Genomic DNA, 70,618 nt, shown 5'->3' on the forward strand with positions numbered 1-70,618 from the left:
TAAAAAATATTATTTCTAAACAAATATAATATGTCTGAAAGTATTTTAGAAATGATTCTCAAATAATAAATAATTTTTCAATAATAATGCTCATTACTCAACCTTTGCAACTGTAAGCCTTAAACTAAAAGGTAAATTACCCACTACAATCCCAAACATCTTGGGACAGGTTTGGAGAGTGAGATTAAAATTTTTGGTTTTAGATAAACGTTTAAAATATATTTGTTAATATTATTATTATTATTTTGACATTTAAAAAGATTGAATTGAGATTTAAAAAATTAAATTGTTTATTGTATTTTGTGTATGAACTTGAAAAAGTTGTAATGATGAAATGAGATGAGATAATTTTATATCTCATCCTATGCCCCAAACCTGCCGAATCACATGATCCACACTTTTATGTTTTTAAATGCAACATCATGAACCTTAGTTTAAATAAAATCATGTTTAGTTTTGAATTGAGGGAGTGATTTGACTCGTAGAAATATATCTTTTGATCATTGGTTTCGAACTCTTTACCTCTGTTTTGGAGGTTGAGGGTCATACCAATCAGGTCATAAGCCTTTAGCTAAATATATTTAATCTGTTGCCCAGATGACTAACACAAGAGGGGGGGTGAATTGAGTTGTATTAAAAAAAAAATAATTATAAATCAAATATATATAATATAAAATATAAACAAAATATGAAATAACAATAAATATAAAGAGTAAGGGTAAGAGAGAAGCAAACTCAGTATGTTAACGAGGTTCGGCCCCACTGCCTACGTCCTCGCCTCAAGCTACCCCTTGAGGATTCCCAAATTCACTATTCAACCTCCTTCAGGTGGAGATAGAAACCTATTACACCTTTGAACAACACCGCTACAAAGGATCCGTGTAGAACACCCTCTACACTTGCAATCACCTTACACGTGGTGATTCAACTATTCCCTGTGTAGAAAACTTTCTACACACACAAGGGTTATACACACCCTTTTTCTGATACAAAAGCTGATAGTAGGTAGGTTATCAGAAAACACTCCTCAACGAGTGAAATAAGAACAATACAGCGCAAACTATATCTCTCAAAATGAACAAGGATTAAGGCTCAATGTTTAGAGAAGAGAGAATGAAAGCTTTGAATGAATGTTGTATGCTCTTGGTGTTGTGAATGTGAAGCTCTCAAATGATCTATTTATAGGCATATGAGACTTCATATTCAAATTTAAAAAGATTCATATGTCAAAGACAACATCATTCACTTTTTCAAAAAATTCAAATAAAAGGTTATTCTTTTTCAATTGTCAAAGACAACATCATTCACTTTTTCAAAGGATTCAAATAAAAGATTCTTCTTTTTCAATTGTCAAAGACAGCATCATTCACTTTTTCAAAAAAATCAAACCTAATCTTTTACTTTTGGCATATGACAAAATGAGCACACTTTCATTTTCAAAAAATTCAAACCTAATCTTTTACTTTTTGTATAAGTCTAAAAAAGCATCAATCACTTTTGAAAAAATTCAAATAAAACATGCACATGTGAAAGATGACAACCAATCATCTTTAATATTTTCAAAGTTCAACCTTTTAATCAAGGCATGCACATGCAAAAGATGACAATCAATCATCTTTAATATTTTCAAAGTTCAACCCTTTAATCAAGGCATGCACATGCAAAAGATGACAATCAATCATCTTTCAAAATTTTCAAATTTAATTTTCAAAAATATTCATGCACATGTGGAAAATGTATTTTAATGCTTTATGATAAAATATTAATTTTGAGCATTAATCCTAATTTCGAATTTTGAAGAGATTTACAACATTACTCTATAATTTTAATGTGAACTTGTTCCCTTCTTGCTCATGCTTGTTTCCTTGATGTGCTTGACTCCATTGTGTAGACAACTTGAGCTTGAGACTTCTTTATTCTTTGAATTCATTTGTTATCATCAAAATCCATGTGTAAATATATAATTACACAAAACTTGCAATCTTGGGTTCAACAATCTCCCCCTTTTTGATGATGACAAATACTTGATAGAACCTGAAACCTGAATTAATACTTAAGCTCCCCCTGAGAATGTGCGTTAGTTTTTCAAGCAAAAGTATAAATATAATTCCAAATATATATAATGAGTTTAGCAATTCAAACGATGTTAATGTTCTAATCTAACACTTCTCTCCCTTTTGGCATCATTAAAAAGGATCCGCAACAAGTAAATGGACTGAAGAAAACGATGCGTTTAATAGTCACTGTAGATAGTTGAAAAATGGAGCCGTCCGTGACCCGACAAGTGCTGCAAAGCCTCGAGGCCTAACTCTATGAATTTAATACGGCTGAAGATTTAAACAATCGCCTGATGTTGTTGACAAACGGGATTGAAGGCTCCGAGTTTCTATAAAAAAATGATCATTTTCATCTATCGGATGCCAAAAAAATAATCACTTCTTGACCTGAGTTCTGTTTTTCCACAACGATAGAATGGCTGAGCAATTCTCTTCCACTAATGTTCCAGACTTGAATCAGGAACCCTTGACGCATCAATCATCAATCTTCTCTCCTGAGGCCGTCAATACCATGATAGGAGCAGTGAACCGTTTTTCTAGTAAGGCTGATTCTGAGATTATTGCAGAATCAAGAATGCTCAGTAATCAATATGCTGCCTCTGTTACGATCATGTCTCGAAGGTTAATGGCGAGGGTGAGTGAAATTGATCATCTTAACATGCAAATATCTGAGTTACGACAGAAGCTTGCTAATAAGGATAGTGAGAATAAAAGGCTAAAGCAAGAAAACCAAGAGTTGAAAAAATTTGCAGATTGGTATACTCATGATCTGCAACCACGAATAGAGGAGCTGGAACGAGAAAGGGTTCAGATACAAGGTCAACATCGGCAGATAACAGCAGAGGTTCATCGTTTACTAGAAAAATAGGGACAATCTACTGTTAATCTCGCTGGCTTAGTAAGAAAACTTTTGACAATGTGTGTCCAGCATATCTTGTATTTCTTTTGACTAAATAAGATTTGAAGAGAAAATAGTTTGTCTTATTCTTTATGCTATCTCTATAAAATCAGTCCTGAAGTTCATTCAATTCGCATCAAGTTTTCATCTCATCTCTATAACTCATCTGCATTCCTTCAGCATTCTCGTTTTAAGCCTTCTATTCTTTTCTTAATGGCTTATTCTTCTAACATTTCTCTAGATCCATCCATGAGGCATTCTGCATCTCAACCTCCTGTTCTTTCTGCAGCTACCATTGGTGCCATGTTGCAGCAAGAAAATAATAATCTGACTAATAAGTCAGATTCTGATGCTATTTATGACTTGGTGAGTCTTGGGACTCGCTACTCTTCCTCTATTGTGGCTTTTTCTCAGCGGCTACAAGCCAAAAATCACGAAGTTGAAAAACTCAAAGAACAAATTGTTGTACTTCAACAAATTGTTCAAGAGTCTCACACAAGGGAATGAATCATTCGGCAGAAGAATAAACAGTTGAAATCTTTATTAGATTCTTCATTCCGCTTGCCGGTTCCCATGAATAAGAATGACATGATATTGTATGAAGAGAATGAGCGTCTCAAACATGAGGCTAAGAATCTCAAATTTATGTAAAAGTATTAAAAAAATCTATCTCTATTTTTATTGACTCTGGTCTATCTTTTAAGAGATATTCATAGCATGCATCATACCTATTTCTCTTCTGATCATACATAATCTATCTTCTGGTAAAGGTTTTGTGAAAATATCTGCTAACTGATCGTGTGTGTTTGTGAATTCTAGTACTATATCGCCTTTCTGCACATGATCTCGAAGAAAATGATATCTTATTTCAATATGCTTAGTTCTAGAATGTTGTATTGGGTTCTTTGAAAGATTTATAGCACTTGTATTATCACATTTGATTGGAATGTGATTATACATGAGTTTAAAATCTTCAAGTTGTTGCTTCATGTAGAGAACTTGAGCACAACAACTACCCGCAGCAACATATTCTACCTCAGCAGTAGATAGTGCAACAGAATTTTGTTTTTTACTAAACCAGGAAACTAATGCATGACCTAAGAAATGGCATGCTCCACTAGTGCTTTTTCGATCTATTTTACAGCCAGCATAATCTGCATCTGTGTAGCTGATTAGATCGAAAGATGTGTGCTTAGGGTACCATAACCCTAGGTTAATTGTACCACTAAGATATCTAAGAATGCGCTTAACTGCAATTAAATGTGATTCTTTTGGAGATGATTGAAAACGTGCACATAAGCACACACTAAACATAATATCTGGTCTACTGGCTGTTAAATATAATAAGCTACCAATCATACCTCGATATATCTTCGTGTCAACTGGCTTACCGGATTCATCTTTATCAAGTTTAGTTGATGGGCTCATTGGTGTTCCAATTTCCTTAGCATTTTCCATCCCAAACTTCTTCAGTAATTCCTTAATATATTTTGATTGATTGATGAATGTCCCACTTTTTGCTTGCTTAATTTGCAATCCGAGAAAGAATGTAAGTTCACCCATCATGCTCATCTCAAATTCTTCCTGCATAGTCTTAGCAAAAACTTGACACATATTTTCATTAGTAGCACCGAATATTATATCATCAACATAAATCTGAATCAAAAGAATATCATCATTTTCATATTTAATGAAAAGAGTTGTGTCGATTTTTCCTCTTGAAAAACCTGTTTCAATCAAGAAACCACTGAGTCTCTCGTACCAAGCTATAGGAGCTTGTTTAAGTCCATATAGTGCTTTTGTGAGTTTGAAAACATGATTTGGGGAAATATGATTTTCAAAACCTGGAGGTTGCTCAACATATACCTCTTCATTTATAAAACCATTTAAGAAAGCACTTTTAACATCCATTTGAAAAAGTTTGAAATCTTTATAACAAGCATATGCAAGTAGCATTCGAATAGCTTCTAATCTTGCGACAGGTGCATATGTCTCATCATAATCGATTCCTTCTTCTTGACTAAAACCTTGGGCTACAAGTCGAGCCTTATTTCTAGTAATGACTCCAGACTCATCTTTCTTGTTTCTAAAAACCCATTTTGTTCCAATAATAGTATAATTTTTGGGTCTAGGAACAAGTGTCCAAACATCATTTCTTTCAAATTGATTCAACTCTTCTTGCATAGTTAGAATCCAAGATTCATCAAGAAGTGCGTCATCAATATTTTTGGGTTCAATTTGAGATAGAAAAGCAGTATGATTACAAATATTTCTAAGAGATGATCGAGTACTTACACCTTGTGAAGGTTCTCCCAAAATTTGTTCCACTGGATGATCTTTCACAAATTTCCACTGTTTGGTTGCATCTTGTATTAAATTTTGATGATCTTTCCTGATGGCTCCATGTTGAACTTCCTCTATTGCTTTCTCTTTGTTGAGATTGAGACTTTCTGTGTTATTTATACCTTCTGTTTCTTCATCAATAGATTTCTTGGAGAGTGGAGAATTAGATTCATCAAATACTACATGCATAGATTCTTGTACAGTCAAAGTCTTTTTGTTGAATACTCTATAAGCTTTACTATTAGTAGAATACCCGAGAAAAATACCTTCATCAGATTTTGCATCAAACTTGCCTAAATTATCTCTGTCATTCAAAATAAAACATTTGCATCCAAATACATGAAAGTAACCAATGTTGGACTTTTTCTCATTCCAAAGCTCATAGGGGGTTTTATCTAATTTAGACCTTAACATAACTCTATTTATAACATAACATGCAGTACTTACCGCTTCGGCCCAAAAATAACTAGGCAAGTTGTTCTCATTGAGCATTGTTCTTGCCATCTCTTGAAGAGATCTATTTTTCCTCTCTACTACCCCATTTTGTTGAGGAGTTCGAGGAGCAGAAAAATTATGAATAAAACCGTTTTCATCACAAAATGTTTCAATATTTTTATTAACAAACTCTTTTCCCCTATCACTTCGGATACTTGAAATAGTATAACCCTTTTCATTTTGAATTCTCTTGCATAACTTGCTAAAGGCATTATGTGCCTCATCTTTATGAGCAAGAAAGATGACCCAAGTATATCTAGAGAAATCATCAACAATAACAAATGCATAATATTTTCCTCCTAGACTTGCAACTCTATTTGGTCCAAAAAGATCCATGTGTATCAGTTGCAATGGTCTAGTAGTGGAAATATGTTTCTTAGTTTTAAAAGAAGTTTTTGTTTGTTTACCAAATTGACATGCATCACAAATTTTGTCTTTAAGAAAATATGTTTTTGGTAAACCTCTTACAAGATCATTTTTTGAAAGTTTGGAAATAAGTTCCATGTTGGCATGACCTAATCTTCTATGCCATAACCAACTAGTTTCATTTTGAGCTGACAAGCAAATAGCATCTTGTGAGGTAATTTCTTCAAAATCAATTGTATAAATATTATTGTTTCTAAAAGAAATAAAACAAATATTACAATCATGATCATTCAAAATAATGCATTTATCCATTTTAAAAGTAACTGTAAATCCTTTATCACATAATTGACTTATGCTCAAAAGATTATGTTTTAAACCTTCAACAAGTAGAACATCTTCAATTATGAGAGAAGATTCATTACCAATTTTACCTATTCCCACGATCTTCCCTTTCGAGTTGTCTCCAAATGTCACGTGTCCTTCTTCTTTAGATCTAAGATCAAAGAACTTAGTCTTGTCTCCCGTCATGTGTCTTGAACATCCACTATCTAAAAACTACTTATTTTTGCTTGTGGATGACTTCATGCATACCTATAAAAACAATTAAAATGATTTTTCTTGGTACCCAAGTTCTTTGGGTCCTTTATTTATTAGTATTAGAAGAAACAAGATTTTTAGGTACCCATATGGCCCTAATAGTCATTGTATGATTTCTTCTAATAGGACAAGTATGATAATTATGACCATTTCTATTACAAAAATTACAAATAGCATGTGACATATATGAAAAACTTGAATGATTATAATAATATCCTTTTTTGACAAAATTATTTTTATGAAAAGAATTTTGAATATTAGTCTTTGAGGTAGAATGATTATCAAAGAAATTTTTATAAGGTTTGTATTTTTGTTTTGGCATATATCCCAAACCTGCCTTGTCAAAAACACATCTTTGACTATCAAGAAGTTTTTCAAAATTTCTTTTTCCATTCGTAAAGTTTTCAACAATATTTTCTAAATCGGTTTTCTTCTTATTCAATTCAAGATTTTCATCTTTCAAAATGATACTTTCTTTTCTTAAAATTTCAATTTCGTTTGTTAAAGAAGAATTTTTCTTTTTCAAAGCAGTATACTTGATACCCAATTTTTCAAATTCCTCATAAATCTCTTCTAAAACATTTTGCAATTCTTCATATGAAGGATTTTCAATATTATCAAGATTTGTTACCTCAATGTCATCTTTAGCCATAAGACAAAGATTTGCTGATTCTTCATTGCTTGCTTCACTATCTGAGCTACTTGAATCATCATCCCATGTAGCTTTCATTGCTTTCTTGCCCTTGTTTCGATCTTTCTTTAGCAGAGGACAATCTGGCTTGATATGACCAGGTTTGTTGCATTTATAACAAATTAAAGTGTCATTTTTACCTGAATCTTTCTTGGAAAACTTTTTGAAGGATTTCCTCGGAGGAGTTCTATTTTTCTTCAAGAACTTCTGAATTCTTCTTGTTATCATCGCAACTTCTTCATCTTTATCGTCATTTTCCTCATCTTCATCACTTTCACTTTCATGAGGAACAGCTTTAAGTGCTAAGCTCTTCTTCGGCTTTACTTCTTCTTCTCCTCTTTTCAATGTGTCCTCATGGGTGATAAGTGACCCGATGAGTTCATTGACTTCGAGCTTCTTGAGGTCTCTAGCTTCAAGAATCGCTGTAACTTTTGATTCCCAACGTTTTGGTAAAGAGTTGAGAATTTTTCTTACTATCTCCACCTTGGAATAAACTTTGCCAAGAGCTGTCAAGCTGTTTATGATGTTAGTAAAACGAGTGTGCATACTAGAAATAGATTCATCATCATTCATCTTAAACATTTCATATTCATGAGTAAGAATATAAATTTTTGATTCCTTGACTTGTGAAGTTCCTTCATAAGTTACTTCCAAGTTATCCCAAATTTCCTTTGCCGTAGCGCAATTCATTATTCTATTAAACTCATTTCCATTAAGAGCATTATATAATAAATTCATAGCAGTTAAATTTAAAGTATAAAGTCTATCGTCTTCACGATCAAACTCTTCTTCTTCCTTTTTGACCTTTACTCCACCAACCACTTTTGTTGGAATATAAGGTCCATTTACAATACATTTCCATATTTCTCTACCTTGAGCTTGAAGAAATATTCTCATTCTAACTTTCCAGAATGAGTAATTATCTCCACAAAAGAGTGGAGGCCGACTACTAGATTGACCTTCACCAAATGAAGCTGCAATGTTAGCCATAAGATCTTAACTCAAAAGATAGTTAATCTTATAATAGAGCTCTTAGCTCTGATACCAATTGTTACTGATCATAGGTCGCACCTATGTCACCTAACAATTGTACCTACCAGACTAGCCGGCCACCGTCTCTACCGGTGCACCGTCACTCATGGTCGGAGAGTCTTGCTTTGGTGACACAGTCACAAGCGAGAGTTCCCATGAGTGATCTGCCTGTATGAACAGTACAGGTCAACTAGCTCTGATACCAATTGTTGCCCAGATGACTAACACAAGAGGGGGGGTGAATTGAGTTGTATTAAAAAAAAAACAATTATAAATCAAATATATATAATATAAAATATAAACAAAATATGAAATAACAATAAATATAAAGAGTAAGGGTAAGAGAGAAGCAAACTCAGTATGTTAACGAGGTTCGGCCCCACTGCCTACGTCCTCGCCTCAAGCTATCCCTTGAGGATTCCCAAATTCACTATTCAACCTCCTTCAGGTGGAGATAGAAACCTATTACACCTTTGAACAACACCGCTACAAAGGATCCGTGTAGAACACCCTCTACACTTGCAATCACCTTACACGTGGTGATTCAACTATTCCCTGTGTAGAAAACTTTCTACACACACAAGGGTTATACACACCCTTTTTCTGATACAAAAGCTGATAGTAGGTAGGTTATCAGAAAACACTCCTCAACGAGTGAAATAAGAACAATACAGCGCAAACTATATCTCTCAAAATGAACAAGGATTAAGGCTCAATGTTTAGAGAAGAGAGAATGAAAGCTTTGAATGAATGTTGTATGCTCTTGGTGTTGTGAATGTGAAGCTCTCAAATGATCTATTTATAGGCATATGAGACTTCATATTCAAATTTAAAAAGATTCATATGTCAAAGACAACATCATTCACTTTTTCAAAAAATTCAAATAAAAGGTTATTCTTTTTCAATTGTCAAAGACAACATCATTCACTTTTTCAAAGGATTCAAATAAAAGATTCTTCTTTTTCAATTGTCAAAGACAGCATCATTCACTTTTTCAAAAAAATCAAACCTAATCTTTTACTTTTGGCATATGACAAAATGAGCACACTTTCATTTTCAAAAAATTCAAACCTAATCTTTTACTTTTTGTATAAGTCTAAAAAAGCATCAATCACTTTTGAAAAAATTCAAATAAAACATGCACATGTGAAAGATGACAACCAATCATCTTTAATATTTTCAAAGTTCAACCCTTTAATCAAGGCATGCACATGCAAAAGATGACAATCAATCATCTTTAATATTTTCAAAGTTCAACCCTTTAATCAAGGCATGCACATGCAAAAGATGACAATCAATCATCTTTCAAAATTTTCAAATTTAATTTTCAAAAATATTCATGCACATGTGGAAAATGTATTTTAATGCTTTATGATAAAATATTAATTTTGAGCATTAATCCTAATTTCGAATTTTGAAGAGATTTACAACATTACTCTATAATTTTAATGTGAACTTGTTCCCTTCTTGCTCATGCTTGTTTCCTTGATGTGCTTGACTCCATTGTGTAGACAACTTGAGCTTGAGACTTCTTTATTCTTTGAATTCATTTGTTATCATCAAAATCCATGTGTAAATATATAATTACACAAAACTTGAAATCTTGAGTTCAACATAATCATTATTAGATGTTACATAAAAAAAATTATATATATATATGAAAGAATGATAATTATATGATTTATAAACATTATTTGTCTTATATATGTTCAATTATCTTAACTTTGAATCAAATTTAAGGATCGAAGCAGTAATGGGCCTCTTTACTTTGTTTTATTTTTCATTATTGTATCTATTGCCAAACGTAGGCAATTATCCATGTTTTAGGCCCAATGCCTTTGTTATTATTTTGGAGCAAGAAAAAAAGGAACACACATGCTGCGATCTCGGTTACCCAACTTCCTACCATCCATACTCAAAACACTACCGTGATAATTGAAATTCCATTTCTTACTGGTTCGAATAATTATAAAGGATAACAATTTTCTGTCTTAGATGGTTTGATATCTCCTTTTCATTCTTCTGTATCGCATAAGATTGAAAAATGACTTGTCTTTTTTGAAAAATAAGATACTATAACTGCGCGTAAGAGATATATATATTAAAACTCATTCTTTTCACGATAGTCTCTACCCTTTATTTTTTTTTTTTAAATGGACTACGGCACACCCTAATCGAGCATTGTATATAGTATTATTCTATGAGATTCTATTTCAACACCCGAATCGTTACTTTTATCATGTGAGATTAAAAAAAAAATGCAATTTGGCTAAATTATTTTGGTATCACTATAAATTATGGGACTAGGATGATATTCAACAGGGGCTTCATTAATATATATAGATAAACAAGACCATATGCATTATTCATTAGCTTATAAAACTACACTAGATGTTTCATGTTGAACATATGAACGAAATTATATACATTTGGAGAAGAAAAAATTTTATTTTTGGTGAAATTTATATACACTAGTTTTTTTTTTTTTTAATGGTATGGAAGAAAAAAAAATTGAAAAGAAAGGTCGATTTATTTATTTTAATTATAAAGATTTCATCATTGTTTTATCTTTGTATTCACTTTCGAATAACCAAAGATCACACTCTTTTCACTAATTGCTAAGAAATTCTACATCCTCAATTGAAAAAAAACATCATTAATAAGGACAAATTCGTGAATCACTATCCTTAAAAGTCATTTATTTCAAGATATTGTGACTCAAATCTCACGCTTTTAATATTGTCTATTTTATGTCTAAACTCGTGACATCTTGTTCTAGAAAAATAGAGTCTTTTATCAAGAAAATCAACATCTCTAGATTTCGATCTATCACTATCGAGAACTTCTTTTTCAAATAATGTGAAATTTCATTAATCTAAGTTCTCGTTTACTTTCTATTTTGTTTTTTTTGGAAGGGAATTAATTGAGATGTAGAGTCCATCAATGAGTCATCATAGCCACTTAACCCTAATGTTTTAATAAATCATTTCATAACCATCAATAGAGAGGAGACATGCTGGTCATTTTTACTACATGTGATCAAGACTCCCGATTTAACTTCTTTGGATAATAACATGGGATGAAATATTTGACTTGAAATGAGATGAATAAAAAAAATTTTGAGTTAAAATATTATATAAGATTTTGAAAAATGATAGGGAAAAAATTGAATAAAAAGATTACAAAATTAAAATATTATTATAATATAATTTTTGTTTTAAAATTTTAAAAAATCGAATTATTTTTTGTGTTTTGTTTATAAGTTTAGAAAAATTGTAATAATTAAGTAATAATTAAATAAAAAAGTTGATGATTTGAAATTGAATAATATTTATATTTGTAGTATTTAGATATTGAGATGAGATGAGATTGAAGTATTTTTCTACCCAAAACTAGGCCAGTCACATTGATTATTGACCTAAATATATACATATATTTTGTCTTTTTTATTTTTTATGGGCAATTTATATTTTGTAGAAAAATATTTTAGTCACAAAAAATCATACAAAAATAAATTCACAAACTAACGTAAATTGGTGTGATATATTAAATTTTAAAACTCAGATGTAACGTATCTTATGAAACTAAGTCAATTTATGATTTATTTTAATAAAATCTATTTGTGGAGGTAACACTTCTCTATTATGTATGTTCCATTACATGTCAACTCTCCTAAGAAACCAAAGAGTGCTACTAGGCTGCCGTCCAGCAGTGACCACTAGGCGTGCTTTATAGGAAAATTCATATTTTCAATTTTTTTCATTCTTCTTATTCACTTTTTTTTAATACTTTTAAATATTTTTAAAAAATATAAAAAAAAAAAATTCAATACATTAAGAGTCACTTCCTAGTCACTTCTTTAATTAGTAAGTAAAAAAATTATAAAAAAGATTAAATATACGAGTGATCAAAATGAGTTAGACAAAATGGAGGGCAAAGCAGAATTATTCAAAACCAAAACTCTACAAAACTCGTAAAATAGCACTGGATCATGTTTTCTTGTCTATCTCATTTATGCTCTTTTAACTTCAAAAACAGAAAAAAATATCGATGCTTCAAAGTACTGACCAAACTATGCTTTATCTATTGATGTCATTCGAGAGGAAAGTACCGAAATAGTAAAAACAAAACACTAATGTCAAAGGAAAGTTTCAAGAATCTTTCCCGGAAACTGGATTTGTGGAAAAACTTCACACGCCAGAAATTGCAAAGAACCCTGTAAATCCCAGTTCTCCAGCCCGCCTGATTGACTAAACACCGTCTTCTTTTCCTGGAAAAGATCAACTCGCAACCACTTAACCCTTCACAGAGAAAAGAAAATAAAAGCTGCAACCTCTCAAACCTACCGGTCAAAGATAATACATTTGCTCCGTCTGCACGACTCTCACCACACAAAAAGAATAAAAAGAATTTCCTTTTGAGCTGTATATATATCTAAAATCGAAACGGAATTTCTTCGACTCTGCGAAGAAACTCGTTGGAACTGGGTTCCCGACATGCTTTCACTACTTGTTTTAAAGGATATACTCTAGATCTATCAGTGTCAATCTCATGAAGCCGTCACAGTCGACACAAATAACCATGTACGTGTGGAAAATTTACGCAGTAGCATATTAAATTTTAGTCTCAACTGGCTTAACTAATTAACTTCATACCGTAACTGTCTATTTCAATCATTACGTTAAGTACTTCCCAGATAGATTTGTTTCTACTTGTAGTGAATTCATGAAGTCAAAAAGAAAATGAATGGAAATATAAGAGAAATTGTAAGCTGAACTTGTAAACTCCTACGAAATGGTGCGCGCATTATGTGAACTTCTGCTGAAAATCATGTATATGGGTTTTTTAATATATATAATATCGTGTTGGTTGATCTTGCTTATGTGCAGTGATCTTTTTGGGATATAGAGCGTGCTCTTCATGACTTTTATATCTAGCGCGTTTTATGGCTTTTTTTTCAAGGAGTTCACATTTGTAAATGAAGCTTCCTAGCTCTTACCGTCTCCGATTCTCTTTATAAAAAAGCTAGATTCGAGAGATTCTGTGCTTCTCTCAACCGGTACCATCTAGTACTTTGTCTTGAGTTGATTCGGTGCTGTTGGTTGCTCAGTGTTGTGTTTTGAGGAGTAAATTTGTTTTTAGTCTTTGATGGCGCCGAAGAGGATGTTTGATCACGAGGATAACGAAGATTTTGGACGGTCGACGAGCAGACGAGTACTTCCAATCTGGTTGGTTTTGTGGTTTGATGTTTTTTGTTTTTGTCTTTAATGTTTTAAGGGTTTATAAATGCGAGTCATGTTTTTGTTGTTCTTGTTTTGTGCAGGCCTTTTCGACGTGCGATTTCAGAGCGTGAATTTCAGATTATCTGTGAGCCTTTTGTTCGAAAAGTGGTAAGTTGATTCCCTGTTACCTGTTCTGTTATCTTAACTCAGTTTCAGGACTCAACTCTGAGATGTCTGGCCTGTTTCTCACTTAGTCACTTTGATGATATTAGTTGATCACAACTGTTACCAGACCTTTTCTGACTGAAGGATTGGATAGTCTTGGGACTTTTTGCTAGTAATCGAATGATCTTAATGAGTACTTTACCTGGGTATCTTGACTCTTTAAAAGTTTGAACGAACTTGTTTTTTAGGTTACTTCATCAATTACTTGTACCAGACACTCACTTTTAACTAAGGAGGGTTAGATTTTTCTAGCAAGTTAGATTGATGTTGGACTCCTAATGATTATGAAATATTCTTCCGTGAATTGTGTATGAATATAATCATCATGTCTCCAAGTCATGGTGTTATTTGCTCAAGATAAGCTAACTCATGCTAACAAGCTAAGTTTTCTCTCTCATCTCGTTTTCTCTCCAGGCAAAAAGCCTCCCCCCAGTTCGGTATAACCCCCTTTCCCCCGGTCAGGGGGTGGAGAGTAGGGTCCACCCTACCTCTCCCTGTCAGGCATTCGCCTGACTTGTCCATAGTCTTTTTTCTCGAAATTTTTTTCCTAGTTTTCCGTCCATAACACCGAAATGCGCCGATCTGCTATCCACCGGCCACCAATACCCGCCATGTGCCCCACCATCAGATCCTCCAACTGCTGATCTTCTGGACGGTAGAAGAAAACTTTCTAAAAGAGTGGCACGTGTGCCTCACACACGTCTTGCACTGTGCTTGAGATTCACGTGCCGTTGTGTCATGGGAGGTCTTTTGTCGTCACACGCGGTGCCATTGAGGTTAGTTGCCTCAGACTTCTTAGATTCGACTTTTACTTTTCTGCAAACAGTGGCGCATGAGCTACACGCGCCTCCATAGTCAGTAATAGTCATTTGCCTGCTATCCGAGCCATTTTTCGATTGCTACTTTTCTATGTTCTTACTTCAATCAGTCTAATCTAGCAAATTGTAGCACAAATTTTAGCCGTAGTCTTATAGCCTATTTATTAGACTACGTTAAAATCGCATCAACCGGTTTCTCCTCGTAAGAAATGGATGGAAGCTAAAGTTTTGACTCCAAAGCTTCTTTTTTTATTTCACTAGTGTTGTATTTGCTGGTTTTGAGATAATTGTTAGAGACTCCCGCTCTATTAAATTTTACATCTTATAACTTTTAGTTTATCTATGAAACGCTTGCTTACCAAAAAAAAAAAAAAAAAAAAACCCTCATGCTAACTTCGGCAGGATTAGATAACAGGGATATGCTTTTGATTCCCTTAAAACATTGTTTGGAATATTGTTCTGGTTGTTAATACGATATTGGAACGGCTAAACTCTTTGAGATATTGAAGCACTCTTACTTTCAATCTATAGAGAGTTATCATTATACCCCATATCTGTGTCAAATATAGGTACGGGGGGAAGTGGAACGTATTTTGCAGCTACAACCTGAACCATGTCCAAGGTTTGTTCTTTGTCTCGATTAGTTTGTTCTCTTGAACATTTCTGTTCTACACACTCTGTATCTTTGACCTTTAACATGAGAATTTTAGGTCAAATTAAGTTGGATTTATTGGTCTTTACATTTTTGGACGGATGAATGTGGTCGAAAAACACCATTATCTTGAAGGTTTGCTGATCCTGCAGTCCTAAACTGAACCCCCACCCTCATTCCCCTCCTTTTCAAGTCAGATTTATGCTCCAAGGCTTCCAATAAATGATACTAATCTCCATGTTGCAAAGTTTTCTCTTTCAACAGTAGTGTTTTTTGTGTCAAACCCCCCCCCCCCCCCCCCCCCCCCCCCCCCTAAAAACAAAAAAAAAAAAACTGTAACCTTGGCTTTTGTGTTAACTTTGTTGCAGACGCGAACTTCAGCTGGGTGCAACATCTGGAGTGAGGAGCTTGCATCTGCGCTTTGTCAATTGCTTGCCCTCTACCATATACACCAACAATGTTATAAAATCTGAGGATGGTAATCCCATCAGAATCGAACTGATCGATACTAGGTCCAGGACTAGGGTCAAATCTGGCCCTCTTTCTTCAATAAAGCTTGATATTGGTGTCCTCGATGGTGGATTCCAGTTCGATGACCAAGAAGACTGGACAGAGCAGGAATACAATGCCAGTATCTTACGTGAAAGGGAGGGTAAAAGGCCATTAGTGGTTGGGAACCTGAAAGTCACCTTGGCTGAAGGTGTTGGTGATGTTGGTGAAATCCATTTTACTGATAATTCAAGCTGGGTGAAAAGTAGGAAGTTTATCTTGGGAGCAAAAGTTGAAAAAAAGCATTCTGGTGAAGGAAATATCAGGGAAGCTCGAAGTCAATCTTTCATGGTAAAAGATCACCGTGGAGAATGTAAGTAATAAGAGCTCAGTTTTAGCACCTTTTGATCTTTACTAGTTCATATTCTAAAATGTTTTAAGGTTATGCTTGATACTGTTAACATTGTTAACTATGGGTAGACAAATGAGACTGAAACAATCTCTTTCTTCAGTAAATAAGAAACACAAAACTCCATCCAAGAGTGATGAGGTATGGCGTTTGAAAAATATAGCAAAAGACGGTCCAAACCATAAGCGGCTGACCGATTCTGGAATTGAAACTATTGATCATTTACTGTGGCTATATGCAATGGATCCATCCAGTGTACGCAAAGTAAGGGACTCTTCCTTATTTAGATAGAGTTTCTACAACAATTTAAGTAGCACATTATCCAATTAACACATCTAACTTTCTGTCATGAAATGAAGATTTTTGATAAGTTTTCGGATGGAAGGTGGGAGAAAGTTATAGAACAGGCAATGGCATGTGTTGAAAATGATTGTAACCTTTATGCTTACCACGGAGCAGAAGAAATTGGCCTCCGGTTTAATTCCATCTACCAGGTTGTGGAGGCAGCATTCGATGGGCATAATTACTTGCCTGTGCAAACACTGACCTCAGATCAGAAGGTAAGCAATAACATCCCAGAGCTACTTTCTGGTTTTTCAGCGAATCTGTAACGATTCGAGGAAAGCTCAAACCACATACGAGCTTTTACTCCAAAAAATTAGTCAATGTTGTAATTTGATTTCCTTGAAATCATTATTAGCTGCAAGAACTCCTTTCCAAATAATCTAGGATCCCATTCAACTCACTCTCATACTAACTCCGAAGTATTGGTGATATATCTCAAATTCTAAACTTATGGTTGAGATTGGCTCTAATGCCGTTTGTAATGACCCTAAGAAAATCCAAGCTGCTTCTAGATGTACTCCAAAAGAATTAGCCAATGTTATAATTGGAGATCCATGAAATCATTATAAACTGCCAGAACTTCTCTCTACTAAGCAATGTGAGATCGCATTCACTATCCCTAATACTAAATCAGGGGTATTACAGAATCACTTCATGTAGTTTTACATTTTCTGTTTTTCCTGCTACTTGGTTATTTGGGAGAGATCGTTTCCAAATTAACATTTCTGAACTTTCATTGTTGTGATTGCACGTCAGTATTCCAAATATTCCTTTAGTCTAGAAACTGATTACCTCTCTGTTCCATTGGCAGCGTGTGATAGAAGTTGTGAAACAGCAAGCTTATAAAAATATAAATGATTGGGTCCTGGTCGATGACCCATCAGCTTACAGCTTTTCAAGGCCCTCAAGAAGCCTACAAGATGAGCCATTTAGTATTCCAGAACAAGGTCTGCCACAAGTTGACTTCCAATTCAAACATGAAGGTATAAAAACTTGTATTATGCATATGAATCAAGTTGTATTGGTTGGGAGGAAACAGTAGGCAGTTCAGTTCCATATCCTAAATTGTTAAGCACAACCATCTTACGCTTTATCTTCCCCCACTATAAATAACAGAGATGCTTATTACCATTGCATAACACATTGAGGCCCTCTTAGCCACCTATAAGATGTATATGCAACAGTTGCTGTAAACATTTTGTCTTTTTTACAAATGTTCTTTTAGTTTTTGTTTTATCATATGGCCTTCACTACTGTACTTACATATTTTCAGACAGCTAAAACTTCATATATCATGCGCAGATCAACAACAAACATGGCAGAGTTTCAACAATACACATCCAAGCAACAGTTTAATGGATAACATTTACATTGGATGTTACGATGGAGAGGGGTCAGTTTACAATGGAGAGGGGTCAGTTTTGCCAAGTGTTGATACAACAGTTCCTGACATTTCTCAGTTTCGAGTTCCAAATTGTGGTACACAATGGGGGCAGGGAACTGATTTAATCTCTGCTTTGAGCAACAAAAAAGATTGTGGCAAATTCCCGCTTGCAAACAATGCTGGAAAACCCAAGGTGGCATGGGGTATAATTCGGGCTGCTGCCAAGTGGTGTGCAGTCTGGCGATGTGTGGCTTCTAGAAGAATGGCAAGGCCAATTTTTAATTATTAATTTATTAGATTCTTGTTTCATACCACTTGGCTAAGCTTAGATTCTAGAAGGAGCTAAGCTCCTCTTAGGTCTGTACAGTGTAAAGTGTTTTAGCCAAGGAGAAGCAATCAAAACTCTCTTCAAGAGGGCATTGTACAGTGTAAAGTGTTTTAGCCAAGGAGAAGCAATCAAAACACTCTTCGAGAGGGCATTGTACAGTGTTTTCATTAGAAAATAATGTTTATACAATAGCTGGTTTTTTTTTTTTAACAATCTTGTCATCTCCTGCATATCGAGTGCAGCTAAGGAGAACTTGTAACAGTGTGATTTGTGGGTCATCATGTTCAGTGTTTTAGCTATCTATGTCACAATGGCATTAAAAATGTTCAGACTTACGAACGGTTTAGAACATACTCTTCAAGAGGAATTGTCTGCTATTTGGATCTCAAGATAAGCAAGTTTAGAACAATACTTTCCAATTTCTTGTCTCCCTGACCAACAATCAGAGTGAAGCAAGTCATATACTTGAGATACAGTTTGGGTACTTGCTTCAGCAAAGCTGTTTTGGCTACCAACTACATCCAAAACTACCATCAAAATGAGATTTGCATTGTCACATTGGTCCACCAGAAAGTCTGAAAGTATCATCTCTATGTATCAGTTTGGCCTACACTCTCAGAGAAAGGTATAAAGTTTAACTCCCAACTGATAAACATAACAAACTGATCACAGTTCATCACAAACAGTGACAGAAACGTATCCACGTGATTCGATCTGATTGGACCCAGTTCTTAACTCTTTCAACTGCATATATATATATATATATTTAAACCAGAAAGGAGAAGAAGAACAAGCAACAAGCCAACAGATATAATATATCCTACTAAATTACTAATCTTTATTGCTGTCCCTGATGCCCATCCCAATCATTGAAGCCCACCCAGAAAATTTTGTTCTCGTTATGGGCCATGGCCGTACTTAGGATTGTTCAGGTGAAAAATTTGCCATTTTAAAAGATTTTTTGTGTTTTTTATTTATTTTAGGGAAGAGGTTAATGTCATTGGAGCCTATTTAAGAAGAAAAATCGAGAGGACATCACTAACTCGACAATATTATAGTAGTTGTAATGATGGAATCACAGCTTTCTAACACCTGTTTGAATTTTGTTACGACATCAAAGTTGATTTGAGGTGGTGAGATTCAAAGGTGAGCCATCCAATTTGCTAACAAAGGTCATCAAGTACCAGAAAAAGATTCTTATACTCCTCACATTGCTTATCATTAAAAAAAAAAATACTTGCTTAATCAAGCTAATATATATCATTATTATATATATATATTCAACATATAGCTAATGACACTCAACAAGAGATTATAAAAAAATAAATTTATAAATTAACGTAATTTTATATATTATGTTGACATATTTTATAATAAAATTAACTTTACAAACTTACTTATAACTTCAATTCATTTTTATTTATAAATTTATTTTTATAAAATATTATTAAAATATTTCTCTCTGCTAATTGTTATACCTGCTCTGATTATTCCCTCTGCTAATAAACTACAACAAAACTCTTTATTTATTTTCAATATTTTTTTTAAATACTAATATTTTTTTAAGCTAAGCTGACCCCGACGAGCGGTTTGTCGGCGGTTGCCACCTCTTTTTATTTTTTAAATTTTTTAACGAGAAAAACGCCAACATCGTGTCTCAAAAACAATTAAAAATTAAAAGTGCAACCTAATGGCACATTGACGTAATTTTCGTAAATCCCGGGCGTATTTATGTTCATCCACAAGAAAATATCTTCGGCCTCCGAAAGGAAAGAGAAGACATTTGGCTTGCCAAAATCTCTCGAAGTTTCCTTCCTCGGTATTAATTCAAGCCCCCTAAAAACGAATCTAATGAGATATTTTCTTCTCTCTCTTAAAATCTCACGTTGTTTCTTATCCCTGCTGCTCCTGCCTCTCTCTCTAGTTTCTATGGTTTGAGGGGTATCGTCTCGTTTCTGCGCGCGGGAGTTCCGGTGTGTTTGGATATTTCTGGTTTTGGTGGGTTCCGGCTCTGGTTCATTTTTTTTCTATGGATCGGGAAGGAGGATCCAACGGCGGATCGTCTTGCTACTACTCCGTCCTCGGGATTCGCAAGGACGCCTCCTTCTCCGATGTCCGCACCGCCTATCGCAAGCTTGCTATGGTTAGTCTCCCATCCTACGTCTTCGAAACCTCACTGTTCTACTTCATCTTCCTCTTTCCTTTTATCTGTTATTCTATTATAAGAAACAGGGCGATTGTCGTTTTCTTGATTTTATTCTTTCTGTTCGTTTCAGAAATGGCATCCCGACAGGTGGGCCCGGAACCCGTCGTTGGCGGGGGATGCGAAACGGCGGTTTCAGCAAATCCAAGAGGCTCACTCTGGTAACATTATCATTCCTTATTTTTCTAAGGCGGCCTTCGAATTTTCGGTTACGATTTGTTGCCGGGGACACTGATGGTCGCTTGTTCCCCCTTTTTTGTGACAGTTCTCTCGGATCAGTCGAAGAGGTCAATGTACGACGCCGGGCTCTACGATCCTCTGGAGGACGAAGACGAGGTCTGTACTGTTCTTATTTGATCCTGCCATGGCTGATTGCACTGTGTCCAGGACCATGTAAAACGATGTCGTTTTATGGGAAGTGTAAGGTTGCACCGACGTAGGCGGTGTTTGTCCCGAACGAAGAACGACATGGTTTTGGTCATTAGACGCGGTTGAAGGTTGCCTTGGGCCTAAGACAAACCGTCTTTTATTTGGGCTCAAATTTGTATTTCCGCTTTTTTCTGTGTTTCCCATTTTGTCCCTGAATTTTGTATTTATTCGCAAGCAGGAATTTTGTGATTTCATGCAAGAGATGCTGTCCATGATGAACAAAGTAAAGGACGAGGTACTTTTTTGTTTTTTCTCGATGCAATTATTGTAGTACTTTGGAAGGGTATATTCGTAACTGAGTTAATTTTTTTTTTTTTTTTAAAAACAATTTCTATTAGAGGGACAGTTTCGAGGACCTGCAGAGGATGTTTGCGGAGATGGTCGGTGGGGATGGGATGAATTTGATGAGGGGTTTCGACGTTAGCGAGGATCCGACGGCAACAAAGAAGGCACGTGTAACGTTGTCGTCGTCAAAGGCAACAAAACGCAGCGGCTCTCGCTGTTAACATGGTGAACCGGATCCAAACCTCTGTGCATGGCCTTTCACACCCAGTAATTTGTTCAACTTAATTAATTAATTACCCAGAAATACATTTTAAGATCTCGTTGTCATTGAGTTGGGCTGGGAAAGGTATTGAACTGTTTACTTTGCTGGGGGCTGTTAGTCTTAGGCAATTTAGCTGCCTTTTTTAAATGAAAATATGTGTTTTAACTTTGGGTTCTCATTCTAAATAATGAAACTTGCCCCCTTTTTTTTTAATATTTTAATTTTTGCATTTCGTCCTTGTATCTTTTATTTATTGTGTACAGATTATAATTATTGGTTTTTCAAGTCAATTTTTTACGAGTAATGCTACGGTATCGTTGAGTGCGTAAGCGTAATCATTTTAAAAAAAGAAAAATATCTTAACTATAAGAAAATTACATAAAAATATACGATAAATGATAAAATTATTTTTATTTTAAAATAGATCTAATAAATTTTATGAATTAATATTAATTTATAGATTTATTTTATATAATTTTTTTTATTTCTATAATAGGTTTCAAATAATCGTACGGCACACCAATTGGATATTTATGATAAGCATCATTTCTCGTATTTAATATTGGGACATATTATGTGTCCGCATTATTGGAGTCGGGAGTGAGTATGCACACGTTGATTCGGTCGGTGCCATTAGCGGCCAAAGATGTTGGCTTTTGTACTATGATATCTAGACACTAATGCGCAAAATGGTGTTTTGTGGTGATAGTTCGATAATCGGTCATTTCATCACAACTTACAATCAAAATTCGGTGCAGTTAAAAACGGAAAAAAGGTTGTCAAATAAAGGGCAAAAAAAAAAAGGGCGTTTCCGCGGTCGAAGATATTGGATAACTGTGACGTGGCCCCCACGACCAACCTCTTTGGGGTGGAACACATTAGGACACGAAAGCGTAATGGCAGCAGAAGATTCTAGTGTTTATGCTTATTTGAGAGATATTTTTTTGTTTCATCTTTACTTTTCTTTATTTAAAGGCCCTTTTGTGTGTTAGGTGTGGGATTTGGGGATGGGACGTATCATGTGCGTCGCTGGCAAATTTAAAGAATGGAATTTAGGTATTGAAATTGAACGGCCAAGTTAGAGCATCTATATTGATCTATATATATATATATATATATAATATATATATATAGATATGTAAAGTTATATTTACATAATATGAATTTAAATTTATCTATATTGAATTGTGCATTTTTAAATATTTGTATAGTTATGAATAATATATTTACATATTTAAAAATTTATTATTTATTCTCTAAAATATATTTTACTCATTCTTTCTCTCTCTTCTTATTTTTTTTACATATTTTACATTTACACTATATTATTATCTCACTTATATCTAGATATAAATAAGATGTGATATATTTATTATTATTGATTGATTATTTATTATATGTTTCTTTATAATTAAATTATGATAAATGCGTCATATCATTTTTAGTGAGATATAAATAAAATGGTAGTATGGTCTATAGTATTACTCAAATAATACGGGAGTGTAAACCATGAAGTCTTCCGAATGGCACTTCTCTCTCCTAATTGCTTTTAAGGCCCACAGCATTGGCATGCACAAAATCACTCTTAAAGAAGATTTAACAAGTCGGGGAATAGGACAAATGATGTGCGTGGGCAAATTAAAATAACGACAAGTAATCAAGGTTTCACAAGTCGCAAACTCCCTTCTCCTCTCTTGCTTCCTTTGCTTTTCCCTTTTAAAATGAAAGCATCCAGCATTCATAGTTTCATCGATGGATTCACTGTCCCTTTTGCTTTTTTTGGGTTTTAGCCAACTCGTGAATGAATTTGCTTTTAAAAGATATGAAAGCTCTTCAGTCAGCTAAAAGCCTCAGAAGGAATATTAATCTGAAGATTTTTGTCAATCTTATTAATTACCCGCATTGATTCCATGCTGAGAAGGACCCACCCCTTACCAAATCTCTAATAGTTGTAAACTTGACAAGTTGCAGATGCAGCTTAATTAGGTGACGCCATTCAAAGTTGTTGATCTCTTGGCTAAACTGTTAGTTGCTTTCATCGGCCCCAAAACTATTTTCCTCAACATTTTTTTGTTTTTGAGTGGTCGAATGGGCCTCCAAACCTGATTCGACCTAATGTTGGCATCTTTCACTTCTTGGGGGGCCATATACTAAGTTACAAATCTTGACAATAATCTATAATCGGTTGACCTGTAATTCTATTAGTATATTTTATCTTTAGATTTATTAGTCGGTCACCTAGATCTTACCGTTGAGCGTGACTGCTAGTTTATTTATTTTTTAAACATTTAAAAAACACACAAATTCACTAATAATAAATTTTATAAACATCTAAAAAAATAAGAAAAAAATGAAATGTACTAACAGTCAAACCCAAGGGATAAAATAACATTTTCCTTTATCTTTATAATGGCAAAAGGAAGGGTATGACCGTTGATTCAATGACATTTGGTAAATTAAAAAACCCTTAAAAATGATTTTGAACGCAATGGCTTAGAGTTTTGAGTCAAAACTTTTTTGAGGAAAAAAAATTATATCATCTTTGTTTGTTTTTCCTTAGAAAGTGTGAAATATCAGTGAGTGATAATTGGTCCTAGTTTGATGACTCAATGCTTCGTTGTGGTTTTTGGTAGATTTTGAATGAAATTTGGGCTATAGAGCATAACCTTGGGCCTATTGGCCCAAGTTGAAACAAATTAGGGTTTACAAACGAATTAAGGAATCGCTCTTAGAACCGAACTAGCCCGACCTGTTAATTAGAATTTACTATATATATGGTATTATTTATGTACGGCTGCCGTATTGCCTCACTGTGTATTCGATTATCATTTGAAATAAACTTCTCTGCAGTTCTGCAGACATAGGCATATTGCCAAATAACTTAAATCTTGTGTGTTGTATGTAATTGATTACGTTTTTGCTTTACTTTCTCTCTTATTGTTCCTAACAACATATGTAGAGAGATGTAACCCCAGCTAGGAGTTGGCTCAAGTGGTAAAGATATTGGTTTTGGTGATATCTCCCTCCAAATCTAAGATTTGAATCCTCTTAAATGCAAATAATTATTTCTAGAGACTATCAGATTAAGGGATATTTTCATCGAATTACTTGAAGTGTATTTGCGGGAAACTCCTTGTCAATGACCCTTGCACTCTCAAGAATAATCGAAACTTTGTTCTTGGACACCAAACGAAAGCAATCAATTATGCTTAATGTGTGAGAGTGCTACGATGAACTAACCATATTGCCACTTCATAGCCTGAAAGTTGGTGCATAATATGCTAAACTAAATTTTCGAAAAAGTTCATTTAAGTCGGTCAGTAAATATAACAATTGTTAAACGTATAAAGAAACATATACTTTTCACATATTTAAGAGACAAAAATCTATATAACATGCAGGTCTTGTTAGTAATCTGGTGAAAGTGCTCTGTGCAAAGCTACTTTAAATGTGCTTGTAATTGTCTAGCTACACCCACTTAAACAAGTTAACAACTGCTAACTTTGTCCTTGAATTATTAATAAATCTATGAAGGTGCTCCAGATGGGTTCATTTTGTCTCCTTTTGTGTTGGATTATATATAAAAATTTTATGTATAATTATTTTTACATATTTTTTGAGTACTCCGCTAATGTAATAGACTGCGTCATCTTTTTTTAATAAAAAATAACTATTTTGACCAATCATATCATTATAATACATAAAAAATACATAAAAATAACTATATATAACCGAACTCGTTACTAGTCAAATCTCATACCTTGCAAATACGCCGATTATCTATTAATTTTGGGTGAGGAGAATAATAGCCTACCGACAAGGATGCCTAAAGAGAATGTGGAATATTAGAAGTGGAAAAGGGTCCTACTTGGGACTGGAAAGTCGTAATATAGAATAGAGAAGCTCCTTTGTTGATGAGCTGTGCTTTAGCTGGAGATCATATATCATTTCTTGCTATATATAGCTGCAGCAGATTGTAAACTAATGCCAATATGCCATCTCATTAATGGAATTCACATTAGGGAAAAAGCAATAGGAGTAAGGCTTTTACCCATCTCATTTGCATGGAAAATATTTTTTAAACACATTTGATTTAATTATGCCCCCCACCTTCACTCTCTTTCTTTTGAATTAGTGACATTGTTTTGATATCCACAATTAATTATTTAATATGATATTAAAGCATAAATCTTGATTCGAAGCGTGATTTTGAAAATAAAATTAAGAATTTCATATGTTGGATAGTGCGTGCTGCCTGACTCAACCAAGCTCATATCGCATTCAGGTGTTAGTTGAAATCATTAAAATTATTATTATTTTTTTGGATGGATCTAAACAAATCTTAAAACATATGATGTCAAAATATCATTTTCATTTACGGGTCGTATTATGTCACATTATTATGATTTCAGAATTAACGACAACAAATATGATGATGGTAGTAGTGTCCATAATAATGATGATGATGATAATAGTATCTAACATAATAATAAATATAACAATATACGAAATAATAATAGTAATACGAAAATCATGGCTTGGAATTGTTTCGGTTATACATGTATATATATAGAGCGCTGCTACTCTGCCCTTCCAAACATATCGCTTAAAATTCATGCTAGTGTATTTTTATTTTTTTAATATAAAAAAAAACACAAATTTACTAACGGTAACTTTAAGCAATACGTATGAAGACAACATAACATATTCTCAATTAAAACAACTGGAAAGAAAAATTTGAAACTATTGAATTACAACTTTTTTAAGGCAAAGCCCCACTCATCTTCTATAGTTCAAAGTCCAAAAAATACATAGACGGTTAAAAAACATCATGTTTCCCAACTTTATTTTCTATATATGGTAATAAGTTAATAACATGACTGTGCGATTGGAAGCATTGGGCCTTCCTATAAATGGACCGTGCGGTGAAGTTGAAGTCCACATATAAACGACGTCGTTTGTATAACAAGCCTTTTTGACACAGGAAAAGTCACTTTTTTTTTTTTTAATAGTGAGGAACAGTTGATTACCAGATTCAAAATCATACCTTTTAGTGGCACAACCGCAAATCTCCACCGATCCGAGACCTGTTTGATATGTCCCTCCACCCTCCACAAAAACAATATATAATTCCCCCCCGTTCTTCTCGAAGCTCTGGAACCCCCATACACTCTCTTCTACCACTCTCTGTGGAAATCTTCCAATTTGGTCTGGTTCCTCTCTCCTTTGGGAATCCCTCGGAGACGATAAGATGTCTTTGAGGCCGAACGCTAGGACCGAGGTGCGTCGCAACCGGTACAAGGTGGCGGTGGACGCCGAGGAAGGGCGGCGGCGGAGGGAGGACAACATGGTGGAGATCCGCAAGAGCCGCAGGGAGGAGAGCTTGCTCAAGAAACGCCGCGAGGGCCTCCAGGCCCAGAACCTCGCCTCCTCTTTCCACACCACAGCCGTCGAGAAGAAGGTTATACCCACCACCACCATTCTCCATTCAACTTCTTATTAGTGCTCGATTCGATCCGCTTTCTGCCGCTTTATCTCTTTTTTATGATTTGGATGAATTCCTTGTTGGATCGTTTATATTTGTTTTAGATGGATGTTGTTTTTCTTGTTTCAGGTTTCCCCTGTAAATGGAATCTTGTCTAATTTAGGTTTCTTTTTGGATTTTTTTTCTTGGTCTTCAAGTTCCATTCTATAAATTTGATGAATGTTTGATGGGGGTTGGGGTTTGGTTGGATAATTTGTTGCTGCTTCAGCTGGTCAGAATTTGCTTTAATCCTCCGTTTTGAGTGTATAGCTTTTTGGCATATCAGTTCAATTTTCATGATCTCGATGAAATTGCTTGGGGGATTAGGGATTATTTGTCATTGTTTTAGCTGGATGTAAAGCTTTGTTGGTTTCTAGTTTGTTGATCGGTGTGCGTTTATAAACTTGGCTGTTACTTGCACTTTTGACTTTAGTGGAATAGAGCTAGAATGAGGAATGAATATTGGATTTTGCATGGTTGATTGCAGTGGTTTGAGCTGGCTGATTATGTATGATCTTGGGTTGAGTCTCATATGATAATTTTTTTTTTTGAGCAGTAGTCATGTAATAGAATGAAGTGAATTCTTTATATTTTATTTAAATTAGGGCTTGGTTGAATTGGATATGGTCTTGTTTAAATGAGTGTAAATTTTTGCGAGCTTGATGATTTTGCCTTCTTGGATTTAGTCGTATGCAGTCCAAATAAGAGTGAGTTTGATGATTTGTTTTGGACTTAGTCACTTAGCGTTTTAGTGATTTTACTTTATGTTACTGTAAGCCCGGTTGTTGTTTTTTTTTGGGGGTTTTTTTTTTTTGGGGGGGGGGGGGGGGGGGGGGGTCACTATATTTGTTTAGTTTTTGTATTATTGGCAGTATACCTATAAATAGAATATTATTGGCAGTATCTTTCTAATTATGTTCCTATTGTTTGATTGCAGTTGGAACATCTGCCATCCATGGTTGCAGGAGTTTGGAGTGACGATAGTAATCTGCAGCTTGAGTCAACTACTCAATTCAGGAAATTGCTTTCAATTGGTGAGTAATTCCTGTCTCTTGGCATCTATTGTACATCTATATCCAATAAAATTATCTAGTTATTATTTTTTTTCTCCAGAGCGCAGCCCTCCAATCGAGGAAGTGATTCAATCAGGTGTTGTTCCTCGCTTTGTTGAGTTTCTTATCAGGGAGGACTTCCCTCAGCTTCAGGTTTATTGCATGCTATCTATTATCTAGTTTATATTTTCACATATGACCATGAACTTAGCAGTTTTATTGCTTGAAAACTCCTGTAGTTTGAGGCAGCATGGGCTCTCACTAACATTGCTTCTGGGACATCTGAGAACACAAAGGTGGTAATTGATCATGGGGCTGTCCCAATATTTGTCAAACTTCTTGGTTCTCCTAGTGATGATGTTCGTGAACAGGTACATATGATTTGTGGGCTTACACTAGATCTTTTGTACTTTTTGTAGTATTATCTGTAGTTAATTGGAACTTTCATATTTACTTAAAGTTCAACCTGAATTTATCCTTTTGGATGTACAGGCTGTGTGGGCACTGGGAAATGTAGCTGGCGATTCTCCTAGATGCCGTGATCTTGTTCTTGGTCATGGGGCTTTGCTTCCTTTATTGGCACAATTGAACGAGCATGCCAAGCTTTCCATGCTGAGAAATGCTACGTGGACTCTTTCAAACTTTTGCCGAGGCAAGCCCCAACCTCCTTTTGATCAGGTTAGATATCTTGGATGGTATTTAGCTTAAATTATGTTGTCAATTTTTATTTTGAATTACTCTCTTTGCTTGGTAATTCTAGCTGTTGTGGATAATGATATCTTGGCATTGGGTCGCTCCCTTCAATGTGGATACCCTATCTTGAAATGACATGATTGTAAAAATTATGGTGATCTTTATAAAATTTCCTATAATACATATTAGAGGTGACACGAATTTTAAAAAGAATTTGGTCTAGTTTGTTTAGAAAATTTAGGATAGTACAAGAAATTGAGAAAGTAACAACTTTCAAATTGGGCATTTCAAAATAAAAGTAAAGCATTTAAATTAGGATATTGAGAATAGGTGAAAGTTAATAGAAGGTGGTGGTACCTATCAAAAAAAAAAAAAAAAAAAAAAAAATAGAAGGTGGTGGTGTTGTTGAAACTTTGTAGTTTTTCCTTTTTTGGGGGGGGGGGGGGGGTGGGTTTGCCACTGATGTTTTCACACGTATTGACCACGAGATTGTCATTTTTTTCTTTTAATTGTATATTACACAGGTTAAGCCTGCCCTCCCAGCTCTTGCACGCCTTATTCATTCAAATGATGAAGAAGTCTTGACTGATGCTTGTTGGGCCCTCTCATATCTGTCTGATGGTACAAACGACAAAATTCAAGCTGTTATAGAAGCAGGTGTTTGTCCTCGGCTTGTTGAGCTTTTACTGTGAGTGCTTTTACCTTTTTTCCTGTCATGGAAGGTGTTAAGTCCTTTTATTTTGCCTCCAAATTCTGAACTTTTTTACCATTTTTCAGTCACATATCTCCTTCAGTTCTCATTCCTGCTCTTCGTACAGTTGGAAATATTGTTACTGGAGATGATATGCAGACTCAGGTATTGGAAACTTCTGTACCTCAAATTGTTCTGATTTTACTTTACTTTCTCTAAAATTCCACCTCATCATGCGAGGGGGGAAGAAACATGGGTCATCACTTAATTCTAAGTTGATAGGTTATCATCTGTGCTTAAGATTGGTCAATAGTTTGGTCCTATTTGGAATCAAATGAGGCATGTTTGAAGAGATGCAATCTGATACAATTTACCTTTTTAATTTTCTGAATAAAGTCTCATTTCATTCCACAACTTAAAAGGGTAGAGAATACAAACTCACAAAGAAGTTCTCTTGTTTACAAGTAATTGGATTGGACTTGGGCTTTGTAACTTTTGTTTGACCCAAGTAGTTCGGCAATATTTCTTCTACTAATTAATTGGCACAACATAATCAGATATATATATAAATTTAAAAAAAAAAAAGAAGGTTGATGGCTGAAAAGAAGCCTTATTAGATATTGGAATGTACTGGCTTTCTGTTGGCTAGTAAACCTCAGATGTCAACTTTTTGGTTGAATTGCGTATTATTTATAGTCAGAGAATCAGATGAAGGAGGTTCATGATTTTCGTTCAGTAGTACTTTCTGTTCTTTTTGTCTTTTGTCTTGGAGTTCTATTGTTGTGACATTGCAACCGTGCAGAAGACTTGTTTAGTTGAAGTTGTAGTTGAACTTTGAACGTATAAAATAGAAGCTAGCCTTTCAAGATTCTGAGTACTGTACCACCCTCTTCCTCTCAAGAACAGATGTACTCTTTTCATTTTGTTATTTCTTTCCTTCTACATTAGCTGTCCAATATGAAATCATGCCATTTGAGTCGAATCTTTTTCGTCTTATTTTCAACTAATGAATGATGGTGTTGCCCAGGTTATTATCAACCACAATGCTCTTCACTGCCTTTTGAACCTATTGACCAATAATTACAAAAAGAGCATCAAGAAAGAAGCTTGCTGGACTATTTCAAATATCACTGCTGGTAACAAGGAGCAGATTCAGGTAACTTGTATGTCAAAGCTTTTCCAGAATGAATTTGTATCTTCTCTTTACTTGTAGTTTTGTTTCTCTAGGTTTCACAACTTCCATGAATGATGACTACAGAATGATGTATTATCATATGTTACAGGCTGTCATTGAGGCTAATATTATCGCTCCGCTTGTTCATCTGCTTCAAAATGCTGAATTTGATATTAGGAAAGAGGCTGCATGGGCAATTTCAAATGCAACATCTGGTGGCTCTCATGAACAAATCAAGTATGTAACAATCTTTTTGTTTTCTTAGTTTTTCTTTGAAAATATGTTTGGCCTGCGAATTTTTATATTCCTTTGCTGGTTACAGGTTTTTGGTAAATCAAGGGTGTATCAAACCCTTGTGTGATCTTCTCATCTGCCCTGACCCGAGGATTGTCACAGTTTGTTTGGAAGGGCTTGAGAACATATTGAAGGTAGGGGAAGCCGAGAAGAATCTGGGAACTACTGGGGATGTCAATCCCTATGCTCAAATGATTGATGATGCGGAGGGGCTAGAGAAAATTGAGAATCTCCAGAGTCACGACAACACCGAGATTTATGAGAAGGCTGTGAAGATTCTTGAGACATACTGGTTGGAGGAAGAGGATGACACAATGCCACCGGGTGACGCTCCCCAGACTGCATTCAACTTTGGAGGGAGTGAGATTCCTACTGTACCTTCTGGTGGATTTAGTTTCAACTGAAGGTATCCTCGTACTAGTGTACTTCTAGTCCTGTGGGGTGTTCTTATTCAACTAGTTTTTACTCTTGTTTGGATAGATGCCTTTAACAGTATTTCTGATTCAAATTTTATCAGGATTTGGTGGTGGGAGAAAAGTTGGGGTCAGGTCAGTTGTCTTGTGGTGTTTGGGTCCTCTTTGGTCCGTCCAGTATCAGGCGTGATTTTAGGGGTTGGTGGACAGGCTGGGTGTTGTAAATGGCTGGATTTCAGGTGTGGCAGGGACGATACTTGGACTGGATATATATGATGAATTGGAATATAGTTCTGCAACAAGGATGTGGAGCCAGAGTTCTTTATTTGGGGAGGGTTATCCCGGGTGATTGGGCTCTCCTATGAAGTTGATGTTGAGTCCATTAAATTTGTTTTTACTGGTTAAGTTGCCATAGAAGTAGAGTCTGTCTGTTTCCGGGTGATTTTTGCACTCTCAAACTCCCCTTTTTAGCTACAAAGGGAAAATTGGAATTTTCCGTTCCTTACTATTTTGTATGTTGTGATTTTTTCTTTTCCCTTTTTGAGTCGAAATTGTATTATGTAGCATACAAATTTACTGGTATGATATGAAAAGCTATCCATAATTGCACCAAAGGGAAAGAATTTCTATTGCCCTTGATTTAAAACTGGATTGGCTTGCACTTCATGAGATGAATATAGAATTGTTACCGGTCAGGATGCAGTCGAGATGGTAGGGGTGGATTGATGCTGTAGCTTTAGACAAAAGTTCGAATCTGTGATTCTGTATTGAGAGCATTTGTAGTGGCCTCAACAAACTTTAGCTAAAATTTAGCTAAAGTTTTCATTTTTACAAATTTTAGCTAGCCACTTTTTGTAACACCAAATAATAGACTCAACAAATCTTTAGCTATTTTATTAAAATATTGATTTTAAACTTTTTATTAAATTTTAATTCTAATTGTAATTTGAATATGATTATATTAAATATTATGATTGTATTAAAGTTTATTGTTGTATTAAAATTTATGATTGTATTATTGTTGTATTAAAATTTATGGTTGTATTATTGTTATATTAATATAATATGGTTGTATTATTGTTATATTAAAGTTTATGGTTGTATTATTGTTATATTAAAGTTTATGGTTGTATAATTGATGTATTAAAATTTATAACGGCTATATTTTTCCAACGGCTATATTTTTTAACAGGTATATTATTCATGTATTATTTTTCTTAACGGTTATATTTTCCAACGGCTATATTTTTTAACGGGTATATTATTAATGTATTATTTTTTTTAACGGCTATATTTTCCAACGGCTATATTTTTTAACGGTTATATTTTATCAACGGTTATATTTTTTAACGGTTATAATTCTCCAACGGTTATATGCTTTTACTATAAAATATAACATTTCTTCAACAATTTCATTCACTTCAACTCAAGTATCTCTTTGAAACCTTTTATTCTCATTTTCTCTCAATGGATCGTTCTCTTTTTCACAAAATGACACTTATTGATTCAGATTCTGACGAAGAATTTGAGATAGCGAGGCAACTTGTTTTGGAAGGAGAAGGATCAAGCTCACGTGGTTCTTCTAAAAATACACGTAGATTCATAAGGCGCGATCGATTGCAAGTCCACCAAAATCTATTTCGCGACTATTTTGCTGATCCTCCAATCTATCCTCACAAATATTTTCGAAGGAGGTTCCGGATGAGTCGTCCTCTATTTCTTCGTATCCAAGCTGCAGTAGAAGCCCATGAACCTTATTTTGTCCAAAGACGAGATAGTTCTGGAAGGCTTGGTTTTTCTTCCCTTCAAAAAATAACAGTTGCTCTAAGGATGCTTGCATATGGTGTCGCGGCTGATTTTATGGATGAATATTTGAAGATTGGAGAGACTACTGCATTAAGAAGCCTAAAGATGTTTGTCAAAGCTGTTGTTTCAATTTTTTCTGAAAAGTACTTAAGAAAACCCAACAATGATGACATTGTTAGATTACTAGCAGTTGATGAGAAACGTGGATTTCCAGGCATGTTAGGGAGCATCGATTGTATGCATTGGAAGTGGAAGAACTGCCCAACTGCTTGGCATGGTATGTATTCTGGTCATATCCATGAATCAACAATTATTTTAGAAGCAGTGGCTTCTTATGATCTATGGATTTGGTATGCCTTTTTTGGGTTGCCGGGGTCTCATAATGATATAAATGTTCTTGATAGATCATTTATATTTTCTGACCTTGCTCAAGGGCGTACTCCGACTGTTAATTACACTATTAATGGTCATAACTATGCAATGGGGTACTATCTTGCTGATGGAATTTATCCGCAATGGGCAACATTTGTTAAAACTATATCAGCTCCACAAGGAAACAAGAAAAAATATTTTGCTGCAGCCCAAGAGTCTGCACGGAAGGATGTGGAGCGTGCTTTTGGTGTGCTTCAAGCACGATTTGCTATAATTCGTGGACCTGCACGGTTTTTCCACATTGAAACACTCAATAAAATTATGATGGCATGCATAATTTTACATAATATGATCATTGAAGATGAATGGGCTGACAATGGAGAAGAAGAGTTCGAATATGATCAGTTGCCAGAAACATATAATGATCCAGTGTCAACCGGCCCTACACCTGAATTTAGCGAATTCATTCAACGTCATCATGCTCTTAGGGATAGAAGAATCCATTCTCAACTCCAAACAGATCTCGTCGAGCACTTATGGCAACAATATAGTGCCGCATAAGACATGGTTGTATTTACAAGTCTTGTTGTATTAAATTTCTTGTTGTATTAAGTTTATGGTTGTATTAAGTTTATGGTTATATTAAATTTCTTGTTGTATTAAGTGTATGGTTGTATTAAATTTCTTGTTGCATTAAATTACTCCATAATGATCAATATGAAGTGATTAATCTAACAAACATAAATATGAATTTACTCCATAACCTTAATACAACCATAAAACTTAATACAAGAAAATAAAATTATCGTCCAAACATAAATATAACATTACTCCATAATGGTCAAGCCAAAGTGATCTTTCTAACAAACATAAACAAAAAATACAGCTAGTTTTTCCCAGCACGACTTGCAAGTATTTCCATTTATCGTTGAAGATAATATTGTTGTAGCATTGGAGGCATGGCACTTGTATTTAATGTCATAATTCTTTCATCTTCTTTCTTTTCTTCAAGACGTGTTTTCACTTGTTGAAGTAGCACCTTCTCTTTTTGAATACGTAATTCGTCTTGCTTAAGACTCACTTCCTCTTGCCTAAGACACAACATTTTATTGTCATGATCACGTGCTTCTTGCATTAGCACAAGTTTACTCTTTCTAATTTCCGCCAACTCATTTAGTACCACAAGAGAGTCAGAGTTTGTCATTTCTTTTCTCTTTCGTTTCTCTTTTTCTGCTTTACGACCTATTGGTCGTTCCAAATTTGAAGATGCAACATGAAAATCCTCATCTTCGCCTAGATTTATTGAATTTGGTGTCGAATCATGTGAACTTGGTTTCTTCTTCGGCTTCACCATGTCCATATGTTCCACCCACTTTGGATGGAATCTTAACACCCGCCAACAATGATCAAAGTTAAAAGACTTCTTCTCTAACTCCAAGAACATTACCTTTGCCTTCCCAATCTACATACATAAAGGACCATGGTTCTAAATAAATAAGATTTAAAAAAAAAAATAGCATGTTAAAAAATAAGATTAAAAGGTGCAAAACATACCTTGTCTTGCTCGTTAAACCCACTTGGATGCATTCCTTCGACTTGAGCCAAGTAACCACAAAACTTATTTGTAGCTTGTTGAATCGTCGACCACCGATTCATTAGAGATGTGTAGTTGCGTAAACGGTCAAATTTCTTGTTTTCCTCAAAATACTTATGAATTCTTTTCCATAGCATCGTGTGCTTTTGATCTTTTCCTTGTACCGCATCTAAGGAAGTTTCAAGCCATCCCTCCACAAGCAACAAATCTTCCTCATTACTAAAATTATTACCCTGTTGTATTTTTCGTCCACTCGGTTCAATTTCAATAACCTCAACTTGGGGTGGAGACAATTCTTGTTCATTTGTAGCACTCATCAAAAAATCATTGTTATTTAGAAGATTTGTAAAGTAAGCATCACGGTGAGTGGATGGATCCATTCCTAAACAAGAGATATGAAAAATATAAACTAATGGATGAAAAAAAAATATTGTCTAATTCGGTTTCATCACAAGAAAAATATAAACTTGTCTAATGCATCACAATACATCACAATGCATAATTCGGTTTATATTTAATATGTTTAATATCAACTACTGAATTTATGGTTGTCTAATTCGGTTTTTAATACATCAAAATATCAACTACTAAATTTATGGTTGTCTAATTCGGTTTCATCACAATACACCAAAATCAAATAAGTTCAAACATCAAAAATTAAATTTCTCAATCCGGTCCGGTAGTCGATTCCAGAAAATGCATAACAAAAAAAAAAAAAAAAAAAAAAAAAAACTAAGCAAAACAGAGGAGAACTGGCCGATGGATTGGGATTTACCGTCCGATGCTGCCAGTGTCAACCGTCTGGTGCTGCCCTTCACCAGAGAGTCGTCCGGTGCTGCCCTTCACCAGAGAATCGTCCGTTCGGTGCTGCCCTTCACCAGAAATCACACAAAAAAAATTAAAAACAGAGGAGACCCAACAATGGAGGCATGGGATTCGGCGGTGCGTCCGTTCGGTGCTGCAGCTGGGAGACGATGGAGTCCGTCCGGTGCTGCTCAAGCTCTCGTTCGGTGCTGCGGTTGCTCTTCCTTCAGTGCTGCAGATGCTGGAGCTGGGAGGCAGTTCGGGAGGGACTTCCGGCCACTGAAATTGAGATTTCCAGGTCAGTTTTTGTGTTGCAATTGTGTGTTTTGGGGAAGGAGATGAAAGGGGATCTAGTGGGTTTTGGTGAAGGAGATGAAAGGAGGGAAAGAGCCGAAATTGGTCTACGCGGGATTGTTCGGTGCAGCGGGGAGAGAAGAATATTTTACATTAAAAATATTATTTAGCTAGTGAATTTGACTCAATAAATTTAGCTAGTGAAAAGGTTGGAGGCTAAATTTACTGTGGATTTGTTGAGTCCATTGTAGATACTTTTTTCACATTTTAACTATTCTTTAGCTATTATTTAGCTTTGTTGAGGCCATTACAAATGCTCTGAGAGTTTACCTTTGATTACTTGACACGTTCTAATATTTGTGTTTACTTCTCAACAGTAGGCCCGCGTCTCTCTTTTGAACCCCCCAAAAAAAATAAAAAAATTAGGACCGAACTGAAAAAACTTACTTTTTTCTACGGTGGGTCTTATTTATTTGTTTTTATTCAAACGAGTCATAAGACTTCCATATTGAAATTTTAACTGTTATTTTCAGTCTTGAAGGAGATTGTATTTTCCGGACAGTTTATTCAAATGGGTTAATGTTCAGCAATACCGCTACATACAGGCAAGCTTGCGGACTCGCACGAGCATAAACAGTTGCTTTTCTTTTTCTCTCTGTTCCTGGCTAGTGGCTACTCCAAACAGCCAAGTGCCACCCACCATTTCATTTTCTCTAGCATGCAGTGGGTAATGGCGCAGAGACTGTCCATGGCGTCTTCAACATTTTGTTCTTTTCGTTTCAGACTCGGACCATCTATTCTGCCACCTATATTTTAATCAAATATCCAACTGATTCTTTTAATTTATTTTATCCCTCGTCATTTTGATTTTTATTTTTTTCCAGCTCTCCCTTTTTTCTTCTCCCACGCCTTCTCTCCAACTTTTCCTTGGTTTCCAAACTCTCTCTCTCTCAAATACAGAGGTACATACTCTTTTTATCAAATGCAAAAGCACAAATAATTGTAACTCTTTTTTTTTTTTGATTCGAAATAATTGTAACTCTGTCCTTTATCTAAACTCCACTACAAGGGCAGGTTTAAAGTCTTGGGTTCAACAAAAATTTTCATTAGATCTTATTTAATTTCATTCTATTTTATTCTTAAAACATAATTTAAAAATAAAATTTTTAAACTAATCATTATAATTTTTTTAAATTTTATATAAAATAATAATAATTTTAATTTTTTTCAAATATAAAATAATATTTTTTATTCTTTTACTTTATCCTTTTCTAAAATTTACTATTCATAAACTGTCTTACAACTCTGGTAAAATTGATCCGAATATGGATTGCCAGTGAGGAGTGCAGGGAGCGGAAAAAAACAAAGAATTGTTGGTATGATTTCGTGTTACCGAGGGGCGAGGAGGGGAACAGCTTTTTGGGCTCATGTCGTACACACTCATGTCTAGTGTGGGAGGAGAGATTTGCAGGCTCTGCTTTTTGTGGGTGCGCAGGCAGCATGGGGAACTTAAACGGAACCACACCAAACCCTATACAATTCCCTACTTGCATCATGGAACATAAAGCTTTAAGCCTGACAAACCAATATCTGTTTTTCAGGGCCTTTTTGTATCCGTCCCTCTCTCTGGTTATCTGTTTTAACTTTTAAGCTGATCATCCTTTCTTCTTTTCTTTTTTTTTTTTAATTATTATAAGTACTTTAACTAATATTTTAAACGTATTAAATTAGAAAATTATAGTAAGATTTAAATTAATTTTATTTAGGATGTAACATACATCTGAGGGTTAGTTGTTTTATTAAAACAAATTTCTCACAGGATCCCAACTGGAAGATAGAGATATAGATGAATCCTATACTATTTATTACTCTTTTTCTTACTTTGAAACCCTCAATTTCAGATAAGAAATGGTCGAACTTAGATCAGAAAGGCTCAAATTCAAGAAGAAATATTGTATTTATATATTGAGATGAGTTGAGTTAAATTATAAATAGTAATATATTATGAGTCATTTTGAGATGAATTTAACTTTTTAAGATTGATATGAGTTTAATTTTTTTATAACAAAAAAAAAAAAAACAATAGATTTCATTAAAATTAGTTGAATTCGACAATCAAACATGGTTTAATCTAGTTATTTTGAAAAGGGTGTTACTACAACAACCGCTCCGGGTAGCCGGGAGCTACAGTTAGTTAGTAGTGTTTTTTTTTTTTTTAATATATACATATATTTTTTAATATTTTTTTAAAAGATTTACAATATTATTAAAAAATATTTTCTTAATCAAAAATAAAAATAGACAACAATAGTTTCCCACTGCTGTGAAAGTTGAGAGCAGCGACTTTAGTATTTTCTTTTGAGAACTGCTAGATATACAAAGACATTATACAAATTAAATTGATAAATTAAAAGATTTTCATAAAATTTATTAGATTTATTTTATAATAAAAAATAATTGATATAATCTGACATATCATATTAAGTTAAATTAATTTATGAATTTATTTTTATATAATTACTTTATAATTAAAATATTTTTCTTTTACTTTTTAAAAATAACTAACTCTTTCATTTATTATTATGGAGTATGGAGTAAAATTAGTCGTTTTTCATAAATAGAAAATAATGTGTTTGGTCATTATTACGTGTAATGTAGGACGAGGTTGGCATAATTCCAATGCGCCGGCAAGTGCGAAAACAACACCCGCCCGTGCATGCTGACACGTGGCCACCGCCGATCAACATTATTTGGCCATTTTGCAGCCACCAAGTGTTTTGCAGAGTGAGGGTATTTCCGTCATTCGGAAAAAAGAAAAACCTAGAGGTTTAGGGTTTTGTCCATATCCACGCTGAGCACTCTCTGTCGGTCTCTTTCTATTTCCTTTTCTCGCACTTGGTCTGTGCTTTTGCATGTCAGTTCCTATAGTGTAAGCTTTCTCCCTCTCTCCTTCTCAGTTTTGCGAACTCTGTTCTGGGGTTTTTGTTCTTTGGTCACTCCTCTTTTTCATCTATCTCCTGTCCTGGTTGCTCTGTTCTCACTCTCTCTCTGTGGAAGATCTTCGACAGTGGGGTTCATGGGTGTGATGGCTGGGATGGAAAAGGTGGAGAAAAAGAGAGACAGATTAGAACTTCAATGTTTCGCTCCTCGTCTTTCATTTTTGATGTAATTTCTTTTGAAAATTTCCTATGAATATAAGAGACACATGATTGGTTATGATTCAGGAATCATTATCTGAGGATATGGATATGATGAGCGAGAACAAGAAGTGTTGTCTCGATTGCAAGACTACAAAGACCCCATTGTGGAGAGGTGGGCCTGCTGGGCCCAAGGTGGTTTTCTCCTCATTTCATTTTCCTGGTTTTTCGCTTCATTTTTATTTTTATTTTTTGACGTGTAGGTTTTTCAGTTCTTTTGACGATTGATTTCTTCACCTGGGTTTGTGATTCTGAGTAGCTCGGTTTCTCATTATTCATGTTTGTACTTCTTTTTTAATCAAATCCCCAGCTCCCCCATGTGTGTGTTTTTTTATTCTTTGATGATAATCGTATTTTCTGCCATCATTAATTGATCGTATTGTTTGCATAAGTTATTCTCCTCTTGTTGATCAAGTTATGTGACCATGATTTTTGGGTTGGTTGCTTTTCTTTTGTACAGTATTTTTCTTTTTGTTGGGTATGAATTGGATACTTTTGTTTTTCGAATTACCACTACCCAATTGACTGAAGTGTATATTTTTTGGTGTTTTTTTTTTCAGTCATTGTGTAACGCCTGTGGGATCAGATACAGGAAAAGGAGGATTGCTATGGTGGGTTTGAGCGTCGGATCATGCGGGAAAAGAGACATGACACCTGGTCATGGTACTTGTGCTGCCACCGCCACAACCGCGACGTCTGCTATAACTGTTGGTAACGGCGGCAGAGACCTGAGTATGTCCTTGAAAACGAAGTTAATGGCATTGGGTAAGGATTTGTTGTTGCAAAGGTCACCATCAGTGATGAAGAAACAGAGGTGGCAGAGGAGGAGGAAGCTGAAGGAGGAGGAACAAGCAGCTGTGTCTTTGATGGCCCTATCATGTGGCTCTGTTTTTGCCTGATGGAACAAGACGAGGGAATAACATAAAAAGATAAAAGACCCTTAACGAACCAACACATATCATACCTTTAGGTGTCGTTTTAGCTCTACTTTTTCCTTGGTTTTCAATATTCATGAAAGGAAGAGAAAAGCCCCTTGTTCATCCTATTTGGGCTTTTAAAATATATATATATTTACATTATATATGAAAAAGAAGAATGAAAGGGATAGTGAGGGAAAATACAGGGTGATGGTTGATGGAATGGCATTGCTGCTATTGTTACTACATGTTGTACATATACTCGCAAGTAATGAAATATTTTATTTCTGTTTCGTATGTGTCGTTCACGCCTGTATATAAGGCTTGGTATGCAAAGCATGAGGGGAGCGTCATTTCTTGGATCAAAGATGTTTGGAACCAATTTAGGAAACCCAATCTCCCATAAATAGCTATTCCACAAGCTTTTTAGCAATGAGAATAGCTTTATCTGTGAAGTTAAAATTATTAATTGACTTACTGAGGGTTAGAGTTGCTGTAGAAGTTTTAAAAAGTATTTAAATAGTTTTAAAATCTTTTTAATGAAAAAAATAAGGTTATTTAAATATTACTTATTAAAACATTTTTAATATCAAATAAACTAAAAAGTATGTTTGATGAAAAATATTATTTTGATATTTTTTTTAAACGTACTTTTTTAAATAATGTAGAACATAATTTAAATTTTAAAAAGATTATTAATAGACGAAAATATCCATATACATAGTTTAAGATAATTACAATTTTTAAAGATATGATCATAATTTTTAAAAATTCAAATGATCATTATTTCTATCTTGGAAAGTAATTTTTTAATTTGTTTCCAAACAAACGTAATATATTTGAAAGTATTTTAAAAATATGGTTACTAAACAGTAAATAACTTTTTAACGATAGAACTTATTACTTAACTTATAAGCTATAAGACCTAAACCTATAAGCTATATTTTGTACTGCAATCTTAAATATGCACTTAATATGGATGGAATGTAGATTATAAAGTTCATTAGTTCATTTTAGTATAAATATAATTTAATGTTAACACCTACCTAGATGTAGGGGTGGCAATATGTCACACGACCCGTTAACCCAACACGAACACGACACGATAATAGCGGGTTAGGGTTTAGCTTTAATGTGTTCGAGTCAAAACGGGTTGACCCGTTAAGACACGATTGCTTAACGGGTTGATAACGAGTTAACCCGTTATAACCCGTTATGACACGTTAAGAAAGTTAAAGTTACAATTATACCCTTATATCTAAAAATAAAATTGTTAGAATTTCAATTTCGATATTTTTATTATTTGGATTGTAGTTTTGGACTTATAATTAGTTTTATAATTTTTATAAATATTGTAATTTTAACATTTATATAAAATTATGCTAAATTTAATCAGGTTAAAAATGTTAATTTCAAGCCTATTCAACCCATTTATATAAATAGTTTAAAATGAGTTTTATTGTGTCGTATTAACCTATTTCGTAATATTTTCTTAATTTATTTGTTTACTTATAAAAAAAAAAACATATTTCGTAATATTTATTAATGGGTCAAAACGGGTTGACACGACACGACCCGTTATGTTAATGGGTCGTGTTAGGGTTTGAGATTTTGACACGATAAGCTTAATGGGTCGGGTTAGGGTTGACCTATATGACCCGTTAACACGATTTGACACGACACGAACACGACCCGTTAACACGATTTGACACCCCTACCTAGATGGTAAGTTTTCTTTTATTGCACATAAAATTTAATGTACCACATCAAGCTATACTAATTCATGAATTTACCTTATATGATTTTTCATTTGGTGGATTTAGCACTTTTCAATCATCTTATTCCTTCCTCCAACATTACCATGTGCAGACACTTTTTCAAGAAGTTATCCTCCTATTTCTCTTTTGATGGGAGCAGACACTTTTACTTGTTTGTTTACGTAATGATTTGGAGAGGGAATAGTTGGAAAGCTCCACCAAACCTCAAGACAATAATTCTCAAGGCAACTCGACACTTTTTGACTCAGCTAAAATTACATTAAAAAGAAGAACCTCTTTTTGTTATTCACTTGTTGACTCAAAAGAAGAATTATCGACATCATTGCTCTTTCCCTTTATGTCTTATACACCTATAAAATTCCATTGGCTGGATCAGATAATAGAGCCATGGTAGATGTAAGTTGTTGCCTTTGATACTTCAGAGGTTGACTTTTGACGTAAAAATGCCCGTGTGTGTGTGTGACAGATCTTTCAGATATGATGTTACTGACGCCAAGAAGAAGATGAATTTAGCCTGATATGATGTCTCTCTCATTACAGGCTCTTCCCTTCGTAGTTTTGCATTAACATTAGGCGGTTTGGCTTCTTGTTGAAGGCATTTCAAAGAACACAGGAAGGTTTAAAATATTGTTGGTTGAGAGGGGAAAAAAGAAAACAACTTGATGACTTACAGTTGAATTTTTAATCACGAAAAAATGACTTCTGGTGGAGAAAAATGTGCTTTCATTGAGAGTCGAACTCAAGACCTCCCGCTTACTAAACGGGTGCTCTAACCAACTGAGCTATGAAAGCAAGTTGCTGTTCTCTATAATATTAATTTTGTCAATTAACTGCCATTAAAGTCACCTAGTACCTACAAGCAATGAACTTGGTTTCCTTTTGTTTTTTCGTTTTTTTTTTTTAATTTTTTTTTAACTCCTCTCTTGATATGATTTTGTTTAAAAAGTCACCCTTTAAATCAAGAAAAGTTGTAAGAAATTGTGAATTATTGGAGGGATATATATTTTTTTTCTTGTCAGTTTCCTCTTAAAACTTAGGAGAATCCTAGAACAGCATGCCAAACTCAAACGAGTGGGTGAGGCGAGAGTCCTTCACCGACTCTCTGGAGAGAAGGAATCATATCCACTCCAATATATAGTTGCAAGGAAGGTAGCAAATGGCAGAGAATGCCATGGCCCATTGTGGCAAATTCACTGAATATGAAATTGATAAGTTGAGAAACTTAGAATTCACAGCAAATTTCACTTATTTGGAATGATCATATATGGAGGCTGAACAGTAATAATTTCAAACTATAAATGATGTATTCCACTTTATTGCATTAGAAAAAATCAATAGACACAGATGGAACATCCTCAACTCCTAGACAATAGAGCCACCAGAAGGAACCTAACCACCACTCTCCATGTATTCAAAATAATCAATAAGAGGTCCATTCGCCAACACCCTTTCAAAAATTTTTAACAACAGCTCTATACATTTCCTGGGCAGATCCACTACAGAACCCAATCCATCCTACTCTACTTTTCCCTCCCCAAAAACCAGGAAAATGAAATAGAACAAATAAATAGGTAGTCTCTATATCAGGTATACTGGGGCCGTTCAAAACCCAAATGACATCCTCACAGGTACAGCATCACCATGTCTGAGCGTGTCATGTGTCTCAGGGGAGGGTCAGAACATGAATGAAAGCAAAATCTGGAGATACAGTGCTCAAAGATCACAAAAATATCTCCTTTAGGATTAGCAGAACCAACATGATAAAGCACATGATTATGAGCACCGTAGCACACCTCACCATCCCCCCGTGTTTCTGTGTTCTCTCTGCCTGCAATCCCAATGCACGCCATCATGAATATAAAATTTTGGAGGGAGAGAGAGAGAGAGAGAGAGAGAGAGAGAGAGAGATGCTTATAAGAAAATTCAAAATAAAGTGAAAGATGAGGAAGAAAGAGAGGACCTTCTGCAGCTGCTTTAGCCCCTCCTCCACAGTAGTCGCCACATTCTGAATGTTGTAGTCTATTCTGTCAACAATGGTGCCCTGTTTCGAGAGAGAGGCTCAATTAGTTCTCAAATATGCCGGAGTTGTAAGCTTTTTACAGATAAAACTCATAGAAGGCATCTTCCAACCTGATCTATCACAAGTACCGACAAATCCTTCATAATTTGAGCAAGCTCATTGACGGAGTCCACAACCTACATTAAAATAGGCCCAAAAACATTTGAGTTTTAATTAAATAAGAAAGTAGCATCAGATCAGTGTAATTGTAGTGCACAAAGAGCTTTCACTTACCTGTTGGATCTCTCTCTCTCTTTCTGCTGTGAGAGCCTCACTTTTTTTTAGCTTGGCCATTTGATGCTCATTAAACACCTAACATAGGACTCATATTATATTGATGTTCATCTAACACGTTAAGCTCAACTGACTACTATCACAATTTGATATGTTTGAAAGGGAAAACTTTCGAGAGTTATATTATAAATTCTACAAAGAAATACATACCATGTTGTCCAAATCATCGTCTTCCATTGTAGATCTATTTCCATTTAGATTCATCTCTAAATCAACCCCATCTTGACCCTGCACACAATAATAATGGACGGAGGAAATTTTTAGAATATATGCTTATAGGCTATATGGGATGAATAAAAAAGAGACCGGTTCTAGATTAAAAGAAAGGTGTCAGCATCAAGGCATTCAGTTTTACTTGGTTCATGAGAATGATATGACATAGCACATTTCAACAAAAGAACAAAAGATAACACAATGAATTGAGTAACTTTTGAATTGCAAAGTTGCTATAATCTCAACATTTCTGCCCATTGAAAGTAGAGAAGGAAAATTGGTTCTGACCTCTTTTTGCTGCCTAAGGCGCTTCAAATAAGTTGACTGTTTCTTGCGAAGCTCCATTGAAAGGTTCTGAAGGTCAGTGGCAAGAGAGCGCTGTGGTAGAAAACTGCAAATATCAGCACAGTTCACCAGAATAGCCAGCCATTTGGGAGGATCAAAGCAGACATGTTTAGGTTTACACTGATTGCACAAGTCATATGCAACGTGCTGGTTTAGACTGGAGTCCAGAAAATGACCACCGCATTTCAGGGATTAGCTTCTTTCCCACTACATGGGTGGACTTCAAATAGTATTCAAAAGATGTCATATGCATGTGTAGACTGGAGTCCAACTGACCACAGACGTGCAGAGACTTCCTTCCCCCCTGCCCCCAAACAAAATCCTGGGTGGACTCCAAGTAAAATTTAAAAGATCGCATTCTAGCTGTTTTCACAACATGACCAGAGAGGAAGAAAAAGAAAGAACAGATGCCCAAAACCCAGCAAATTCAGAACAGGAAACAGCAGTATGGATGACCAATGCATGCTTGCCCTAACCATTAAATCTTGCAGCATGAACAAGAGCTTTGGGAGAATTCAAAGTACCAACGATCATCAAGATTTTTTTTGATAAGTACCAACGATCCTCAAGATTAAAAGAAAAGAAGTTCAAAATATTAAGGAATGTGAAACCTTTGAGGTAAACGGATCTTGAACCAAGGGAGGATGTGTGTGTGTGTGTGTGTGTGTGTGTGAGAGAGAGAGAGAGAGAGAGAGAGAGAGAGAGAGAGAGAGAGAGAGAGAGAGAGAGAGAGAGAGAGAGAGAGAGAGAGAGAGAGAGAGAGAGAGAGAGAGAGAGAGAGAGAGAGAGAGAGAGAGAGAGAGAGAGAGAGAGAGAGATTTTAGCGATTTCTTATAACTAATTCCCTAATATCATCTTGTTTACGTGCCATCTAATTTGAAACTGAAACCTGGAGGTTATGAATTGATTTGTTTTGAAATCAATCAAGGCCCACTATGTATTTGCAGCATAAGAAATAAGACAATTGGAAACCCTCTTACACAAAAATAAAGATATTAGAGGCAATTAATATAATTGTGCAAGCAGTTTTAAGTAACACATTGCCCAGCAGGTCATACCTGCACGTTCTTTCTAACATTTGAATCCTCAGAAGGTCCAGCTGCCGAAAGCCTCTGCAGTTTCTTCTCTGATCTCTTTATCAATCCAGTGATCTCTTGTGAAAGAGACTCGATCAAACGTTGATCTTCTTTACCATCTCCAAATGAAGGCATTAATGCCTTTGCATGAGCCTTGGCTAACTCAGCCATTCTAGTCCGTGCAAGCTGGACATTTGCCGCTATTTCTTCAGAAACATCAACCCAAGCTGGAGGTAGACCCACAGTAAGTGCACCCTTACTGCAGAAAAAGAACAAAAGAACATGATTTTACAGGCAAAATTTGATGCACAATCAAATTCGAAAAGAGGAAAGTGTAAAGCAGTAAACGCTTTTGAGAAAAATAAAGGCCAAAACAAGAAAGAAAAGCTTAACAGGAACCTATGGTTGCACTCTAATAACACTATTCACGCTACTTTAGACAGCTTTTGGAACTCCCCAACATCCCTTGGTCTGCACCACTCTCCAGATAAGTAATCCGACAGCTTACTTCAACTACTATTAGTCCTTCATTTCACATAATCGCGCTCCAATTGCTGTATGAATCAGTGTAGCTCTTCTGCTACAATATTGAGAGGTGAGACTTACAGCCACTACAAAACTACCAAAACTTTCCATAACCTTACCCTATGATGTCTCATCACAGAAATATATTGGACCAAAGCCAGTCATGGAAAAACTCAATACAGTGCCTTCTCCATTTATGGACCTGAAACCTTGGAACTTTCAGAACACATTCCAAGTCATTTCCCTAATCAAAATTGCGTTATTTTGTATTTTCCTCAAGAAAATGCCAGTGACACTCAAGATTGTTACAGAGAAAACAGGTGCAAGACCCACTCGTTTCACATTCTTTGTCTATACGCAGCCTAATCGTACTGGCTTCAGGATTACCAATCCTGTTCTCAGTTTCAACTTTTTCCGACCAAAAAAATAAAAATAAAATCAACAAGGCTCATACTTCCAGAAAATTTCTAAGGATAGTCTATAATATCATAGAAATTCTACTTATACAATTTTTTTCCCAGTTGAAACTTAGATCAGATTCTTTTAGATAAATCGATTACTCCTCCAAAGAAAGAACAACAAAAAATTATTAATTTAAATTCCATCTCACTTACTTCAGATTCAGGTGAAAGCTAAGCTCAATTATACTAATTGCCTATCTTATTAGTCTCAGTTGACTGGGATCTTCGTTTTTTATAATTCCTAAAAAATGGGAAAAAGAGAAACCACAACGGAAACCTTTTATTTCTTTACCACACAATATTTCTCAGCAACAAAGCAGAGAGAGAGAGAGAGAGAGAGAGAGAGAGAGACCTCGAATTACCCGGATCCTCAGTGCTAAGCGGAGCGTAGGACCGATTCGGATTGATAAGCGAGGTGCTGACCAGCTCGATCACAGGACCGCCGGCTGAGGTCGTCAATGAAGAGGCCGGCGAAGAGCTCGCTGGAGCCCTGACGCTCTTCAACGCATCCCTGTATCTTCTGAAAATAATAGTCCGGTTCCTTGAAGCCATTGGGAGCACAGAAGTCAGATCCGGAAATCAAAGGCACGGATCTGAGGAAGCGAAAACGAACGGAGGTTTGGTCATGGCGGGGACCGAGAAGAGAAGGAAAATTCAACAGAGAGGGTGGAGGTCACGTGAGCTATGAAAGGAGGAGGCAAGAGGTTGGTTACACCGCTACAGGTAATATAATATAAATTTTTATAAAATTCAACTCAATTTTATCAATAATTTTAAATTCCAATTGTTTTTCATAATATTTTTAATTAAATTTTATTAAAACACTTCCTATCAATTGGTTTGCTACTTTTAATATATTTTTTTAACAGTAACACTCGGCGTTGAACAAGATTATGAATGGACTATTAGATACAAGTATAAAGTGTGCAAATCTTACGTATCTCGTTTGTTTTTACAGATAATAAGAGATGAATTGAAATTAAAATTAAAAGTTAAAAAAAATATTGGTAGAATATAATTTTTTAATTTTTTTAGATTTGAAAAAATTGAATTATTTATATTATTTTTATTTTAGAATTTGAAAATGTTGAATTGTTTATTTTATTTTGTATGAAGATTTGAAAAGTTATAATAATGAGATGAGTTGAGTTGAGATGATTTATGAAAACAAACGATTACTTTAAAAAAAAAATATATTTTTCATTTTGGAATCCCGTCTTTTACAAAGTGACTATATGAAATTTATATAATTCACGAGATACATTAGAATTAATTTGAAATTAATGATCCACATCTGCTTAAATAAAGGTTATCATGTTTGTGAAATTGGACCATAAAGGTCTTGCCCTCTCCCTACCCCAATAGGATATGTGATAACCTTATCAGTCAAGTGATTTCGTCCCTGGGGTTGGGGGGATACACATTACACTACGATTTTGGATCAGAAGAGAGATATCAAGAAATGGCTGATATATTCACTTTATTAATAACTGACATATCCGACTATTAGGCAACATGCTTAGATAAGTAATGCAACGAACCGTACCTATATCTCTAGGCTCTATGATGTCTTATTATGTAGATCATGTCTTGCTTGAGGGTTCTAAACCTCGCCCTTCTCTAATAGGGGAAAGTATAGGCCCGATTTTGACATGTTTTACTTGAGTTATTGAAATATTTATAAGTCACATTCCTCTTGATATGATATAATTTTTGTTGTGATTGCATATAAAATGGTAATGTGATGTAGTAGTAGTCCCATTCATATAAATTCACACGTTGTATTCTTATATGTAAGCCCTTTACCTTTAGATATTTGTTAGCTTAATGCTAGCTACTTGGTCTAATAGAAGTATAGCCGTGGTTAATGTTTTACATAATACATCATGCATGGTGACTGCTTTGATGACATAGCTTGTAGTTATATTGGACATTGATCAATGTTAGAGGTATAACAGATCCGGTTGGATGTTAGAGGTATAACTGATCTGGTTTGATTTGATGTTAGAAAAATGAAAACTAGAACTAGACTGATTTTGAAAATAATAGAACCAATATCGGACTGAACCATTGAGTTCGGTCTAGTTCACCAGTTTTTTCTTTCACCTCTAATGGAGGTTGATAACTTGGATCCTAATTGTGGAATACTGCTAAGGAACTTGGTTGTCGAGATGATTTGTTGTATGGATACGCCTTAGATGATGTTCATGATGACATATTGGAGCACCTATATGCACTCAATGGTGACAGAGATGTGCAGAAGAAGAAAGCAATGACAATGCACATGGCCGGACCACATCATTGACAACCAACCCCGTGGAAGTTGCACCAGCTTATCTACCACAGCAATGCCATTGAGATGCAAGATCGCGACCACTATTAGACAGTAGTGGCACAAATTAAGAAGACTGTTTATCTCATGGCCTAGAACTAGAAGTGGAGTTACAACATGCTTGCTATTCAAAATGATGTCTGAACAATGTTTCATTATAAGAAAAAAATTGGTGTATTGAAAGAGCAAAAACTGATGATGCAGGCTATGATGAGGAGATAGTGTTTGAGCTTACTGACAAGAACGATATTAAGGGTCCGTTTGAAAACATAATTATTCTTATGTATTTTAAGATATTCATATATTTTTCTTTTTCAAACATCACTCAAATATAAAATACTTATTTTCAGTTTTTTCATCTAATCATTATTTAGTTATTCAAACTTTTCCAAACTCCCAACAAAATACAAAGAAAAAAAAAACATTTTAAAAACTTGAGAACAAAAATAATAATTTATTTCTTTTTTTAATTTTATATATTTTTAAAATATTTAATAAAATATATTATTTTATTATTATTCATAAATATTCTAAAATTTAAACGGCCCAATAGAAGACTTGTACGTCAAGTCAATCTATGCTTCATGGGGTGGCCTCACAAGTTAATGTTTGCCTTGCGTTCGGCTCGAGGCCATCGGGCCACAATGGAGGATAAAGTATAAACCCCCCACGACCCATCCATAGGGCAAGGGGACTCCCCTTCTTGGGCTTTTTTTTTTGTAGTTTGGGCTTTGCTATATATCATTTTTAAGCATTATATCTGTTTTATTTCTATTTTTGATTTTATTCCTGTTAAATTAATTAAAATTTTCTATTCATTATTTTTACACTATATATTTATTAAAAAAATACATATATAAAAAAGTGTGTGGTATGTGAATAATGAGTAAAATTTTTCTTGTAGACTTGTAGTTTAATATTTTGAATCTTTAAAGAGTTTTATTTATTTATTTATTTATTTGTGTCATTGATTTTATGTTTGTGTTTGATTTTTATTTTTTAGTATTTCAACTCCCAACTAGATAAAAATATTTTTGGGTCAATAGTAAGAATTTAAGTTGAATCCTCTTGAGAAATTATTAAGTCTCAATAAAAAATTAAATATTAATCCTAACTTAGACTTTGAATAAAATTAAATTACAGTTATTAAAAAAATAATATAATACCAATAATATAATTATTAAATTCTTCCTACATCACCATCCTCCTTTTAATATTCTTTTCAGGACAAAACGTAGTGGGTTTGGAATAAGCATCTACTTTATATAACATCACCAACTTTTATAAAAGAGTTTGCTCGATCTGATACCACTATTGTAAGATTTGTGAAAAAATTTAATAATAAAAGAATCGTTAAAACACTTAATTTTTTGTCATCATTGATTAAGTATCAAAAGGAATCGTTTTTTTTTGGATTGTGAAACTTTACAGATTTCTTTATGGGTTTTCAGCCTATCTTTACTTTACGTTAATGAAAAAATAACGTGATTGATGGAGATCGAGAATCATGATCAACCTTTATATACATATAGGTCAAGATCCTTATCTACAAATTTATAAGAGTTTTTTCATTCCATTAAGAAATGTAACTATTTGTTTTTAAATGAATAAAATCTTTATTTTAATTACCTAGAGTTTAATATGAAGAAAAATTTTTAAATAATAAATATATATAATATATTTGTAAGGAGACTGTTTCCACAAGGAGACTGTTCTTTCATAAGATTCTCTCTCTGATATCTTTGTGGGTGTACTCAGCTCTCTCAATCTCTCTCTGATCTTAAACCTGCTGCATCATAGATCTTTGTATATTTTGCATGTTTCCAATTCCAAACAAACCAAGAAGAATAAGGCTAGGAATAGATCTAGATTCTTGCTGATCTTCATGTGCCTTGTGATATGGAAGTAGGACGCAATAATACTTGGAATGATGTATTTGAGTGGGTGAAGCCAGCCATATTAATGGTGGTGGCTCAGCTTCTAGTTGCGGGTGGGAACATCTTTTACAAACTGGCTGCTTATGATGGAATGAGCTTGAGGGTTATTGTTGCCTATCGCTTCAGTTTCGCTGCTGCTTTTGTTGTCCCTATTGCTCTCCTTGTTGAAAGGTATTAATTATTTCATGTTCTCAGCCTTTTACATGATCTGATCGATCTTGCCTTCGAAAGCCATGCATGAGGCCAGCGACATTAATCATGTTTCATCATCATCTATATATGTATATGTATATGTATGTATGTGTATATATATATATATATATATATTGTACGATCCACTTTATGTATCTAGCTATTAGATTATTTCTTCCTTATAGATCACTCAAATTCGGACAAGGGCTCAATGAAATTGTTTCATACATATAGTACTGGAGGGAATCTCAGAGTCTTAATATATATGTACAAGGATATATTGGCTGGGATACTAATACAGGGTTTTGGCAGGAAAAGTAGACCAAAACTGACTTGGGCAGTACTCTTTCAATCGTTTCTTACCGGATTATTCGGGTAATCAGGGTTCAATATGTATTCCTTCTGCTATATATATTGGTTTTTCAGCGGCATAAGTACTGATTGTGTCATTGACACTCGATTAATTAATTGTAGACAATCATTATATCACAATTTATTCATTGAGAGCTTGGCATTGACATCAGCAACGTTTGCTTCAGCCATGACTAACATCATTCCTGCCATTGCCTTCATGCTGGCCGTCTCCTTTGGGTACCCCTCTCTCTCTCTCTAGATCTCTGTGATGATGTTCTGTATATATAGAACGCTGGATACCTAGCTCAAAAGATAATTAAGGAGTTCATGTTTTTGTTTAATTTCCAGTTGAGTTTTCTAGTTGACGTGCATATATATATATATATATGGAAATGATGATGTTGTGAACAGGTTGGAGAGGCTGGGACTGGGGACAACTGCAGGGAAGGCCAAAGTGTTGGGAACATTGATGGGAATAGGTGGGGCGATGCTTCTCACTTTCTATAAAGGTCCAGAAATCAACATTTGGTTAACTAATGTTAACCTTTTGCGTCAAGATAGTAGCCAACATCAAAGCCGCGGACATGACTCGACAACCCTGGAACCTGAAAACCGCCTATTGGGTTGTATATTGGCTTTAGGAAGTTGTCTGTCTTATGCCACTTGGTTAATAATTCAGGTGATCACATATATATACAGTCCAGCACTTTACTGTTTTTTAATTAATGAAACCTATATATATGTGTGTGTGTGTGTGTGTGTGTCATGGTAAGTACTAGTGTTGTGATGGATTATTGACTAATTAGTAACTAATAATTAATGATAGAAAACATGTAGGCTAAAATGATGGAGAAATATCCATGCCACTACTCAAGCACAGCTCTCATGTGTGTAATGGGATCAATCCAATCAGTTGTTTTCGCCCTGTGTTTGGAAAGGGATTGGAGCCAATGGAAGTTGGGCTGGAATATTAGGCTACTGACAGTGGCTTACTCGGTATATACACATGCAAATTGTTAATGCATGAATGGATATTTGTACGTGTCAATAAATGCATGCGAATCAAGCATTAGCAAAGGATGATATGTAAGAGTTTTATTTAAACTCTATGTCCCACACACCCATCTTAATAGAATTTGAAATAGCTCAAGTCTATCAGATTCAAGATGAGTGATAACGGGATAAGAGAAATCCTAAGAGATAAGATTAAAACTCTATCTCTAGTTATAGTCAGATACAAACTCTTAGATTTCTTGATGGTCAGAAATCTATAAATAGCACTGAGGGATTAAAGGGTTCTCACCTACAACATAAGAGTGCCTTTTGCCATCGTGAGACACTTGTGAGGCGAAGTTGCTAGGGTGATCCTTCTCTCATATTCAGATTTAATTCTTCATCAAACTGATGGAGAAAGGTACGCATTTATTACTGTTTATTGTAGATCATATGAAATCGAAGATCCGTTTATTAATGTTCATGTTAAAATATTTTAACATGTGGTATCAGAGCTTTAGGTTATAGATTTTTTATGATCTCAATATAATATTACACATGCCGTATATATCTCTTTAATATTTTTTTTTTCGGTCGTAAAAGATAAATATATACTGCTTGTACCAATATTATGCATCAACGCCACACATGCATAAAATTATAATTTTGATTCTGTGTAATATTATCACGGTGATGTTCATAATTTGTATATGAAATATATATATATATATATATAGATATATATGTGAAATTGCATATGGTGAATTTCTGTATAATTATGCATATGAAATTGTTTCAATTTTAGATATTATAAACTGTTTATCAGATGAAAATCCGAATAATACTAGTGTTTTGCGCCGGAAGGAGGCCGAGAACCTCCTTCACGACGCCACTGTGACGGCGGCACAGAGGGCTTCAAAGCCCGGTGGCCGCATCATTTAGATCTTAAAAAAAAAAAAAAAAAAATTGAAGGAGAGGCCGTCGGCGTGAGGAGGCTGTTATCCTCCTCGCCGGCGTCTATAAAGGTGGCAGTGGGATTTCAAACCCACTGGCCACAGTTCTCTAATAATAATAAAAAAAAAAAAAGGGAGAGAAGGATGGTGCGGCGAGGAGGCTGAGAAACTCCTCGCCGGAGTTCCTGTAACGGCGGCAGAGGGCTCAAAAGCCCACTGCCGCAGAGGTTCTGTGTTTATAAAAAAAAAAAAAAAAAAAAATTTGAAATTGGAGAGGAGGTGGACCTCGGCGGCGATTGGAGGCTGGGGATGCCTTGCCGTTCTCCTCCTCGCCGGAAAGGACCACCATGAAATGCCAGATGTGCTGCGTGCTTGAGGGAAGAAGAAGACCTGGAGCGGCGCTGTTTCTTTCTGAGGAAGAACAATTCAATTACTTAGGTTTTCTTTTAAGTGTGTAACCGGGTTTGGGCTGTGGGCCGTGGACTTTGACCCAGTCCAAATTATTTTATCTGTTTTTTTTTTTTTTATTAACAGATGGGTAAAGCACTTGGGCCTGCATTTCGGCCCAGCCCGAGAGAAATTAACAGGCCACAGTAGTGGCCAGCCCAAGAAAGGAACAAAAAAAAAAAAAAAAAAAAAAAAAAATAGCAATCGGGCCTGTACAGTAGGTTCGGCCGAGTCAACACTTCCAGTTGACTTGGTTGCGGTCCAGTTTGCTGAACCGGTCCGGTTCAGACCCGGACCGGACCGGTCAGATTAAAATATTAAAATATTATTATTTTAATATTAAAAATTTAAAAAAAAAAAAATCCGAATTTTATTTATTTATTTATACATGTTATTATTGTTATTTACATGTATGAAAAGTTTGATTAAATGTTATATGCATGTTATTATTGTTATATACATGCATTAAATTTTATTAAATGTTATTTGCATGATATTATTGTTAAATACATGTATTACATTTTATTAAATGTCATATGCATATTATTATTACATACATAAAATACATGTATGAATTGACTCTTATTATCATGTTATATATTTAATTATTTATCCAATATGGACAAATGATTTTCATTAAAATTAAAGAAAAACTTGGTTGCCCAAAGGTACAAGATTTTCTTCAATTTTGGTGCACAATCATTAAATTCCATAGTAAGGTGGATATGATAGAGTGAACAATTTTGTGTGTCAAGATCTATTCCCAAAGGAGGGTTTTGATGACACTACTAGTTCATCCATCAAAAGAAAGGTTGGAGGGAACAATTGTATGTCAGAGTTTACTCCCAAAGGAGAATTCTGATGATACGCTTAGTTCATCCACATAATTTAATATTGGTGAGAACACTTTGTGTATTAAGATCTACTCCCAAAGGAGGGTTTTAATGACACTACTAGTTCATCCATAATTATTTAAATTCTGATTATTGTTTATAAGTGTCTAACTCAAAGCATTATGTGACGAATATTTTCTTGCAGTAAATGTACCGACTTCATTACATTCACAAACTTCATCAGTTCCTATTTTGAATGGCTCTAATTTTTTTGAGTGGGTTGAGCGAGTCAGATTCACCTTAGGGGTCCTTGACCTGGACTCATCCCTTACAAGTCCAAAACCACCACCCATCACTGAAGAGAGTAACAGGGATGAGAAAGAGTCATTTAAACAGTGGGAGAGATCAAACAGGCTGAGTCTAATGTTCATGAAAATGACCATATCTGAAAATATTAAAAATTCACTCCCTAGTGTTGAGGATGCCCAAAGTTTTTTGAAAAATACTGAGGAGAGATTTAAGTCTGCAGATAAGTCTTTAGCAGGAACACTGATGGCTAGACTTACCACCATGAAATATGATGGAGCCAAAGGAATGCAAGAGCATATCCTTGAAATGACAAATCTTGCTGCTAGATTACAAACCCTGGGAATGAAGGTAGAGGAGTCCTTTATTGTTCAGTTTATTCTGAACTCATTGCCACCTCAGTATGGTCCATTCCAGATGCATTATAATTCTATTAAGGATAAATGGAATGTGAATGAGCTGGCAAGTATGGTAGTTCAGGAGGAAGTAAGACTGAAACAACAAGGGCATTACTCTGCTAATTTTGTGACCAAAGAAGCTGGAAAGAAAAAGCACCATTATAGTAAAAAGAAACGAATTGGACCACCAAGAGGAAAGGAGCCTGGAAATGTTAATCAGGTTCAACATCGTAGTACCAAATGCTACTGGTGTGGGAAAAATGGACACATGAAATCTGAGTGTCAGAAACGTAAGGCTTGGTTTGAAAAGAAGGGTAAGCCTCTTGCCCTTGTATGTTTTGAATCAAACCTTGTAAATGTTCCTACTAATTCTTGGTGGCTAGATTCAGGTGCTAATGTTCATGTTTCTATAACCATGCAGGGATACCTTACAAGCCAAACACCAAGCCCCAGTGAGCGATTCATTTTTATGGGAAATGAGAATAAGGCTGAAGTTTTGGCCATAGGGACTTTTCGTTTAGTGTTGAGTACTGGTCATTGTTTAGACCTTCATAACACAGTTTTTGTGCCTTCTGTGAGGCGTAATTTAATTTCCCTTTCTAGACTGGACTCTGATGGTTATTCCTTTTCATTTCACAACGGTAGTTTCAATTTGTTCAAAGACTCTTTATCTATTGGTTCTGGGTTTCTTTCCGATGGTCTTTATCGACTTTGTCTCGATAATACATTTATTCATAATACCTATACCCATAACCATGAAATGTGTATTGGAACTAAAAGAAACATGATGAATGAACATTCTTATGACTTGTGACATAAGAGATTGGGGCACATCTCCAAAGAAAGGTTAGAGAGATTAGTAAGAGAAGGGATACTTCCGCATTTAGATTTTACTAATTTTGAAGTATCTGTGGATTGCATTAAAGGAAAGCAAACCAAACATACTAAGAAAGGTGCCACAAGAAGTAAAGAGCTTCTTGAAATAATTCACACAGATATATGTGGACCATTCTCCACTGAATGTTTTGGTGGAGAAAAGTATTTTATCACCTTTATAGATGATTTTTCACGGTTTGGATATATCTATCTGCTACATGAGAAATCTCAAGCTGTTTCAGTACTTGAGGTATTTCTCATGGAGGTGGAAAGACAGTTAGATAGAAAGGTGAAAATCATTAGGTCGGATCGAGGTGGAGAATACTATGGAAAGTATGACGAATCGGGTCGTAACCCTGGCCCATTCGCCAAACTTCTAGAACAACATGGCATTGTTGCACAGTACACGATGCCAGGAACGCCACAGCAGAACGGTGTTGCTGAAAGGCGTAATCGGATTTTATTGGATACGGTCAGAAGTATGGTAAGCAATTCTACCTTACCCAAATCATTGTGGGGTGAAGCCATTAAGACGGCAACTTATATCTTAAACCGGGTTCCTAGTAAGTCAGTTCCAAAAACTCCTTTCGAGCTATGGACTGGTAGGACACCAAGTTTAAGACACATGCATGTTTGGGGTTGCCCAGCAGAAGCGAGACTTTACAACCCACATGAAAAGAAATTGGATCCCAGAACAGTAAGTGGGTACTTCATTGGCTACCCAGAGAGATCCAAAGGGTATAGGTTTTACTGTCCTAATCACAGTCCGAGAATAGTGGAAACAGGGAATGCCAAATTCATTGAACTTGGCGAAATCAGTGGGAAAATAGAACCTAGAGATGTGATCATTGAGGAAGTACGAGTAGATGTCCCCATACCTACATCCTCAGAAAAGATAATGGTTCCTCTAATTGATCACCACAATGATACATTGGAACAAGAAAATGATCACCCATCTCAAAATGATAATATCACTGATGAACCAAGTTCGGAGTTACCAGAACAGATAGTCTTACGCAGATCTCAGAGAGATCGGAGACCTGCTGTTTCAGCAGACTATGTGGTATATCTCCAAGAATCTGAATTTGACATTGGGACAAGTGAAGATCCACTAACGTTTTCACAAGCTATAGAGAGATGTGATTCTAGTAAATGGATCGATGCCATGAAAGAAGAGTTGAAATCCATGGATCAAAATCAAGTTTGGGATCTCGTTGAGTTGCCTAAAGGATGTAAAAGAGTCGGGTGTAAATGGGTCTTTAAGACCAAACGCGACTCTAAAGGCAACGTCGAACGACATAAGGCCAGACTTGTTGCTAAGGGTTTCACCCAGAAATAAGGCATTGATTACAAAGAGACCTTTTCTCCAGTATCTAAAAAGGACTCATTCAGAATCATTATGGCATTGGTGGCTCATTTTGATTTAGAGTTACACCAAATGGATGTGAAAACAGCTTTTCTAAATGGAAGTTTGGATGAAGTTGTCTACATGGAGCAGCCAGAGGGCTACTCAGAAAAGGGCAAAGATTACCTAGTATGTAAGCTTAAGAAATCAATATACGGGCTTAAACAAGCTTCCCGACAGTGGTACTTAAAGTTCAATGATACCATTACTGCCTTTGGATTTAAAGAAAACATTGTTGATCGATGTATATACCTAAAGGTCAGTGGGAGCAAGTTTATATTTTTGATCCTGTATGTTGATGATATCTTGTTGGCTAGTAGTGATCTTGGCTTACTTTATGAAACCAAGGGTTTTCTATCCAAGAACTTTGAAATGAAAGATATGGGTGAGGCATCCTTTGTGATCGGAATTGAAATCCTCCGGGATCGAAAACAAGGACTGTTGGGATTGTCTCAGAAAAATTACATAGTAAGAGTTCTTGAGAGATTTGGCATGAAAAGTTGCTCATCACTTGATACTCCGATATCAAAAGGTGATAAGTTTAGCCTATCACAATGTCCTAAAACTGAGTGGGAGCGTAAAGAGATGGCAAAAATCCCCTATGCTTCGGTTGTGGGGAGCTTGATATATGCACAGATTTGCACGAGGCCAGACATCAGTTTTGCAGTTGGCATGCTTGGGCGTTACCAGAGTAACCCAGGGATGTCTCATTGGAAAGCATCAAAGAGGGTATTGCGATATCTGCAAGGAACTAAGGATTACCAGCTTACCTTTAGGAGAACTGACAACTTAGAGGTAATTGGATACTCAGACTCTGATTTTGCCGGTTGTTCTGATAGTAGGAAATCTACTTCTGGATATATTTTCCTACTAGCCGGTGGAGCGATCTCATGGAAAAGTATGAAGCAAACTATCACTGCTTCATCAACAATGGAGGCTGAGTTTGTGGCATGCTTTGAGGCCACAGTGCATGGTTTATGGCTGAGGAACTTTATCTCAGGGCTTGGAGTTGTTGACTCTATAGAAAGGCCGCTGAGAATTTATTGTGATAATTCCTCTGCAGTTTTTTTCTCCAAAAATGATAGGTATTCTAAAGGTGCTAAACACATGGAGCTCAAATACCTAAGTGTCAAGGAGGAAGTACAGAAACAGACAGTGTCCATAGAACATATTAGTACTACGCTTATGATAGCAGACCCATTAACAAAGGGTCTAGTAGCGAAACAGTTTAAAGAACATGTTGACAGAATGGGTCTTATGATGTAAACATGTTATTGAGCTCATATATCTTTTATTTTGTTTTTTTGGACACTTAATGATATCTATTATGGTTGTTTTGTTTCTGTTTTCTTGTCTTTCCAATTCTTTGTACATTGAATGGTTTGGAAGAATGGTGACAAGATAATGTCTACAACAGACATGAATTGGAACCCAAGGCATTACGGTATTAGCCTTAATTATCCCAATTAAAGATCATGTAAAATTGGTTGCTGGTGTTGTGGTACATGGAAGGGAATTTGTTGATTATATAACAAAGGACCGCCATGACTCGCATCAGTAGTTGATTTAACATTGATATTACAGAACTCGTGTAATGTACTTTGAGCTATGAAAGTTTCAGGAAATGAATTTGCGCAGTATGGTTAATTCCTGTATTAAACCCATGAACGGAAAATATTATTTTATGGGCGTATGGGCCAAGTGGGAGAATGTAAGAGTTTTATTTAAACTCTATGTCCCACACACCCATCTTAATAGAATTTGAAATAGCTCAAGTCTATCAGATTCAAGATGAGTGATAACGGGATAAGAGAAATCCTAAGAGATAAGATTAAAACTCTATCTCTAGTTATAGTCAGATACAAACTCTTAGATTTCTTGATGGTCATAAATCTATAAATAGCACTGAAGGATTAAAGGGTTCTCACCTACAACATAAGAGTGCCTTTTGCCATCGTGAGACACTTGTGAGGCGAAGTTGTTAGGGTAATCCTTCTCTCATATTCAGATTTAATTCTTCATCAAACTGATGGAGAAAGGTACACATTTATTACTGTTTATTATTGTGGATCATATGAAATCGAAGATCCGTTTATTAATGTTCATGTTAAAATATTTTAACATGATAATCATGTATTGAAATCATGAGTTGCAGGGAATCTTTGGCTCTGGAATAATGGCAATTTTAATGATATGGTGTCTACGCATGAGGGGCCCTCTATATACATCCAGCTTCAACCCATTAATGCCGGTTTCAGTTGCCATCATGGGGTCTTTACTACTGGATGAAAAGTTGCACCTTGGAAGGTAAATTCCTTCACATTTTCTTTGTTTGGTTGTACGTATTTTTTATATAATGTAATTAATTAATATAAATTTGAAATGATGATAGCATTATAGGAGCCGTGATGATTGTGTGCGGATTATATTCGGTGTTGTGGGGTAAATACAAAGAGATCATCATGAAGAAGAAGAAGGTTGTAAGTACGACGTCGAATCATCATCATGATCAAATCAATATATCACCTGAAAATTAAAGCTCCCCAGATGATCGATCAACGAACATTAATCTGAACTAATTAATGGCCGATTGATCGATCACAAGTCGTTGGAAAAAGGTGGAACAGGAAGAAAGAAAGCAAAGAAATACATGAGAAGATTGATATAGTAAGTTTGCATGAAAGCTCGCATTGGATTAATCATTTCATGAGCTCATGTCTTTTTCCCTCTGATCTGAAAAAACAAGTAAATGTCTATGTAATGGGATATAAATTTTGATGTATATCAATTAATTTAGTGTGTTATTTGAGCATAATGAAATTATGAATATTTTTGTTTTTAAGAAATTAGTTAATTACTTTCAATTAAACTAGCCCTTGGTACAGTACTTGTGCATGTACTCATAATCTAAATCTGAGTACTTACGTACGTATACCTTGATCAATTTGGTTCTATACCTGCGTAAGTTATATATACCCATCCAAATATATAAGAAAAATACTTTAACTATAAAGAGATTATACAAAAATAAATCTACAAACTGATATAGGTAGATGTTGTACGTTAGAATGTAAAGTTACTTTTATTATAAAGTAGATTTATCGGATTCCATAAAGTCACATCAGTTTATGAGTTTATTTTGTATAATCTCTTTAAAGTAAAATCTTTTTGTCACTACAAGAAATCGTAGTTTTACCGGCGATTTTATAATCGCCGCAATAGGAAACGCTGCTATATCTATATGTTTGCCTGCGATTAGAAACGCGCCGGGGTATTCTACAAATAATCTGGCGCCACGTAATTAAATATTTTTAGCGGCGACTACAAACTATATTACAACGACCTTATACGCCGCAACATCCCATAAATTAATTTAGGGTCAGGATAGGACCCAGGGCGCCAAAACTGTTTCCCCCCAAATTATTTCCCCCGCCCTCACCATCGCACGACCATCTTCGGAAGATCGAAGTGGATGAATCAGTGACCAAAAATCTCCCCCGGCAACCTCCCCCGACTGAAACCCCGCCTCATTGGTGCCCATTTTCCCTTCCTCGTTGACCCACACCGGTGTTCTCCTTCCCATTCTAAAGCTTCTCCTGTTTGAGCTTCGCTCCAAAATTCCACCGGTGTTTCAGTCCGTCGTCTGCACACGCCGGCTGCCGAGGAAGAAGGCCAGTCGTTTCTCGTCGCTTTAGATGAAAGGTTAGCCATTTTTGAGTTGTGGCTTCTTCTTTGTACTTGTGATCACTGCCAACTTATCGATATTTAATTAATTTGTACATGTTACATTTATGATTAAGAAAGAACTATTTATGTTATATAGGGTGCTCATGAGTTTGTATCTGTTTTGGTGATTTTAAACAGATGGGAACATTCTTCAAAGCTTTAAAACATTGTGCTGTTCATTGGCGTGCACTGAAGGCACCAACAAGCACAACTTGGTAGTTCTTTGATTTTGGATGTAGTAGAGGATTGAACATGTTTCAAATATTAGTGATTATATTTCTCTTCACATCTTTGTAGCTCAGCTTGTACTTGATATGACAGTATAATGCACCACCCAGTGTAAAAATATATATGACTTTGGTCTAATCATATATTTACTTGAATATTGATATATTATGTGAGTTGTTGATGTATGGATAATTAATTAGCTACTCATGTCAATCAGGTACATTTTATACATGAATCACCCAAATATTTGGTTTGGGTGATTAATGCATGGGTGAAAGATGAGACCCAGTATTCTTACTGGGTTTCATTTAAATGAGACCAATGATCATTTAAATGCATTGGTCTCATTTAAATGAAACCCATCTAGGAATACTGGGTTATTAAAATTTGGAATTCTTAGGACTTTCCAGCGATTTTTCAATCGCCGCTAAAAACTTACAAAACAACGGCAAAAAAATTATAATGCAAAAAAATTATATTCCGGCGATTTTAAAATCGCTGGAATATCATTGAAATGGACGTAATAATAGTTCCGGCGCTTTCCTAATCGCTGCTATATTAAATTACGGCGATGAGAAAAACGCTGGAAAGTAATTTTCTGGCAGTGTTGGTTAATGCCAGCGTTTAGAAAATCGCCCGCTTATTAAAATCCGGCGATTTTCTAAACGCCGCAATGCAAATTCTAGACTGTAACATATTTACCGGCGTTTCTAAAATCGCCGGAAATTAATAAACGGGCGATTTTCTAAACGCCGGTAAATATTTATCCGTCTTTAAATTGATAAACCGGCGTATCATAAATCGCTGGTTAATAACTTACCGGCGATTTATGAAACGCCGGATAATAACATACCAGCGATTTTTGAAACGCCGGTTAATAATTTTCCAGCGATTTCCTAAACGCCGGTTAATAAATTCCCGTTTTCTTTTATATTTACCGGCGATACATAAATCGCCGCTTAATAATTTACCAGCGATTTTGTAATCGCCGGTATCTAGTTTAATATTTTGAAATTATATACCGGCGATTAGATAATCGCCGGTAAAAAGCTTATATTAGGCGGCGATTTTTGAGCTTCGCTGCGCTATAGAGGAAATGGCTGAATAGTACCGGCGATTCGGCGGCGATTATATAATCGCTGGTATATAGATATAGCGGCGAGTTTTGGCGATTTTCCGGCGATTTGAAAGCGCCGGCAAAAGTGCTATCTGTTGTAGTGTGTGTCTGCAGCAGTTCTCAATTTATATATAATATGCACCTACATGAATGGAGTTAAGATTTTGGATAAAATTCTCAAAATATTACTAATCAAATTAAATTGCCATCTATCTTGCTTAATTCAATTTTGGCCGAAAGCTCAGCTTATTTACACTTTAATTAATTCGCTACATCATCAGTCTAAATTGACTAAGATTGAGATTTTTTCCCATTTTCACTAGCTACTGCAAGATTGAAAACTTTTTAATCCACTTTTTGCTAACATGATCAGAACCAAGATAGAGAGATCAAGACCTTGAATATTTACTCATATGCTCATTGCGCGCTGATCGGAGCATAGGTAGGATCAATTCAGATAGAAGGGATATATATATAGAGGGTTTTGATGGTCAACTCTACAATCATATAGCCCGTTGACATGATCAGTTAAAAATTGAATGTTTTGGATTTGAATTTCGATTTACACTCTTAGAATCATTAGATTGAGGCTAATTTTTTTAAAGTTATTTTATCATGTGCACTTGCAAAAAAATTATTTGTCAAGAGTTGAAGGCTAGCTTTGTCAGGACAGCCTCAGTCATTAATAATATATATATATATATACTAGGTGATAGCAACGTGTAATCACGTTTGCTTAGTTTATATTTAATTTTTTTGGTTAATAATTAATTTTTTTATTAATAAAGACGTAATGTTTTTGGTTAATTAAATAACTATCAATGTAATGTTTATGTAATTAACAAATAATTACACGTTGTGATATATTATAAAATAAGACCATTAATAGAATTTATAATATTGTCCTATAAATAAATATCGCCCATAGTTTTATGAAAGCTGTTTGAGATAATTTTGATTTTAGGATGACGATCCAGCATTTTCCTCATTTTGTACTGCTTCAATAGAGAGGACATTAAACTGCCTATATTTTTTCTCCTTCAGTTTTTCTGGATCTACATAAAGTTGAATCTTCCAAATTTTTTTTGATAATTTCTCTGCAACGCTTTTAACATATGGTCGATTTTCCTACAAAATAAATTTTGAATAGGTTTATATAATTAATAAAAAAACCCAATTATTTTTTAATTAACTCGTTATAATAAAACTCAAGTTTTGAAGAAAAATTGAAGAGATACCTCTCTATCATGTTCCATCAATTCAACTGCTGAATAACCAAGTGCATGTTCTGCTACTTCACCAAACATAGTAGCAGCTAGCTTTCCAGTATTATTGTCCAGTTTATGCCCTAGCACTTTAAATGCGTAGAATATATTAATTTAAATTTGAATAGTGTTAAATTCTAAATTAAATCAGACATCAATTTTAAATTAAAATTGTAAGATACATACCTTAGTTTGCAGACTCCTTGGCTTTTGCAATATATACAAATGAAGCTTTTATTATAGATTGATATATACGTGGATAGTTTTCATTGGTTTACAATAGAGTTAGTTGAGGTTAGTTACATTTGACTCTGTATAAATACAGAGCATTTACTTGTAATTCAATCAAGTAAATGAATACAGCAGTACATTTCTCTTCTCTTAGTCTGCTCTCTACTTCATCTCTCAATATTCTGTTCCATGGTATCAGAAGTAAACTAGTTACGCTTCCATTTCTAATCCAAGAATGGATGATAATGCTTCTATTTCTGATCCAAGAATAGATGCTATTCCCAGCTGCTATCATCTACAGAATGGTGATTCACCGGGAACAGTTCTGGTGTCCAACATCCTCACGGGGGACAATTACCATACATGGAGTAGGTCCAATTTACTTTTATAGGTTACTTTACAAAAATATAGTTTATTTAAAACATAATTGTATAAAAGATTATTATAAAATAGTTTATATGTATATCATTTTCTTTTGTAAAAAATTAGACTCCACAAAAAAAAAAAAAAAAAAAAAAGTGAGTTGTTCACACTTTTTCATGCTGGAGTTCAATTTTTTTTTTTTTTTTTTCGCCTGAACGGGGGACTTGTATATCGACTTGTATATATTATTGTGTTGAAATAATATAGATAATAAAATATATATGTGCAAGCCTTTTGTAAACTAGATATCAAATAAAATTTCAAAAATAAATTAGAAAGAAGAAATTCTGGTGTTGAAGCACGTTGTGATGGACGCTTTCCTTAAAAATAGTTATGTTGCTGAAATTGAATATTTTCATTAAATTCTTAAAAAAAAATGTTGTTAGGTTTCATATACATATACCCAATTTTGTCATGTTTTACTTGAGTTTTTGAAATCTTTGTAAGTCACACGCCTCCTGATCTAACATAGTTTTATGTTGTGCTTGCATATAAAATGGTAATATGACAGGATTGTGTAGAAGAAGAAAGCAAAGACAATGCACGTGGACCACATTATCGACAACCCTATGGAAGTTGCACTAGCTTATCTACCACAGATATGCCATTGAGATGCAAGTTTGCGACCAGTATTAGACAGTAGTGACACAAATTAAGAAGACTGAACAATGATGTTACAACATGCTTGCTATTCAAAATGATGTCTGAACAATGTTTCGTGATAAGAAAAAAATTGATGTATTGGAAGAGCAAAAACTGATGATGGTTATGACGAGGAGACAGAGTTTGAGCTTAATGACTAGAATGATATTAACTCTGATGATGATGAGAACTTGTACGTCAAGTACTCAATCGATGCTTTATGGGGTGGCCTCACAAGTTAATTTTTTCCTTGTTATGGGGTGGCCTCACAAGTTAATTTTTTCCTTGCGTGTGGCGCGAGGCCATCCCGCAGGACCACAATGGAGGATATATAAATGTCGACCCACGACTAGTCACCCATAGGGTAAGGGCCGGGACTCTCTTTCTTGCGCGTTCTATTTTGTAATTTAGACCGTGTTTAGATTTTGAGATGATTTCATATTATTTGAATTAATCTGTAAATAGTAATATTTTATAGATCCTATTAAGATGTATTTGAATGTATAAAACAGGTCAAGATATATTTTAACTTTTTATATATAAGAAGTTAAAAAAATACTAGTCGATCACATTAATGATTAGTTTGAAATAATTTCTTGACATGTTTTGAATCTTAACTCAAATTATTTGACTACTATTTAGAAATTATTTTAATATTATTCACAAATTTATCATCTTATCTAATCTCATTCCCCAAATATCCCCAAATCTTAATAGAACATTAAATATTAATCCCAACATAGACTCTGACCAAAATTAAATAACAATTATTGAAAAAATAATACAATACCAATAACATAATTATTAAATTCTTCCAACACCACCCTCCTCCTTTTAATTTTCTTTTCGGGACAAAACATGGTGTGTTTGGAATAAGCATCTTTCTGCAATGGCACCGACCTCTAGAAATTTAAAAAAATGGTAGAATATGCATGCACTTAAAAAAGGAAAACTGATTATAAATATAGATTATAATGGTGGATTATGCACTTTTTCACCCAAATAATCATTGCTGCCATCACTAATCAATTAAATCATACCCAAGTCCTGTAGGAAAGTAGGTGAAATAACACGTAGCCACGCACCATATAAAAGATAATAAAATCGATCCAACAAGAGGAAAGAGGTTGCTTTTAAATTTATTTTCAACATTATTAGAGAAATTATATTTTTTGTTCTGAGTTTTATTATCTCTAATCATATATATCAATTGATGCGATTTAGTAAGTAATTTCTTTCATTCAAATAATTGATTTTTAAAAACATTTAAAATGTATCGCATTGCATGGCCAATATGATGATAGACAATAAACTTTAGGATAAAAAAAATAACATTGTCTCTAAAATTATATCAGACCTATAAATTAAAGAATATCGTCCGGACATGATTACGTAATCATGTTTATTGTGATTTTTCTCTATCATCGGGAAGATGTTTATTGCGACGATAAAAACAGTCAGATTAATAGGTATAAAGTTACCGTAAAATATTACACAATGAATTCTTAATTAGCATTTCCCAACTTCGCATTGGAATTCAACAGGAAAAATTAAAAACGTCGCAATTAAGGTCCATTTGCAGCAATTTCTTTTGCAGCTAAATGAAAACTGTCACAAAAGACCTATTTTTTTTGTAGTGAATTATATATTCTCCATGTTATATATCTATGATTGAGATGCTAATTAAATAGCTTAAATTACAATTTTGGAATCATATCAAGATAGCATGATATATACAAAGCCAGTGGGAGGAATTAAGAATATATCTTCAGTCGAGCATTAATTTCTCCTTGATGATCTAACGCGCGCAAGAGCACTACTCTGAACGGCTTCTCTATTTTGTAATTTTTTTTTTTGTCTGTAAAATAGAGATCGAATTATAATATACGGCCAAAATAAGACTTTTATTGGACTATGCAAAATCAATATAATTAAAATACATATGAGTTAAAGTGCTTACATTTAATGTGTAGTACTATCACTATAACAAAAATCATTTTTTGAGACGAAATTACTTTGGGATGAATTGAAAATCGTCCCAAAAAGTAAGATTTTGGAACGAAATTTAAATTTCATTCCAAAATAACGACGGAATGCCAGACCGTTCGAACGCGTTCGAACGCTATTCTTAGGGACGAAATTTTTTGTTCCAAATAAGTTAACCGTTCGACCGTTAATGATTAACCATTCGAACGTTTAATTGTTACCGTTTGAACGTAATATTGGCGCGATAGGCAAAATTATTTTGGAGGGAAATTGACAAACCGTTCGAACGGTAAACTATAAACGTTCGAATGATGCATATTTATCATTCAAACGTTATTTGAAGAGTTCGAACGTGGTACCGTTCGAACGGTAAGTTAACGGTATTAACTTAAAATTAATGCCCTTCCCTAATTAATCCAAATTTCATGATAATAAATGTTATTTAAATGTAATATTCAGTATTAATTATATTAAATATAATAATTAATTCAATTATAATATATTTTAACTGTTAAATATATTAAATGCAATATATTTAATGCGCTTATATATTATTAAACACTATATATTATATTTATAATTTTTTATATATATAGTATATATTATATTATATTTAATTAAAATATATTATACTATTGAATATTATATAGTATATAGTATAAGTTATATTATATAGTATAATTAATATAATATAGACTACTATATACATGAAACTATGTTCATGTATTTATATAACATATATATTATATGTGATATTAACTAATATATATATATATATATATATTTAATAGTATATGTATTACATGACTTGTTTAGTATATTTTTCATATTATATTGCAGTTATAGGCTAATTAGATGACACTCTCTATTCTAGCACTATAAATGACACTATATATACTCAATTTTAGTTTTTGTATCATTATAATACACTCTAATTGCTAATAGTATAGATGACACTATATATAATAGTAGATATCCTATTATTAAATAATATTATAATAATAATATAATATAATAAACACTATATATATATATATGCATGTGATACATATAACCCTATACTATGATACCATATATATGTTACATATAACCCTATACTATACTAGATGTAATATGATATTTTATACTATATATGTTACTAAACTATATAGTGTTTAGTAACATATATACTATATTTTAGAGACATAGTAATATATTATATAGTTATATTATTATGTCTCTAAACTATAGTATATTTACAAGTTATTATATTTAAAGGTATAGTATAAAAAAAATACAATAAGCAACATTTTAATTTGACGTTTGAACGGTTTAAAATAACCGTTCAAACGTATAAGAAAATGTTTGAACGGTCATTTTCACGTTCGAACGTTTAATTAGAGGGGGAAAATTTTCCCGCTAATCTATTTGACGTTCGAACGTTCATTAAATAACCGTTCGAACGTCAATGTTCTACATTTACACGACAGAACCTCAAAATCTCACACTCGTTCCGGTCGACTTCCAATCGTTCCCACGCTCATTTTCTTCCAACCAACGCCATTATTCTTCAATCCAGCCCTCAAATATTACTAACTTTTATCAATCTCTTATATTTTCGGATTAAGAGGTTGTTTTTACCGTTTGGTAAAGAGTATTTAAGTTGTGGGCATTGGGTACAGGTAGATTTTCCGGTTTATCTCTCTAAATCAGGTATTATCTCTAAATCAGGTATTCTCCTTAAATATATTCTCATTTTAGATTTTATATAAGTGTTTTCGTTTGCTATAATGAGTTTTTCATATAGTTAATTTGCTGTCTTTTGATGTAATTTAGATTGTAAATGTTGAGGTTTTCGGAGGTTAAAGACGACTGTAATCTGGAATTAATCCGTTCGAACGGTATTCGTGTGCCGTTCGAACGTATGTCCTTAGATCGAACGGTGACTAGCACCGTTTGAACGTTATGTTGGTCAGTATTAAAATAATTAATACTTTAAATGCAGGAATTGAATTAAAAATTAATTATTTATAATCTACATTTAATAATACTTAAATACTTAAAAGATTAAAGTAATCAAATGAGAATGAATTAAATTACAAATCATCTAAGATTTAATAATACTTAAATATTTAATAGTTGAATTATTCAACTATAGGTTAATACAAATAGTTTTGTTTTAATAACACAAAAATACTTAATCTTTGAATTAATAAAATGAATTTTAAATCAAATACAAATAATCTAGATTTAATAATACTTAAATACTTATTAAAAGTAATCAAATGAATTTGAATTAAAATATAAATTTTGAATTATAATTAATAAAATGAATGTTAATTACAATACAAATAGTTATAATTATTAACTAGAATGTTAATTACAATACAAATAGTTATAATTATTAACTAAAATGTTAATTAAAATAAAAATAGTTATAATTAATAAAATATTTTGAAAGATATAAAACAACTATCTAATTATTTAATAATATAAATACTTAATTAACATATCTTGCATTGTTTGTTTGATACATGTTATATTGAAGAATTGGTTGCAAAACAACAAGAATTAGAGGCTCAATTGGCGAGACAATGAGACATGGAAATGCGCCTCAAACAACATGAAGAAGAACAAGCAGAGTTCAGGAGAGATATGCAACTCCAAATGCAACAGCTTATGCTACAGTACAGGCCTCCAACCAACTGATGGTTTTTTACGTCTAGCTTATGACATTATCTAATTATGTATGAACAATGCTAGTATCATGGTTATTTATTTCTTCGCACTTATTATAAAACTTTTGTGAGTAATTAAACAGTTCTTAATTTATGTTTTTCAAATATTATGGATGTCTATTTAGTTTTTTTTTTTTTTTTTTATAATTAT

General features: G+C 34.4%; 8 protein-coding genes and 1 non-coding gene across 13 annotated transcripts; 6 read left to right on the forward strand and 3 right to left on the reverse strand.

The window, feature by feature from the left end:
• Positions 1-12,904: 12,904 nt before the first annotated feature.
• On the forward strand, positions 12,905-18,690 carry LOC122317783 (protein SAR DEFICIENT 1-like). Of its 3 annotated transcripts, none has more exons than XM_043134784.1 (9): positions 12,905-13,062; positions 13,369-13,707; positions 13,803-13,869; positions 15,314-15,366; positions 15,765-16,258; positions 16,398-16,558; positions 16,654-16,854; positions 17,451-17,622; positions 17,942-18,690. In XM_043134784.1, the coding sequence occupies exons 2-9, from the start codon at positions 13,628-13,630 to the stop codon at positions 18,310-18,312; spliced, it is 1,599 nt and encodes a 532-aa protein (XP_042990718.1). In that variant the 5' UTR covers positions 12,905-13,062; positions 13,369-13,627; the 3' UTR covers positions 18,313-18,690. The 3 variants fall into 3 exon arrangements, with proteins under 3 accessions (XP_042990718.1, XP_042990720.1, XP_042990719.1); XM_043134786.1 differs by having other exon boundaries at positions 12,919-13,062; positions 13,442-13,707; XM_043134785.1 differs by lacking the exon at positions 12,905-13,062 and having other exon boundaries at positions 13,131-13,707.
• A 1,438-nt stretch (positions 18,691-20,128) lies between these two features.
• Positions 20,129-21,745, forward strand: LOC122317770 (chaperone protein DnaJ). Its single transcript, XM_043134763.1, has 5 exons — positions 20,129-20,494; positions 20,628-20,715; positions 20,820-20,890; positions 21,162-21,218; positions 21,322-21,745. The coding sequence occupies exons 1-5, from the start codon at positions 20,381-20,383 to the stop codon at positions 21,487-21,489; spliced, it is 498 nt and encodes a 165-aa protein (XP_042990697.1). The 5' UTR covers positions 20,129-20,380; the 3' UTR covers positions 21,490-21,745.
• A 4,926-nt stretch (positions 21,746-26,671) lies between these two features.
• On the forward strand, positions 26,672-31,985 carry LOC122318966 (importin subunit alpha-1-like). Its single transcript, XM_043136769.1, has 11 exons — positions 26,672-26,991; positions 27,992-28,088; positions 28,168-28,259; positions 28,346-28,477; positions 28,599-28,784; positions 29,324-29,487; positions 29,577-29,655; positions 30,518-30,646; positions 30,774-30,901; positions 30,987-31,364; positions 31,476-31,985. The coding sequence occupies exons 1-10, from the start codon at positions 26,782-26,784 to the stop codon at positions 31,360-31,362; spliced, it is 1,593 nt and encodes a 530-aa protein (XP_042992703.1). The 5' UTR covers positions 26,672-26,781; the 3' UTR covers positions 31,363-31,364; positions 31,476-31,985.
• Positions 31,986-32,885: 900 nt separating this feature from the next.
• On the forward strand, positions 32,886-34,110 carry LOC122274646. Its single transcript, XM_043083664.1, has one exon. The coding sequence runs from the start codon at positions 33,073-33,075 to the stop codon at positions 34,108-34,110; it is 1,038 nt and encodes a 345-aa protein (XP_042939598.1). The 5' UTR covers positions 32,886-33,072.
• A 361-nt stretch (positions 34,111-34,471) lies between these two features.
• On the reverse strand, positions 34,472-35,523 carry LOC122274647 (glutathione S-transferase T3-like). Its single transcript, XM_043083665.1, has 2 exons — positions 35,104-35,523; positions 34,472-35,011 (listed from the first exon to the last, which is right to left on the reverse strand). Exons 1-2 carry the CDS (start codon positions 35,521-35,523, stop codon positions 34,472-34,474), a joined length of 960 nt encoding a protein of 319 aa, XP_042939599.1.
• A 3,491-nt stretch (positions 35,524-39,014) lies between these two features.
• LOC122318166 (GATA transcription factor 16-like) lies at positions 39,015-40,648 on the forward strand. Of its 2 annotated transcripts, none has more exons than XM_043135350.1 (3): positions 39,015-39,170; positions 39,466-39,573; positions 39,999-40,648. In XM_043135350.1, the coding sequence occupies exons 2-3, from the start codon at positions 39,484-39,486 to the stop codon at positions 40,335-40,337; spliced, it is 429 nt and encodes a 142-aa protein (XP_042991284.1). In that variant the 5' UTR covers positions 39,015-39,170; positions 39,466-39,483; the 3' UTR covers positions 40,338-40,648. The 2 variants fall into 2 exon arrangements, with proteins under 2 accessions (XP_042991284.1, XP_042991283.1); XM_043135349.1 differs by lacking the exon at positions 39,015-39,170 and adding an exon at positions 39,177-39,344.
• Positions 40,649-42,851: 2,203 nt separating this feature from the next.
• Positions 42,852-42,925, reverse strand: TRNAT-AGU. Its single transcript has one exon. It is a non-coding gene; the product is annotated as a tRNA-Thr (tRNA).
• A 493-nt stretch (positions 42,926-43,418) lies between these two features.
• On the reverse strand, positions 43,419-47,811 carry LOC122274173 (syntaxin-41-like). The gene is made up of 8 exons (XM_043083157.1): positions 47,459-47,811; positions 46,103-46,379; positions 44,988-45,077; positions 44,637-44,714; positions 44,427-44,504; positions 44,264-44,329; positions 44,094-44,174; positions 43,419-43,961 (listed from the first exon to the last, which is right to left on the reverse strand). The coding sequence occupies exons 1-8, from the start codon at positions 47,656-47,658 to the stop codon at positions 43,854-43,856; spliced, it is 978 nt and encodes a 325-aa protein (XP_042939091.1). The 5' UTR covers positions 47,659-47,811; the 3' UTR covers positions 43,419-43,853.
• Positions 47,812-51,142: 3,331 nt separating this feature from the next.
• LOC122318095 (WAT1-related protein At1g25270-like) lies at positions 51,143-60,978 on the forward strand. Of its 2 annotated transcripts, XM_043135232.1 has the most exons (7): positions 51,143-51,546; positions 51,880-51,942; positions 52,042-52,158; positions 52,333-52,600; positions 52,759-52,917; positions 60,288-60,439; positions 60,525-60,978. In XM_043135232.1, exons 1-7 carry the CDS (start codon positions 51,338-51,340, stop codon positions 60,667-60,669), a joined length of 1,113 nt encoding a protein of 370 aa, XP_042991166.1. In that variant the 5' UTR covers positions 51,143-51,337; the 3' UTR covers positions 60,670-60,978. The 2 variants fall into 2 exon arrangements, with proteins under 2 accessions (XP_042991166.1, XP_042991167.1); XM_043135233.1 differs by lacking the exon at positions 52,759-52,917.
• Positions 60,979-70,618: the final 9,640 nt, after the last annotated feature.

The sequence above is a fragment of the Carya illinoinensis genome, chromosome 8, assembly GCF_018687715.1.
Source record: "Carya illinoinensis cultivar Pawnee chromosome 8, C.illinoinensisPawnee_v1, whole genome shotgun sequence".
NCBI lineage: Eukaryota > Viridiplantae > Streptophyta > Magnoliopsida > Fagales > Juglandaceae > Carya > Carya illinoinensis.

Coding starts and splice junctions, on each gene's coding strand:
- LOC122274173 (XM_043083157.1), bottom strand. CDS start 47,658: ATGGCTTCAAGGAACCGGACTATTATTTTCAGAAGATACAGGGATGCG. Junction 45,078..46,102: donor ATGTTAGAAAGAACGTGCAG/GTATGACCTGCT, acceptor TTTCTACCACAG/CGCTCTCTTGCCACTGACCT. Junction 44,330..44,426: donor GAGAGAGAGAGATCCAACAG/GTAAGTGAAAGC, acceptor ATTTTAATGTAG/GTTGTGGACTCCGTCAATGA.
- LOC122318095 (XM_043135232.1), top strand. CDS start 51,338: ATGGAAGTAGGACGCAATAATACTTGGAATGATGTATTTGAGTGGGTG. Junction 51,943..52,041: donor TTTCTTACCGGATTATTCGG/GTAATCAGGGTT, acceptor AATTAATTGTAG/ACAATCATTATATCACAATT. Junction 60,440..60,524: donor GAAAAGTTGCACCTTGGAAG/GTAAATTCCTTC, acceptor AAATGATGATAG/CATTATAGGAGCCGTGATGA.
- LOC122317770 (XM_043134763.1), top strand. CDS start 20,381: ATGGATCGGGAAGGAGGATCCAACGGCGGATCGTCTTGCTACTACTCC. Junction 20,891..21,161: donor CTCTGGAGGACGAAGACGAG/GTCTGTACTGTT, acceptor ATTCGCAAGCAG/GAATTTTGTGATTTCATGCA. Junction 21,219..21,321: donor TGAACAAAGTAAAGGACGAG/GTACTTTTTTGT, acceptor AATTTCTATTAG/AGGGACAGTTTCGAGGACCT.
- LOC122274647 (XM_043083665.1), bottom strand. CDS start 35,523: ATGGATCCATCCACTCACCGTGATGCTTACTTTACAAATCTTCTAAAT. Junction 35,012..35,103: donor GGTTTAACGAGCAAGACAAG/GTATGTTTTGCA, acceptor TTATGTATGTAG/ATTGGGAAGGCAAAGGTAAT.
- LOC122318966 (XM_043136769.1), top strand. CDS start 26,782: ATGTCTTTGAGGCCGAACGCTAGGACCGAGGTGCGTCGCAACCGGTAC. Junction 26,992..27,991: donor CCACAGCCGTCGAGAAGAAG/GTTATACCCACC, acceptor GTTTGATTGCAG/TTGGAACATCTGCCATCCAT. Junction 30,647..30,773: donor GTAACAAGGAGCAGATTCAG/GTAACTTGTATG, acceptor CATATGTTACAG/GCTGTCATTGAGGCTAATAT.
- LOC122317783 (XM_043134784.1), top strand. CDS start 13,628: ATGGCGCCGAAGAGGATGTTTGATCACGAGGATAACGAAGATTTTGGA. Junction 15,367..15,764: donor CAACCTGAACCATGTCCAAG/GTTTGTTCTTTG, acceptor ACTTTGTTGCAG/ACGCGAACTTCAGCTGGGTG. Junction 17,623..17,941: donor CTTCCAATTCAAACATGAAG/GTATAAAAACTT, acceptor TATCATGCGCAG/ATCAACAACAAACATGGCAG.
- LOC122318166 (XM_043135349.1), top strand. CDS start 39,318: ATGGGTGTGATGGCTGGGATGGAAAAG. Junction 39,345..39,465: donor TGATGGCTGGGATGGAAAAG/GTGGAGAAAAAG, acceptor GTTATGATTCAG/GAATCATTATCTGAGGATAT. Junction 39,574..39,998: donor GTGGGCCTGCTGGGCCCAAG/GTGGTTTTCTCC, acceptor TTTTTTTTTCAG/TCATTGTGTAACGCCTGTGG.
- LOC122274646 (XM_043083664.1), top strand. CDS start 33,073: ATGAGTCGTCCTCTATTTCTTCGTATCCAAGCTGCAGTAGAAGCCCAT.